General features: G+C 38.1%; 3 protein-coding genes across 3 annotated transcripts; all 3 read right to left on the reverse strand.

The window, feature by feature from the left end:
• Positions 1–5,023: 5,023 nt before the first annotated feature.
• Positions 5,024–10,243, reverse strand: LOC311277294 (proteinase-activated receptor 1-like). Its single transcript, XM_084387565.1, has 3 exons — positions 10,056–10,243; positions 8,924–9,022; positions 5,024–6,426 (listed from the first exon to the last, which is right to left on the reverse strand). Exons 1-3 carry the CDS (start codon positions 10,117–10,119, stop codon positions 5,357–5,359), a joined length of 1,233 nt encoding a protein of 410 aa, XP_084243691.1. The 5' UTR covers positions 10,120–10,243; the 3' UTR covers positions 5,024–5,356.
• Positions 10,244–26,283: 16,040 nt separating this feature from the next.
• Positions 26,284–33,783, reverse strand: LOC311276642 (proteinase-activated receptor 1-like). The gene is made up of 3 exons (XM_084386426.1): positions 33,724–33,783; positions 29,043–29,135; positions 26,284–27,655 (listed from the first exon to the last, which is right to left on the reverse strand). The coding sequence occupies exons 1-3, from the start codon at positions 33,773–33,775 to the stop codon at positions 26,607–26,609; spliced, it is 1,194 nt and encodes a 397-aa protein (XP_084242552.1). The 5' UTR covers positions 33,776–33,783; the 3' UTR covers positions 26,284–26,606.
• An 11,955-nt stretch (positions 33,784–45,738) lies between these two features.
• On the reverse strand, positions 45,739–48,964 carry LOC311276782 (proteinase-activated receptor 1-like). The gene is made up of 4 exons (XM_084386692.1): positions 48,760–48,964; positions 48,056–48,133; positions 47,563–47,685; positions 45,739–47,388 (listed from the first exon to the last, which is right to left on the reverse strand). Exons 1-4 carry the CDS (start codon positions 48,821–48,823, stop codon positions 46,238–46,240), a joined length of 1,416 nt encoding a protein of 471 aa, XP_084242818.1. The 5' UTR covers positions 48,824–48,964; the 3' UTR covers positions 45,739–46,237.
• Between the last annotated feature and the right edge of the window lie 23,125 nt (positions 48,965–72,089).

Genomic DNA, 72,089 nt, shown 5'->3' on the forward strand with positions numbered 1-72,089 from the left:
GTAAATTAACATTATATCATATTACCGAAATCCAATGTTAAATATACAGTTTTTTTCCGTAAAAACAACGGGAAGAAAGACCATTTTTTTACAGTATTTTTCCGTTTTTTAACAGGAATTTTCTGGCGCCCCAGCTGCCAGAAAATTACCGTTTTTTTACGGGTTTTTTTTTTACAGTGCAGGTAAACACACGTGCTAGAAGAGTTTTTGTTTTGTTTGTTTCTGGTCCCGCTGCGGATGACACCATGCCATCAAGCGGTATCTCTGGTCGTAATCAGTCCTTCACTGACCAATCAGCGTTCATCAGCGTGTTATGGGCAACAACAACTCAACCTGTAAGAAATCAAAAGGACATAAGTACTCGTTCATTCAACTTTCGACCTAAAACCCATGTTGAACTTGCAAAATCTACAATCAGATCTGAGATTTCTCAACGGCAATCGGGTGAAAGAGACAAATTTAGCTGTCTAGCCCCATTGACTCCCATTCATTTTGCACTCATGGCGATCGCCCCCAGTGGAACTCTGGTGGTACTACAACCAAAATTCGGTACAATAGAGCTTAATAGGGAGTGGGCAGGCTCTCCGTAGACGGGCTCTGGTTAAATGTTAAAATTAAGCATTATTTAATGTGTTTTGCTCAATATTAATATAGGGGGAGATCTGTTAGTGTTTAATGCTCTATTATTATTATCTTTTTTAATTTAAAAGGTTTCCTGGTATGCCTGTGTTTTGGGGGTTTGTGCTGAAGAGTAGAGCCTGTGGTTTGTTTGATGATTGGCTTAATAATACCATTAAGACTATAATTATTATATTTTAAAAGTAATGGTTGTGCACTTCTCATCACAGTAATACTATCGTGGTCAAATACTTTAGTATATGCAGATGTGCTTGTGCTATTGTCAACTAGCTTAAAAAAAATATATGTTACATTTAAGATGTTAATTAAATTTTAAAAAAAGAAGAAATGTATTACACTACATTTTTAAGTGCGTTTATGTTGCATGAGTAAATATATCTGCTATAAATTACACATGTAGTATATCTGATATCATATACATCTATATATTATGAAGTCTATTACTGAATATAAAATTACATTCATTATGATATATTAATAAATTATATATATTAATAAATATATTTGTCACATATTTTTCAATATATGAAAAGCGGCAATTCCTAATCTGTTATTTAATATATTTTAATGTATTAGCACAATATATTATTCTGTATATTTTCAAATTTACTGTTAAACCATTTAATAAATTGATCATTCATATATGGGAAATATATGTTCGTTCCGTAGAGGGATGTTCTGTAGCTTTATAGCGATGTTTCTGAGGTGGAAGAAGGCTGTTTTTTAACATATGAAATATGATTACGTCATTCTTTTTCGATTTACCTTGACGTTTCAGTGACCACTATAGTTAGATAGCCCTCATCACATTGTAGCACAAAGTTGTTAGACAGGCTATATGTGTTTTAATATCGCCATCTAGAGGAATAAGCACAGCTTCTGTGAAAGGAATAACATTAGACTGGATGCCAGCCGAATTTAGCCCCGCCCACAACATTTTTAGGTCGGAAAGTTCGGTCTGGACTTGATCCGTTGTGGAGCAATATGCTCGAACCAGAGCTGTTCGGACCATTAAAATTGTCAGGGCGGGCTTTATACGATTTTGGTCAGATGTTCAACAGTAACGTAATCATCCACGTTACCAAAGAGCGCTTGGGTTCGTTTACAACAAAGATGACTGCCGCTGGAGAATTGAGATTTCACGAGTTCACACTTACTAATAAGTCAGATAGAATAAATGCATATTTGGCGTGCTGTCCGAGGAGAGGGCTCCGGGCTTGGTATTCGGCCCCAACCCAAAGTAACGTTACTCCCCCTGTATTCCTGGCTGTGGAAGAACAAGCCAAGAGTGAGTGGAGGGACAGAGTGAATAAATGCTTCCTCTCATGCTGATAACTAAGTTTTTTGAGGAAAACATTTCAGGATGTTTCTCCACACAATGGACTTCAACGGTAACCAAATTGTTGAAGTCCAAATCAATGCAGTTTCAAAGGGCTTTGAAGTGATTCAAAGGGCTCTGCACGATCCCAGCTGAGCAATAGGGTCTTATCTAGCGAAACGATCGGTCATTTTCTAAATAAAATAAAAATGTATATACTTTGTAACCACAATTGTTCGTCTTGTGCTGGTCTGCGCCAGGCATTACGTAATCAAAGGTCATGCTGGATGTAGTGGTCTCCTCCACCTGCCTAAGGTCTTCATCTACTTCGTGTACTCCGGTTCAAAAAGGTAGGGTAGGGCGAAAAACTCAAAAACATCCGACATCATTGTTTTACCTTTTTTGTTTAAGGGCTTTTGTATTAGTCTTCGCACATTCACTTTGTAAACAATGGGGCGGTACTTCCGCCTACGTCCAGCGTGACCTTTCCAACGTGATTACGTAATGTCTGGCGCATCGCAGACCAGCACAAGACGAACAATTGTGGTTAAAAAGTATATACATTTTTATTTTATTTAGAAAATGACCAATCGTTTCGCTAGATAAGACCCTATTCCTCAGCTGGGATCGTGCAGAGCCCTTTGAAGCACTTCAAAGCCCTTTGAAACTGCATTGATTTGGACTTCAACAATTTGGTTACCATTGAAGTCCATTGTGTGGAGAAAAATCCTGAAATGTTTTCCTCAAAAAACTTAATTTCTTTTCCACTGAAGAAAGAAATTCATGAACATCTTGGATGGCATTGGGGTGAGTTAATTATCAGGAAATTTTCATTTTGAAGTGAACTAATCCTTTAATCACAGCCCAATGGAGCAGTATCAGACTCATATTCTGACTAGAATCTGAGTATGACGACGTCAGGCTAGCCTCTAGCTGTTTGGCAATTGTAATTGCAGTCTCCAGTGTCAATTTAGATTCCACTAATAATCTTTCGCGAATGCAAGGGTTAGCAATGTTTTAAGATAGTTGTTCACGCAGCATTTCATCCAGATTATCAGCTAAAGTAGTAGCCAAATCTCTCATGCAGCAATATATTGCACTACCGTTTCATCCGTCCTCTGTACTGCTGTTTCCTGAAGGCATGTCTTTCCATGACCACATTTCGTTTTGGAATGAAGTGCTCTTCCAAAGCTTTAATAGTATCTGCCAGATCGTCACCAATATTGGGCAATGTATAAAACAGTCTCTGACAATCTCCAGGTGCATTGATGTATAAAATATAGTGCTGAAACATCTTCAGCCATGTTACTAGTGGTATAGCGGGCTCACCGGGCAAAAAAAATACAGGGATACGCACAAAAAAGCGTATTCCTCTTAGGAAACTTTAATAACTATTTTGAACAAGCAGGATAACATGCATGCACATGCTCAGAATTCTCTCTCACTCTTCTTCTCTTCACATATATCCAACTCAAAAACCTTGAGTGCCATCTAGTGGTGCATTAATGTTGGAACATCACAATTACCATTAATAAACGTTCATGTTCAACAAGCATAGAAAATTACTCTGTCCTTGTAGCCTAATTGTTTGAGTGTTTTTACAATATGCTCAGCCACCCATCCTCAAACCAAGCTCATCAAAGCATGCTGGAAACTAGCAATATCCTGCCCTGTTAATGTTTTGTTAATTGTTATGGAACAGAAATAATTAATGTCCTCCCAACATAAGCAAACTTCTGTTTCACATATAACAGTGGATTGCATGCAATGACATACATTTTTGCCAAAATTTTTAAGAATGGTTGTGCTTTGTGTGTGCTTTGTGTTTAACAGCTTAGAAGACTTATTAAGTCTGAATTTATCTAATGTGAAAAAAATACACCAACCTGATTCATTTATCACTGCTTCAGTGCGTTATGTTAAGACCTATAAAAATACTTAAAGATATAGGATTCAAATAACAATAGTACAATTTTAATGAAGTAATTACAGCCAGACATTTGATATACCGTACATTTACGCACAAAACATTTTTACTCTCATTGCAAGTTAGCCTGACATCGTCATACTCAGATTCTAGTCAGAATATGAGTCTGAAACTGCTCCATTGGGCTGTGAGTGATTACTGATTATGGGGCGTGTTTCAACCGAACCAGGAAGGAAAATGCCTCTGCACTCAATTGGATAGACCTACAACCAATCAATGGAGTAAGTGACGTATGTTCTTTATTCATCTTTCCGATCGACAAATGCCTTGATCATGGTTCTCTGTTCCTCTTTTAAAATTAATGCGCTGTCGATATCTTCTATAACAGACGCAATGGTGGAATCTACACATGATGTTTCATAAACAAAGTTCGGGAGGAGCACGTTCAAATAATCAATCCAATCAACTTGTCATCAAACAATTACCAGGTCTACCCTATCAGCAGGAGAGGAAGCATTTATTCACTCTGTCAACTCATCTAACATTCCTTGACAGTTTTCAGCATCCCCCCACTCACTCTTGGCTTGTTCTTCCACAGCCAGGAATACAGTGGGAGTAACGTTACTTTGGGTTCGGGCTGAATACCGAGCCCGGAGCCCTCTCCTCGGACACATCTGACTTATTTGTAAGTGTGAAATCTCAATTCTCCAGCGGCAGACATCTTTGTTGTAAACGAACCCAAGTGCTCTTTGGTGACGTGGATGATTACGTTACTGTTGATCATCTGTCCATCATCTATAAAGCCCGCCCTGACAATTTGATTGGTCCGAACAGCTTTTGTTCGGGCATAATAGCTCCACAATGGATCAAGTCCAGACCGAACTTCCCGTTCCCGACCTAAAAATGTTGTGGGCGGGGCTAAGTTTGGCTGGCATCCAGGCTAATTGCAAGTACTATTTTCTCTTTTTTATCCTCCCAAAAAAAACTTTACATGGACTACTACTCACTAGGCTATTTCACACAGCAATGGATCACAAAATTAAGACTTTGTTTCTATGCAAATCATCTGGCCTTTCCTCATGTTATATAAATGCTTTGTCAGAATTCAGCAACATAATATGAGTGTTATTGGTGAAAGAAACATTGACTAGCCATTTTTTATTATCAGGAAGTAAAACTTAGCAGTACATATCGAAATATATATGACTAGACAACCTTTGCATGATCTTTCTTTACACAACACTTACACAGTTTATTGAAATGAATCAAACCTGAACTGGCTTAAGCTGGATAATGCTTTTAAAGCTGCTTTACAGCAGAATGAACCTTCCACCACAGATAAACAGGATATATAATATAATATAATATAATATAATATAATATAATATAATATAATATAATATAATATAATATAATATATAGAAACTGGAAAACCACATTCCTGATCTGTTTTTTTTTTTTAAATGTTACACTTAACTGCAAGCCTGGTTTTGGTTGAAAGCTGTGTATTTTGTCTGCGTGTTACTTGGTGTGTTTGGCTTTTTTGCCTTTTCCCTCCTCAACACAGATCTGATCTTCTGTCTACACTGAGACGAGCCGTAGTAGAACAGAAGAGGGTCCAGGAAAACACTTGCGCTCCCAAAACACACAGCTAACAGGTAAACAACAAATGATGAATCTCCCTCCCCTCCAGTAGCTAAACGAACACAGTGGTACAGCAGGATGCCATTGGTTGGAGCGAAACACACCACAAACTCCATCAGCACAGTGATAGCTGTAATCACAGCTTTCCTTCGGTTGCCTGAAGATGATGATGTTGCTAGAGATTCAGACTTTACACTGAGCACATATATTATGGTAAAGTAGCTCACTAAGGTGACAACCAGTGGCAAGAAGAAGTAGAGGCAGGAGAGGATGGAGAACAGGTACACATAATTCTGTGTTTGAGACAGCGCGTCATGACAAGTGACGCCCACACCCCTAATCTTGACTGTTTGTGTCATTGAGAGAAGTGGCACTGTACCAGCGAGCGCCAGCAGCCAGACCAGCACACATACACACGTGGCTTTCCTTGCACTCCTCCAGGTTAGAGAGGCGACGGGAAGCGCCACAGCCAGCAGTCTGTCCACACTCATGCACATCATCAGCAGTATGGAGCAGTACATGTAGCAGTAGTAAGCAGCACTGAGCACACGACACGCCACCTCACCGAACACCCAATCTGAAGCGTTCAGCTGGTAGTGGATCTTCAGAGGCAGCAGCAGGGTGAAGAGCAGGTCCACACACGCCAGGTTAGACATGTAGATCACAGCTGGTTTCTTCACTCGAATCCTACAGGTGAAAGTCACCAAGGCTAAAGCGTTCAGGGGCAAGCTAATGAGGATGATGAAGATGTAGAACGAGGGCATGACGCGTGTGACCATCAAGCCTTTGAGGAAGACAGCAGCCTCTTCTGAGATGGACATTGAGGAACAGTTGAGCTCTGCTTGGTCTGGAGTAAAATTACAGTCTTCTTTAGCATAAAAACTTCTAACGCTGAAATCTGTAGAGGAACACACAAAAACACAACACCATTAGAGAAAGTTCACACAACCTGGGTGTTTCTTTTCTTTCATGAGGCCCCCCATCAAAAATGTGTCCTCATATTTTGATACCATTATGAATATACGGACATAAATTTCTCTTACCCTGCAGTAGAGTCATTCACAATCTGAATGCAATAAAGTGCTGCTTCATCACTGACAAACAATAATGACATGGCCAGGAAACATTGCTCTGCACCATTTCATTGTTTAGACAGAGACATTGCCAAATGTACAGCAGAGAGCGCTGATGACATTCTCTCATTGCATTGGTTTGTCTAATATTGTTATGTGGGTGCATGCAACATCTCTTGAATTCTTGAATACCAGCTTGTTTGATTACAGCTATTTTTACAATGCATCTGATACCATACCATGGTTCAGCTATAGGGGAGACCGGGGATGAAAGTAACACCTTTTGTTTGAGCATTGGTAACTCAGTGGTTGTTTGTGGTAGGTCTCTCAAAAATGTATGCATGTTAGCCACATTTGTTTACTACAAATATAACTTACTTGGACATGTGCTACACAATCACAGATTATGTTAGTTAATTTCAAACATAAATAGTTCTGTTGTTACAACCCCACTACTCGGGTGAGTTGTAACACAGATTGGGGATAGATGTAACAATTAGAGCTAATTTTCTGAAACAAGATCCACACAATCTAAATGTATGCAAGGACGTCACTGAAGAACAAAGAATAATCACAGCAGCAAGAGCTGCTACAGTTTCATGCGTATCTTAATAACACTAATCCTAATTTGAAGCTGAGTCTAGAGTTCTCATTAACAAATATCCATTTCCTAGATCTGGAGATATCAAAAGATGACAAAGGTGAATTGCACACGTCCGTGTTTAGAAAACCCACTGATCGGAATACCATACTGAGGGCAGAAAGCTACCACCCACCTTGGTTAAAAGAGAATATCCCTTTTGGCCAATTTCAAAGGATTAAACGCATATGTGATTCTGAAGACGTTTTTGATAAAAATGCTCAAGACATGGTTCAAAGAGGATATAAACACAAGACCTTAGATACAGCCTATAATAGAGTTAAAGAAATTAGTAGAGAACAGCTGTTGGTTCAGAAACAGAGGCGACAACAAAAGCAAAATCAAGTTTATTTTGTTACACAATACAGTAGTCAAGCCAATAAGATAAAGTAAATAATCAAGAAGAATTGGGACATAATAAAAAGTGATACCGTTTTGAGAGATGTACTGCCGGAGGTACCTACTATCACCTTTAAACGAGCTCCTACTCTAAAAGATAGTCTTGTGAAAAGCTATATGCCTCCTGTACAGAATAAAACCTGGCTAGGCATAAAAAGAGGTAACTATAAGTGTGGAAACTGTAATCACTGTAACAATATGGTCAAGACCAATATTTTTACAGATGTGACATCAAATCGTGAATACAGTATACACTCATTTATTAATTGCAATACCTCATTCGTTGTCTATAGACTTGAATGTCCTTGTGGATGTTTTTATATTACCTATCTTCTATCTTTTATATTATTGGAAGAACCAAACGTAAGCTTAAAGAAAGATTAGCAGAACACAAATATGCGATAAGAACAAGCAACCACCAATACCCTATGGCTCTACATTACAAAGAGGCGAACCACGGAAGTAGCGATACTCTAAAAATCTTTGGGATAGAACATGTTAAAATATCACCAAGAGGGGGAGATAGACTCAAAAAACTTTTACAAAGAGAATCCTTTTGGATTTATACTTTAAAAGCTAATCAATACCCTGGTCTAAACTTGGAATTGGATTTTTCTCCTTTTTTGTAACTGATTATATGCACATGTCAATGTTTTGCTATATGTATCTATTTATATTGATATTTCAAATTGTGTCTTGATGTGGTAAGTGGTAAAATCCACCTATTTTTCTGTGAATTTTGGGTTATCACAAAAAAAAAAATACTGGATGGAAATGCCAAGATGATTTTTTATGGTTAACGCATACATCCGCCACATAACATACGATAAAGACGGAAGTTCAAATGTGTGTTCGAAACGCGTAAAAAAAACACGAATTGGTTCTTTTGCATAATGCATGCACATTTGTTTACCATATTAATGCACTTTGTGTTGATCATTGTTTATATGTGAATAAAAGCTTAAAATAAATTCTGTTCATCATAGAAAGTGATCGTGTCTCTAAACAAGATTGGATGGATTGTTTTTACAATGCCTTTTATGACCTTTTTGGATCGTCCATCTTTTTGGTTGCATGGACTTTCAAAGGAGGGACATAAACTTCTCAGATTTCATTACAATTATATTATTTTGTGTTTTAAAGATGAATGAAAATCTTATGGTGTGCATGAGGGTGAGTAAATGCTAAAAGAATGTTCATTTTCAGGTGAACAGTCATAGATTTCAGTAGGGTACAGTACAGGTCTGGTTTGATTTCACCCAGATCGGTGCTGTTATACTCACTTGATTCGGGATCTTCCCAATTATAAAGTCCATCAGAATGGTTGTTGTAGTCTATTGGATCATCAGCCTCTTCAAAGCTGCTTACATGACTCTCTGAAACTAAACATGACAAAACACTATCAGGGATAGCACGCAAGCTACTAAAAGCAAGAGGCCTAGATTAAGATGTCCAGCTAATTAATTTCCTGTGAGCACTATTAGCAGCCCATCTCTTAGCAATCTGATCTCTTTCATTGTCATGAAGATTCAGGGATAAAACAGAAAAGAACATCTCTCAGACATGCATGCACATAGAAAGCATTGCTAAGAGTCCAGTGCTCGCAGGAAACAGCCATATGATCCAGAGGGAACAGATGCATTAACTGGCCCTAAATGCAATGAAGGCCCACTTATGCAAAACATAATGTCAGAAAGAACCTAATGACATAACAGAAACACATTACAACTTAACTTGCATAAAAAGGGCAACTAGCATGCGATACTACCGTATTTTGAAGACTCTTGGTAACCTAACAGTTTTTGTTACCATTGACTTTCATTGTATGGACCTTTCTCAAAATATCTCCTTTATGTGTTTGTTTCAAAGATGAAAGACAGGCATACAGGTTATCAATAACATGAAGGTGAGTGAATGATGAAAGAATTTTCCTTTTTGGGTTCCCTTAAATGTGTCGTTTAGCCTATCTATATTAACCTGTAAATAAATAAAACATATAAATTGTTTTGCTATGATTTTTTGTACCATGTTAATACCGTATATGAAGTTAATATGGTAATTGGAGTACCATGAAAATACCATAGCATATGAAAATACAAATTATTCAGCACCATATATTAAAACCCCATGGCAAATGGTTCTGCCACAGTACTTTTTTTTGCAACAAGAGAAATAACACAATCTGGATTAATGTAGAAAAATAGCACATGTGAAAATTTTAAGCCATCACACCATTTAAATCAGAAATTTTAATGGTTACCATTTAATTGGTTAAATTTAAACCGAAAGCTTCCAATATGATGCAATTAAGGTTTCACTCAACTATCTGCATAATTTAAACAAACAAACAAAAAAGACTAAAATTAAAAGTCAAACTTCTTTCTTGCACAACTGGACTGATGTAAGCCTACTTACCGTTAAAGGTAACAGTGGATGCATGCATAAGTGTAAATGAAAGCAAGATAGTTTTGACCTCCATGAGTAGCTTCCAATTAGGGGTCACTTGAAAAACAAATTAATGAAAAACAACGAATCTCTATATTGACAGTGCTTCTTCCCTCTCTGAGTGCTCTGTCTCTTCTGTGTGGAGATGCTATGTATTTGGTGACATCACTGGACCCACCAACCTTAGTTGAGCCATTCTGCTGCTATTATACAACAACATACAGAGTGCATGAGAAATCATGCTGTAATTCACAGACATTGCAGCACACAATGAGCAATATATGGACCACGATGGCTAATTTGGGCATTTGCCCTAAAGCTCAAACATTTGTTTTTAGACACTAGGCTATTTATTATGGTTGTGGCTAGAGCTGCACGATTTGGGGACAATGTCATATTGCGATTATTGAGCAATGTGATTGCGATATAATAAACAAATGGTTTCATGAGTCAGCCTGCTTGGTTCTCTAGGAAGTTGCACACAGTGATAATGCTAAAATTTGTATTTCTCAACTCAAACTACCAACAACAACTAAATGCACAGTGTTTTCGAATTAAAATAATATTTTTTACAAAATTAAATGATGACATATTTGCATTACTGCAAACTTGTTATTGTCTCAATAGTTCAATAGTATAAAATAAATGGAACAATAAATAAGCACATTTATGCTCATGATAATAAGATATTTTGAACATTCTGTCCAGATAAGCAGGGACATTTAAGCAGGATGTAACATGTAACAGTCTGTGGATCATTTTTGGTGTAAGTGTATTGTGATTGTCAAAACATTTGGTAACTAAACAGAATTTTGTTACGTTTAGTGATAACGTGTCACGATGTTTACATGATACAATGACTGGTAGGCTACTGTTTTTATTATTGCTTAAAACAAATTTCACGATTTCAATTCAAATCTTGAATTTGATTCCGATCTTGATTCAATATCGATTCATTTGGATAAATATTATGTACAGTATGTTAATTTTTCTCAAGAAAAAAAAAAACTCAACTAATGCTGTAAACATACAGAGAGCCCTATCAGCTGGTATTATTATTAAAGGTTAAAAATAACAACTCAAATGAAATATAATGTGGTTTTTACTAGGCTACAATAACAATGTTACAATATTTAATAAGTAAAAATATAAAAAATACTTAATATAGTGCACATATTTAGCAAAATACTCCTCTCTCTAATTTGTCAACTATTTGCCAACTAACGTGCTATCAAATGGCTTTCCTGAGGTAAATATAACGTTATGTGAACGAGGTGTTCTCCAGCTGTTTTATTGACCTCTTTCCACGGTTGAAAAAAAAACTGATTGATCGATATTATGTATGAGGCATAAACATTTCGGTAAGTTGTACTGTATCTTTGAACACACCTATTGTTCATTCATGTTTATTTACTATTAAGTAAAGAGTAAGAGATGTTAGGTTCACGACCACGATCTGTCAAGTCACATGTACAAGCGCCAAAATGCTATTGTTTGAATTTCCTAATAAAATTCACAGAATCTGAGAGCTGAGAATTTGTTTCATATCAAAAGCAACATGATCTGTCTAGTCTGTCGGTGTCAGTGTCCTCTTTGCCTCGCGATTGAAAAAAAAAAAAAAAAAATTCGAATTCTCGCAAAGTCAGTTATAAAAGTAACACAGATTTAAATGTAATATTGATGTGGTTTAGTTTAACTTTTAATGCAGTTGATGGTAATATAGACACTGCATCCAATGTTGGAAAATGCACCATTTCAATTACCACAAGAGTAGTGTTGTCAGGAGTAGCAACAAAGTAATATAGTTCATTTGATGTTTAGTTTTTTGAACATTCATGCAATGCTATCATTATTATTTTTGGTTTATAACACAGAATGGCATCTACACTAATATTAGTCTGTATCTTCAAGATACAGACACGCAGGTTGTTTCTGAACTCCACAGTGCGTGCAGAATTATTAGGCACGTTGATTTTCTGATCATATTTTTTTTCAGGCACATTTGACCAATTCCAAACCACATTAATCTTAATAACTACTATTCATTTTGTATTTAATCATTTATAAGTGACATATAATTGTTCATGAAGGCTGGAAATGAAAAACGCCTTATATTCAGGTGTGCATAATTATTAGGCACGTTTTCTTTTACAGATAAAATAAGCCAACAAAGAGATAGTCAACTCTCAAATGATGAAATCTCCATGAGAAGGATGCAATACTAATGCAATACTAGAAACTGCAGTTAAGGCATGACCAATGGAAAGTGAAATACTCATTGGGTCAGCAGAGTCAGACAAAAACAGGTGGAGAAGAAAAGATAGCCTCCCTTATCGGGCTTATGCTACTCTGAACAATGCCTTAACTTTGTATTTTGAGCACTTCTTGTGTTGTTTTTGCCTCTTCACGGTGACTCGCTTAATTTAGTCCTAAATTGTAAGTTGCTTTGGACAAAAGCATCTGCTAAATGACTAAATGTAAATGTAACTGCAAAATAATTAAGAATTGTGAAACCATCAGGAATCCTTAAGTCTCCAGCGCCACCATTTTCCAGAACTGCAACCTACCTGGAGTCTCCAGAAGTGCAAGGTGTCAGGATCTCAGAGACTTAGGTTAGGTAAAGAATCCTAAAAAATGACCCCCACTTAATAAGAATCACAAGCTGAAGTGTAGTAAAATACATGAAGACTGTTTTTATAGGCTTTATAGACAGACTGATTGAGAGTGACTCTTGAAGGACCAGCACCACATCCTCTTCTACCACTATTTGAAGAATTCTTCTTCCAAACCCTGCTGGACCCTGCTGACCCAATGAGTATTTTCACTTTCCAATGGTCATGCCTTAATTTCTAGTATTGCATTAGTATTGCATCCTTCTCATGGGGATTTCATAATTTTTTACTTTTAAGTCTGAGTTAAATCTCTTTTTTTTTTTTTGTGGCTTATTTTATCTGTAAAGGAAAACGTGCCTAATAATTATGCACACCTGAATATAAGGCGTTTTTCATTTCCAGCCTTCATGAACAATTATATATCACTTATAAATGATTAAATACAAAATGAATTGTAGTTATTAAGATTAATGTGGTTTGAAAAATGTGCCTGGAAAAAAATATATGATCAGAAAATCAACGTGCCTAATAATTCTGCACGCACTGTACGCTTCTTTTATCCCTCTGCTTCTCTCGTACATGTTACGTCATCACGTATAACAGTTTACATCATCACGTACGTATTACACATTACATAGAATACTACATTCCCTACATTTTTTCAACTCTTTAACTTGTTTCAACGTTTACTAATGCTTTCACAAACAGGCATTATTACTCATGTCAATACACATTTACTCTGATGCATTGTACTCAGTAATTATGCTAGTGCATGCTATAGTCTCTAAACCTCTAAGGAATTTTAATCTCTCTTCCTGATCTCGTGATGATGTTTGTCTTTGTCTGTTCTTCAGGTGAACCATTTTGATGTGCTTGTTTCACCATAATTGTCATTTTCTGCTATTAAATTCAGATAAAACAGAGGTATTACTTATTAGTCAAAAAAACTGCCCACAAAACCTCTTACAATACAACTTTAATTTAGAAGGGTGTCCTGTTACTTTATCCACTACAGTAAATAACCTATTTCATATGTTACAAGAACAGCCTTTTTCCACCTTAGAAACATTGCTAAGCTACGTAATATGTTATCTGTTTCTGATGCAGAAAAGTTAGTTCATGCATTCATGACCTCGAGACTAGATTACTGTAATGCTTTATTAGCTGGTTGTCCTGCATCGATCATCAATAAACAAGCTACAGTTAGTGCAAAATGCAGCCGCTAGAGTTCTTACTAGATCAAGAAAATATGATCATATAACACCAATTCTATCGTCTCTACACTGGTTACCTATAAAGTTCCGTATCAATTACAAAGTATTTCTACTGACCTATAAAGCCCTAAATGGTTTATCTCCCCTGTATTTAACGGAACTTCTATCGCCCTACAATCCATCGCGCTCTTTAAGATCACTAAATTCGAGGCTTCTGGTCATTCCTAGGATATCTAAGTCCACTAAAGGAGGGAGGGCGTTTTCACATTTAGCTCCTAAACTCTGGAATGGCCTTCCTGATATTGTTCGAGTTTCAGACTCGCTGTCCCAGTTTACAACTAGATTAAAGACGCATCTCTTTAGCCAAGCATTCACATAATACCTTTTGTACTACAGTTGAATCAGATTGAATGCATTAATATTATGAACAGCAGCTACGCTAATTATTTCCCATCTGCTTTTCTGTTGTTATCTCGGGACGCTAGTCCCGAGGTAAATACAGATCGTCAGCTCCAGTTTGTATCCAGCCTCCCATGGAAACTACAGATGCCCCAACACCCGTGAAGAGACGACTCGAAGCCCGTGAAGAGACGACTCGACGCCGGTGAAGAGACGACTCGACGCCCGTGAAGAGACGACTCGACGCCCGTGAAGAGACGACTCGAAGCCCGTGAAGAGACGACTCGACGCCTGTGAAGAGACGACTCGAAGCCCGTGAAGAGACGACTCGACGCCCGTGAAGAGACGACTCGAAGCCCGTGAAGAGACGACTCGACGCCTGTGAAGAGACGACTCGAAGCCCGTGAAGAGACGACTCGACGCCTGTGAAGAGACGACTCGACGCTGGCGATATGTTCATGCCCTAAATCAATACATGATTAACTAACTGTATTTCTCTATGTACATTTCTGAAATGCACTTTCTGTAAAGCTGCTTTGAAACAATATGTATTGTGAAAAGCGCTATACAAATAAATTTGAATTGAATTGAATTGAATGACAGGTAAATCAGGATTCATCTCTCTCTCCGGCTTTGCATTTGTTTCTGGCTCGGTGTTAAAGTCATCCTGACAGTTCTAAAGCCACCTCATCCTCGTTCTTTTGTCTTTAACAGATGCTTTCTGTTTCTTCTGTAGATCCTTCCATCTGGTGTGCGAAGAACATACGATCTTGGCGAGTCATGTTTCTTCAATACAGTTGCAGGATTCCAGATTTGTCCTTGCTGCACTCTCACTTTGTCTCCTGGTGATATCTCTGGCAACTGTGTGGTGTTTTTGTCAAAATAATTTTGTCAACTACCTCTGTTTGACATATCACATTACATTCTGCACCATTGTCCAACTTAAATTTCACTTTCTTGTCTCTTATCTTTAGCCATTCAGACTTTTCTTTTTCTTCACGTGTTTCTGTGGTGACAGCTTGAATACTTTTCACTTTGTTTCTTTGAACGTCCACCGTGCCCAGGAACATATTTGTCAGCTTCCTCTGTCTGTTCAAGCGTGTGCATCTTTCTTGGCTGTTTACGCTCAATTCTGCAAATTTTTGCGAAGTGATTCTTTTTGCTGCATAGCCTGCACGTTTGACCATAGGTGGGAGATTTTCTCACCCGCGACGTGTAGAAATGTGGCGCACTGCACTTTTTCAGTTTTTTTCCGCGATGCCGCTAGCCGTCAGGAACAAGTCGAATTTTTGAATCCAAATCTTCCAGTTTTCAGCTAGATTTCCTTGTAGACATAGACTCGTTGGTGGCTGTAACTGTGCCATTCTTCTTTCTTTGCAGTTAACTTGTATGTAATATCGTTTGTTTTACTTAAACAAATCAGAGACACGCAGGTTGCTTCTGAACTCTATGCTTCTTTTATCCCTCTGCTACATGTTACGTCATCACGTAACGTATCACAGTTTACATCATCACATACGTATTACACGTTACATAGAATATATTACAAGCAGAGCCAATGGGTTATGTCCGAACCATTTAAAGTTTTAAAGTCGACAATTCTGTTGTTTTAAAACGTAAACGCCCAATGATGTGTGAGGGGGCGATACGCATTCAGTTATTAGGCCTACAGCATCCCTCACAAATGACTAATTTAAATGTGATTCATTAAGACATTTCATCATAACGATTTGATTGATGCGGGGAAAGTTTCGAATAAAATGTAGTGGAAATCTAGCCTGGGTTTCCCCATGCTGCCTTGCACGCAGCGCGATTTTATTTACGCTGCTAGGCAGCCTGGAATACCATGGACAAGATTTTCCCCTCAAAAAGGGAACCAATCACAGAACGGGGAGGGAGCAGCAAGACGATGACGACGTCTATGCGACACACCGAAGCAGTTTGTTTATATCTATGGATCCATCATGGCATCAGACGCGAAGTTACCTTTCGATGCAGCCTTAGATAGTGTTCTAAGTAGTTTAGAACGCAAGTTTATTTCGTCTTCTTCCTTGTCGAATTTCTGCCGCTCTACATACGTCATCTGGTATAATTGAAACGATTGGCTATGAGCTACGTGCAGGCGCATTTGATAGACATTCGTAGCGCCCAATAAACGGCTCTGGGCATTCGTAAACCACGCCTCAAATACGAGAAAATGAACATGTGGTTCCCAGACCACGTCTCAATGAGAAAGAGGTCTGACGTTAGCCAGGCTAGTGGAAATCTATTTTACAGTTTTTGTAGCCTTCGTAGCTACAACACTTCTTGAATTTTTATTTTGAATATGTTCTTTGAAATGAACCGACTCGATAAAGTGTCAATGCCAGGATGTGCTTTATAATATTCACATTTCAATTCACATTTATTTATAGTGGTTTTTACAATATGCCTTGTATTGTCAAAGCAGATTTACTGTACACACACACACACACACACACACACACACACACAAAATTGACGTAGTGAAGACATGTTGTTATAACAATTGATTAGAATATATAGAAAATTTACATTAATGCATTTTGATTCAGCGTTTGTATCATCTGAAGTTCTCACAGGAGTTGTAATCATCTCTTCACATGTGTTGGGCATCTGAAGTCTTCATAAGAAGCTGGATCCAAACTAGAGCTGACTTCCGCCCTGTCCAAATACTCTTGCGGTCTTTGCACTTGACCACGTGTCTACTTGCATGACGTATATTTCCTGTATTTGGCCCAAGTGTAGACACTGCAATTGTGTGTAGAACTTTTGATTACCCGATGGGACTTAGTCTTGCAAAAAAAATGCAAGCGTTTACAGAGCTTGTTTTATATTATTTTCATTTTTGCATTTTAAAATAAACTTCTAAATGCCTGTTCAGTATTCCCTATGTAACTAGAAGACACAATTAAAAAATTGTGGCGCTTCTAATTAAGTGATAAGAAGCAGTTCCAAATGTTGTACAAAATACATATACCCTACTCATCAGGTGAAACACATTATGTTTTACTTCCAAATTATATGTAATTTCTAATTAATTTAATTTACAGTGGAATGTTTTCATCGACATCTTGCGATTTCGGGGCACGTGAGTTCCTGAACATAGATAGTGTGGGTTTAGTGTGTATTAGGGCACAGCACTTTTGCATTTTTAAGACATTGTATCTTGTGCACTTACTTCCAGTCGTTTGCACGCTCTGTCAAGTGGCCAAGACCACAAGTGTATTTAGACAATACTCTCTAGTTACCTCAGAATGGGCATCTTGAGATAAAACAGAAAAGCAAATGAAAAATAATTATAATAGCTGCTGCTCAAATCAAATTAAGCAAAGATAATCATTTGATCTGATAAAGTACAAGGTTATGAGATGCATTATATGAATACATGGCTAAAGAGATGTCTTTAATCTAGATTTGAACTGGGAGAATGAGTCTGAGACCCGAACATTCTCAGGAAGGCTCCAGAGTTTAGATGAGAAAACACTCTCCCTCCTTTAGTGGACTTGGATATTCTAGGTACAACCAAAAGTCCAGAGTTTTGTAAAGATCATGATGGATTTAGGGCGACAGAAGATCAGTTACATACACAGTTTAGGGCCTTCAGTAGCAATACTTTGTAATCGATATGGAACTTAATAGGTAACCAGTGTAGAGATGATAAAATTGGTGTTATATGATCATTTTCTTGACCTGATAAGAATTCTAGCAGCTCCATTTTGGACTAATTGTCACTTGTTTATTGAGGATGCAGGAGAATCAACTAATGCATTACAGTAATCTAGAGGTCATGACAGCATGAACTAGCTTTTCTGCATCAGAAACAGTTTTGGTTAGATAGCATCCCTTACAGAACAAAAATATATGGGAATATATTTATGGGAATATATGGTCCCCTGCTCAGCCTGCACCGCCAAGGTTGGCGGTACCATCCTGGAGTCTCCTGTCTGTCCTGTTCCTGTTCTCCCTCCGATCACTGACTCCAGGATGCCCACCCCCCCTCCCAGGTTCTGCCATCTACGGCGCGGGTCGCGCCTAGTGGGAGGGGGGAGTAATGTCACATTCACCGTCTGTCATCGTCTTGTCTTCACTACAGTTCCCAGAATCCTCCTTGTTTCCACACCTGAACTCACTCCCTCATTACACACCTGTTCATCGTCTTAATCATCCGTGTCACCTGTCCTCACCTCGTTAGTGTTCATTGGTATCTGTATTTAGTTTCCCTCTGTTCAGTCAGTTCTTGTCGGTTCTACTTTGTCAGTATTGTGTTTAGAGTGTGTGTTCCTGCCTGTCATCCTGCCTGTCTGTATCTGTGAGTAAGATTGAAGTAAATCGCTTGTATTGAAGCCTTTGGACTTTGAGTCTCCTTCAACCTGCACAACACCCGTGACAGAAACAATGACACCCCTGCACACACTAGGAAATGGACCATGCCTAAACTACCCAGAATTATTTGGGATGACATAAAATGAGGAACGGGAAGGCCGCACTTCCTCTTAAACCCCCAACCCCGGTGAACCCAGATGGTAAGTTTTGAAAATGGGGGTATAAACTAATATAGTTGACGTAAATTCTAAATAAAGAAATAAAAACTCTTGATGTCTTTTGTCTAATGTGCACCTAGAAAAAGTTACCCAACTCATATTTAACCAAACAATGAGAAACAAACAAATATTTATCCCAAAAATATAAACCAAACACACACAGGTCATTCACAGCAATCAGGGGTAACTTATGACATCGTCACATACATGTTCCCATATAAATGTGAATTTATGTTCACACACATATACAGTGTATACACACACACACACACACACACACACACACACACACACACACACACACACACACACACACACACACACACACACACACACACACACACACACACACACACACACACACACACACACACACACACACACACACACACACACACACACACACACACACATTTACTGAATGAGTTACAACAGATTTCTAGTTCCCATCATGCTTTGCTTCTGACTGTTAAAGGTTAAATGTTAAAATTAAGCATTATTTAATGTGTTTTGCTCAATATTAATATAGGGGGAGATCTGTTAGTGTTTATTGCTCTATTATTATTATTATTTTTAATTTAAAGGGTTTCCTGGTATGCCTGTGTTTTGGGGGTTACCATTGTGCTGAAGAGTAGAGCCTGTGGTTTGTTTGGCTTCATAATACCATTAAGACTATACTTATTATATTCTAAAAAATGGTTGTGCACTTATCACAAGAACAATATTGTGGTCAAATACATATATGCAAATGTGCTTGTGCTATTGTCAACTAGCTTAAAAAATATGATTTTTCTTACATTTACATTTCAGATGTAAATTATAAAAAAGAAAAGAAATAATAATACACTACATTTTTAAGTGTGTTTATTTTGCATGAGTAAATATATCTGCTATAAATTACACTATTTATAGTTTACATAATTATTATATGCATCTATATATTATGAAGTCGATTACTGAATATAAAATTACATTCATTGTGATATTTTAATAAATATATTTGTCACATATTTTTCAATATATGAAAAGCGGCAATTCCTTATCTATTATTCAATAAATTGCAATATATTAGCACAATATATTATTCTGTATATTTTCAAATTTACTGTTAAACCATTTAATAAATTGATCATTCATATATGGGAAATATATTTACGCTCCGTAAAGGGATGTTCTGTAGCTTAGCGATGTTTCTGATGTGGAAGAAAGCTATTTTTTAACATATGAAATATGATAACGTCATTCTTTTTCGATATTCCTTGACGTTTCAGTGACAACTATAGTTAGATAACCCTCATCACATTGTAGCACAAAGTTGTTGGATAGGCTATATGTGTTTTAATTTCACCGTCTAGAGGAATAATCACAGCTTCTGTGAAAGGAATAACATTAGCCTGGAAGCCAGCCGAACTTAGGAAGTTCGGTCTGGACTTGATCCGTTGTGGTACCCTGGTAATCCAGAGTTCTTGCCAGAGCACAAGTTGAATTCGCTCAGCGAGTTACTCTGGTGTCAAGTAATGATGCTCATTAAATATGCCCCTCTATCTGAGCTGCACCAATCACATCGGGTTATCTGATATAGGCGGGCCAGAGGCGAGATGACGACAACGCTGCGACGTCAAAGTCATTAGTAAACATTGCAAGATGGCTAAGGGTGAACACCATTTGTTTGAAACGGCTTTAGCCGCTACGATGAAAGATTTAGACTTTTCTCTAAAAAAGGAACAGAAGACGGCGCTCGAAGCGTTCCCTTGCAAAAAGGGCGTTTTTCCTGTTTTGTCAACTGGATACAGTAAGAGTCTAATCTACCAGGTAGCTCCACTGGTAGCTAAGCGATAACTTGTGATTGGTCGTAGTGTTATCCAGTTGCGTGCAGTGAGATTTTCAAATGCATGCTGTGCTGCCTCTCGAGCTGACCGATTTTCATTAGTCAACGCCAGACCATTAATCTTTTAGATTTAGGTCTGGATTTCAAGGCTACAGTTGTGGAGCAATTATGCTCGAACCAGAGCTGTTCAGACCAATCAAATTGTCAGGGCAGGCTTTTTTACGATGATGGTAAGATGTTCAACAGGAATGTAATCATTAAAGTCACCAAACAGCGCTTGGGTTGAATTCGTTTACAACAAAGATGACTGCCGCTGGAGAATTGAGATTTCACGAGTTCACACTTACAAATAAGACAGTGCTGTCCAAGGAGAGGGCTCCAGGCTCGGTATTCGGCCCCAACCCAAAGTAACGTTACTCCCCCCGTATTCCTGGCTGTGAAAGAACAAGCCAAGAGTGAGTGGAGGGATGCTGAAAACTGTCAAGGAATGTTAGGTGAGTTGACAGAGTGAATAAATGCTTCCTCTCATGCTGATAAGGTAGACCTGGTAATTGTTTGATGACAAGTTGATAGGATTGATTATTTGAACGTGCTCCTCCCGAACTTTGTTTATGAAACATCATGTGTAGATTCCGCCATCGCGTCTGTTATAGAAGATATCGACAGCGCATTAATAGAGGAACAGAGAACCGCGATCAAAGTATTTGTCGATAGGAAATATATGAATGAAGAACATACGTCACTTACTCCGTTGCTCTGATTGGTTGTAGGTCTATCCAATTGAGTGCAGAGGCATTTTCTTTCCTGGTTCGGTTGAAACACGCCCCTTAAAAGATTAGTTCACCTCAAAATGAAAATTTCCTGATAATTTACTCACCCTAATGCCATCCAAAATGTTCATGTGTTTCTTTCCTCGGTGGAATTTTTTTTTTTTTCTTTTTTTTTTTGAGGAAACCATTTCAGGATTTTTCACCACACAATGGACTATCCCGTTTACCGCTGGGCCGAAGAGACCAGTGGGGGAGAGCGGGGCGTTAAGAAATATGGCTCGCTCAGATTCCCTCATGTCGGCGAGCATCAACCAAAAGTGCCTCTCCGTGACAGTGAGCGAGGCCATGCACCTTCCAATAGCCTGGGCCGCGGATTTAGTAGCACAAAGGGAGAGATCCGTCGCGCTCCGTAAATCTGTGATGGCAGCCGGGTCCGGGCCTTTCTCGTCCATTTCACGAAGGAGATCGGCCTGGAGGATCTGCAGGACTGCCATGGAGTGCAGGGCGGAAGCAGCCTGTCCGGCCGCGGAGAAAGCGCGGCCGACGAGAGTTGATGTGGTCCTGCAGGCTTTGAACGCCATCCCGCAGAGGGCGGACAAAGGTGCGCTGCTACCACCTCCTCCACTGAGGGGATAGTGTTGTATCCCTTCTCGGTGGCGCCGTCAACCTGGGAGAGCGCCGAGGAGACATGGGAGTGGAGTCTCGCGGAGAATGGGGCATTCCACGATTTAGAAAGCTCCGCGTGGAGCTCCGACAGGAAGGGTGCAGACCTGGATGCGGGCGCTTGGCGGCGGCGATGTAGAAAGCAGCCGTCGAGTCTGTTAGGCGCGGGCTCCTTAGGCGGTGACCACTCGAGGCCAAGTTGGTCGACAGCCTTCGTAAGGAGGCGCAGAAGTTCTGCGTCCACGCCGGCCCGCGTCCGGCCGGACTCCTGGACTGAAGAGGAGGCAGAATGGTGAGAACCGGACCATTCCTCACTGTCCGAGGCTAGGATGGAGCAGCTGTCACCGGCGGCATCTCCTTCCGCTTCATCCCCTGAAGCGACGGCAGTGAGGGCCGAAGCCGGCAGCTGCGCGTCCGGGAGGGGGGGCAGAGAAGGAGAAAGAGAGGCTCGAGGGAAGGGTTCCGGCGAGCTCTTGAATGCGGGCGGGTGGAGTGACAGCTCGAGCCCGCAGGGTCGACATTGAAAGTTCTTCGCAATGGGCGCAGCCACCCAAAGAGAGAGCGAGGGCTGCGTGTTCTCGACCCAGGCAGAGAGCGCAGATAACGTGGCGGTCTCCGGCACTGAGCGAGGCTCGGCAAGAGCCACAGGAAGTGCGAGGCATTTTGAGAAAAACGCCTCGCGCTCTTTTAGACAGAGAGTGTGTGTCGCAGCGGCGAACACACACAGCAGAGCAAAAGGATGCTGTCGCCGGATAGCAAGGCAGGCACGGATGGCTGAAGGCGGCGAAGACAACCAGCTTCTTCAGACACTTTCCTCTGCTTGCTAGTTGCTTGTTTCAATGGCGGCGGCTTCTCTCAGGATCCAGCGATGCGTAGTGCTTCGCTGAAGAGATGAAAATCAGGTAAGCAGCCCCCGAGCCCGTCCTTTTATACACTAAGCCACTCCCATTCTGGCGGGCTGTGCCGCGTGAGGCCGCGAAACGGGCGTTACGTCACACAGGGCTCAGTGGTAGGCGGCTGCAGTTGCTGCAGGGCAGCCAATGAGCACGCTAGATAGCCTGCTATGGGTCTGCTGGCTGCTGCACTGCGTTGACAATAAATACAAAAATTAAGGATAATTTTTTGGCATATCTCGAGAAAAGATGACTTTACCCGTAGCGTAAGCAACTTACGCAATACGAGAGAACCTCTCGTAAGAAAACTGGAGTCTTTCTAGATAAAATGAAAATGGCAAAAGTGATACTAATATATAAGGCTGATGATAAACATACACTTTCAAACTACAGACCTGTTTCACTGCTCTCCCAATTTTCAAAAATACTAGAAAAAATATTCTCTAAAAGGCTCGATAACTTCATTACTAAACATAATATACTGTGTGATCAGCAATATGGTTTCAGGACTAATAGGACAACTTCACATGCACTTATTCAATTTGTGGAAGAAATAACAGCAATAGAACAAAAAAAATATGCAGTGGGGATATTCTTGGATCTTAAGAAGGCATTTGATACAGTAGACCACAACTTCTTGATTATGAAATTACACAAATATGGAATTAGGGGGACTGCACTTTCTTGGTTAAATAGCTACTTACATAATCGACAACAATATGTTGAATTGCAAAACCATAATTCAAACTTTCAAAGTTAAAGAAAATTACCCGTGGGGTCCCCCAGGGGTCAGTGTTGGGACCATTGTTGTTTAACTTGTATATAAATAATGTATGGGAGGTGTCAAAAACACTGAAAACCATTTTATCTGCTGATGATACTAATTTAATCTGTTCTGGGGAAAATTTGGAACAACTCTTGGATACAGTAGAAAATGAATTACAAAAGATGAACAGCTGGTTTGATGCAAATAAACTAACACTGAACTTAAGTAAAACTAAATTTATAATTTTTGGTAATCGTGCCATAACATTAAACAAAAAACATATGATAAATTATATTGAAATAGAAAGAGTAAAATAACTTACATTTTTGGGAGTAATAATCGATGAAAAATTATGTTGGAAGCCACATATACATTATATCAAGGCCAAAATATCCAAATCAATTGCTATATTGTATAAAACCAATTACCTATTTAATCAACAAACATTGTACACGTTGTATTGTTCCTTCATACTGCCATACATTACTTACTGTTTGGAAGTATGGGGAAACACTTACAAAACCAATACTGAACCTATATTTATCCTTCAAAAGAGAGCCTTAAGAATTGCAAATAAACCACCTATAGAGCAACAACTACTCCACTGTTTATTAAATTAAAAGCACTAAAATTCAGAGATATTGTTGACTTCAAAACTGCACAAATTATGTATAAAATAAATAATCAACAGCTATTGAACAGTATTCAAGGGTTGTTTCAAATGAGAGAGAGCAAACATCACTTAAGAGGAACATTTGTATTTAAAAAGAAACTTTGAACAAATTCTAAATATCACTGCATCACAACCAAATGAGTTAATGTATGGAACAGCTGCAGTGAAGAGATGAAATCATGTACAACAATGAGTAATTTTAAAAGACTATTTAAACTGAATATATTAAATGAATACGAAAAGGACTCGAGGTGATAGTATTGTATACAGGTTCATTGGTCTACATATTAAGTCTAGTATCGAGGTGTTATTATTTGATTTGCTATAGATAGATGGAAATGAAGAAGATAGCCTAGATGAAAAAGAAAGAAGAAAAAGAAAGAAGAAAAGAAAAGAAAAAAAGAAAGAAAGAAAAAAATGGGAATGTGTGTATATGCATGTATGTATGCATCTGTATCTAGGCCTATGTGAATGCATGGGTTTATGTGAACAGTAGGTAGGTAGATATACAGTGTATGTAAAGATGTATGTATAAGAGAAGCATCAAATTGTTTTGTATTTAACTAAAGGATAAAAATAGAGAAAGGGGGTAGGACCTGAAAAGTTTGTTATGAACTTCTTCCTACTCCTTTTTGAACATGGGAATTTCTAATTTGAATTACTTACAATAATTTTGGAAGATTGTGCTGAGAAGTACATGACTTTATTTAGCTGTTATTTAACATTATTAATTATTTTTATTTATTTTTTACGTTCAAAAATAAACTACTAAACTAAGTCCATTGTGTGGAGAAAAATCCTGAAATGTTTTCCTCAAAAAACTTAATTTCTTTTCCACTGAAGAAAGAAAGACATGAACATCTTGGATGGAGTAAATTATCAGGAAATTTTCATTTTGAAGTGAACTAATCCTTTAATCACAGCCCAATGGAGCAGTATCAGACTCATATTCTGACTAGAATCTGAGTATGACGACGTCAGGCTAGCCTCTAGCTGTTTGGCAATTGTAATTGCAGTCTCCAGTGTCAATTTAGATTCCACTAATAATCTTTTGCGAATGCAAGGGTTAGCAATGTTTTCAGCTAGCTGTTCACGCAGCATATCATCCAGATTATCAGCAAATTTACAAGTAGTAGCCAAATCTCTCAGTGCAGCAATATATTGCACTACCGTTTCATCCGTCCTCTGTACTGCTGTTTCCTGAAGGCATGTCTTTCCATGACCACATTTCTTTTTGGAATTAAGTGCTCTTACAAAGCTTTAACAGTATCTGCAAGATCGTCACCACAGTATTGGGCAATGTATAAAACAGTCTCTGACAATCTCCATTTGCATTGATGTATAAAATATAGTGCTGAAACATCTTCAGCCATGTTACTAGTGGTATCACTGGGCAAAAAAATGTTGCCGAAATTTTAAAGAATGGTTGTGCTTTGTGTTTAACAGCTAAGAAGACTTATTATGTCTGAATTTATCTAATGTGAACAAAATACACCAACCTGATTCATTTATCACTGATTCAGTGCGTTATGTTAAGACCTATAAAAATACTTAAAGATTGACATAATATACCATACATTTACGCACAAAACATTTTACTCTCATTGCAAGTACTATTTTCTCTTTTTTTTCCTCCAAAAAAAAAAAAAAACTTTACATGGACTACTACTCACTATTTCACACAGCAATGGATCACAAAATCAAGACTTTGTTTATATGCTAATCATCTGGCCTTTCCTCATGTTATATACATGCTTTGTCAGAATTCAGCAACATAGTATGAGTGTTATTGGTGAAAGAAAAATTGACTAGATATTTGGCATTTTTTATTATCAGAGAGTAAAATTTAGCAGTACATATCGAAATATCTATGACTAGACAACCTTTGCATGATCTTTCTTTACACAAGACTTTACACAGTTATTGAAATGAATCACAAACTGAACTGGCTTAAGCTGAATAATGCTGTTAAAGCTGTTTTGCAGCAGAATCAACCTTCCACCACAGATAAACGAAATATATAATGTAATGTAATATAATACAATATATAATTACTGGTAATTAGGAAAACCACATTCCTGATCTGTTTTTTTTAAATGTTACACTTTACTGCAAGCCTGGTTTTGGTTGAAAGCTGTAGATTATGTCTGCGTGTTACTTGGTGTGTTTGGCTTTTTTGCCTTTTCCCTCTTTAACACAGATCTGATCTGCTGTCTGCACTGAGACGACCCGAAGTAGAACAGAAGAGGGTCCAGGAAAACACTTGCGCTCCCAAAACACACAGCCAACAGGTAAACAGCATATGATGAATCTCCCTCTGTTTCAGTAGCTAAACGAACACAGTGGTACAGCAGGATGCCATTGGTTGGAGTGAAACACACCACAAACTCCATCAGCACAGTGATAGCCATAATCACAGCTTTCCTTCGAATGTTTGAAGATGATGATGTTGCTAGAGATTCAGACTTTACACTGAGCACATATATTATGGTAAAGTAGCTCACTAAGGTGACAACCAGTGGAAAGAAGAAGTAGAGACAGGAGAGGATGGAGAACAGGTACACATAATTCTGTGTTTGAGACAGCACGTCATGACAAGTGACACCCACACCCCTAATCTTGACCGTTTGTGTCATTGAGAGCAGTGGCACCGTTCCAGCGAGCGTAAGCAGCCAGACCAGCACACATACACACGTGGCTTTCCTTGCACTCCTCCAGGTTAGAGAGGCGACGGGAAGCGCCACAGCCAGCAGTCTGTCCACACTCATGCACATCATCAGCAGTATGGAGCAGTACATGTAGCAGTAGTAAGCAGCACTGAGCACACGACACGCCACCTCACCGAACACCCAATCTGAAGCGTTCAGCTGGTAGTGGATCTTCAGAGGCAGCAGCAGGGTGAAGAGCAGGTCCACACACGCCAGGTTAGACATGTAGATCACAGCTGGTTTCTTCACTCGAATCCTACAGGTGAACGTCACCAAGGCCAAAGCGTTCAGGGGCAAACTAACGAGGATGATGAAGATGTAGAATGAGGGCATGACGCGTGTGACCATCAAGCCTTTGAGAAAGACAGCAGCCTCTTCTGAGATGGACATTGAGGAACAGTTGAGCTCTGCTTGGTTTGGAGTAAAAATAATGGTTTGGAGTTTGGGGTCTTCTTTAGCATTAAAACTACCTAAGTTTAAATCTGTAGATGAACACACAAAAACACAACACCATTAGTGAAAGTTCACACAACCTGGTTGTTTCTTTTCTTTTAAGAGGCCCCCCCATCAAAAAAGTGTCCTCATATTTTGATACCATTATGAATATATGGACATAAATTTGTCTTACCCTGCAGTAGAGTCATCCACAAACAATAATGACATGGCCGGGAAACATTGCTCTGCACCATTTCATTGACAGAGACATTGCCAAATGTACAGCAGAGAGCGCTGATGACATTCTCTCATTGCCTTATGTGATTTGTCTAATATTGGTATGTGGGTGCATGCAACATCTCTTGAATTCTTGAATACCAGCTTTTTTTATTACAGCTATTTTTACAATGCATCTGATACCATACCATGGATACCATACCATACCAGCTATAGGGGAGACCGGGGATGAAAGTAACACCATTTGTTTGAGCATTGGTAACTCAGTGGTTGTTTGTGGTAGATCTCTCAAAAATGTATGCATGTTAGCCACATTTGTTTACTACAAATATAACTTACTTGGACATGTGCAACGCAATCACAGATTATGTTACTTAATTTCAAACATAAATAGTTCCGTTGTTAAAACCCCACTACTCGGGTGAGTTGTAACACAGATTGGGGATAGATGTAACAATTAGAGCTAATTTTATGAAACAAGATCCACACAATCTAAATGTATGCAAGGACGTCACTGAAGAACAAAGAATAATCACTTTTGAATAAATCAGTGACCAATTTAAAGTGACAATAAAAACATTGTATTCTGTTTTTATTATTTAGCACAAAAACAACTATGTTCGAGTGTCTGTACAGTATTCATGTCACAGTTCAGTCACTAGGCCTATATGTTGCCATCCACCTATTTTTATGTGAATTTTGGGATATCACAAAAAAAATGGTATAACATACTTTAGCCCATAACATACGGTAAAGACGGAAGTTCAAATGTGTGTTCAAAACGCGCTAGAAAATAAAACTCATTGGTTCTTGTGCATCATGCATGTACATTTGTTTACCATATTAATGCACTTTATGTAAGTGTGTTGATCATTTTTTATATGTGAATAAAAGCTGTTCATCATAGAAAGTGATCGTGTCTCAAACAAGATTGGATGGATTGTTTTTACAATGCCTTTTATGACCTTTTTGGATCGTCTATCATTTTGGTTGCATGGACTTTCAAAGGAGGGACATAAACTTCTCAGGTTTCATTACAAATATATTATTTTGTTTTTTCAAGATGAATGAAAATCTTATGGTGTGCATGAGGGTGAGTAAATGCTAAAAGAATGTTCATTTTCAGGTGAACAGATTTCAGTAGGGTACAGTACAGGTCTGGTTTGATTTCACCCAGATCGGTGCTGTTATACTCACTTGGTTTGGGATCTTTCAATTTATAAAGTCTATTAGAACGGTTGTTGTAGCCTATTGGATCACCAGCCTCTTCAAAGCTGCTTACATGACTCTCTGTAACCAAACATGACAAAACACTATCAGTGATAGCACGCAAGCTACTAAAAGCAAGAGGCCTAGATTAAGATGTCCAGCTAATTAATTTCCTGTGAGCACTATTAGCAGCCCATCTCTTAGCAATTTGATATCTGTCATTGTCATGAAGATTCAGGGATAAAACAGTGTAATGAATGAGACCAAATCAGATGTTTTCATGCTCCCAAAAGGGGGACTGCAAAACTGCAAACCTATCATCACTGAACGGGCAACCATCTAGGTCTTGGCCTTCTCAGCAATTTAGTTATTTGACTCTCAGCTGTTTAAATAGGGGAGTGGATAATTGGACTGCGCCATGTTTTCCCATATCATGGGGGTGGCAGAGTATTCCATTTTTGAGATGTGTTCTTTTCTTTGTTAGTTATATTTTCTTGTTATGATTATTTAATTGATCTATCTTTGGTTCATATCAGGTAGCGTTGGTTTAACATGTGTTGTAGTTATTGTGGTTTGTTTATATATTATGTGTTTTGTTTACCCCCTTTTGTGTCAGAATGGCCTGATCAGCCACTATATAAGTTTTCCCCATGTCTTAGTCTAATAGGTCTGTTGGTTTGTCCAGGTTTTGGGTTGTTCAGCCTATGTTAAGGTTATGTTACCTGAGTTAAGTTCTGTTTAGTTGACATCTTTTATGGGCCCAGAATTTTCTGTTATTCTATAAATTAGTGTTTATTTTGTTTTTGTAAATAAAAACTTATTTTTTTGGAAACCTATTTTCTGACTCATCATGCCTGCCAGCTTGGTCTCTCACACACGGTTGAAAAAAAGTGATTGATCGATATAATGTATGAGGCATAAACATTTCGGTAAGTTGTACAGTATCTTTGAACACACCTATTGTTCATTTGTGTTTGTTTACTATTAAATAAAGAGTAAGAGATGTTAGGTTCACGACCACGATCTGTCACGTCACATTTACAAGCGCCAAAATGCTATTGTTTGAATTTCCTAATAAAATTGACAGAATCTGAGAGCTGAGAATTTGTATCATATCAAAAGCAACCTACTCTGTCTAGTCTGTCGGTGTCGCAAAAAAAAAAAAAAAAAAAACGTAATGTAAAAATTCTAATTCTCGCAAAGTCAGTTATAGTCAGTTTTGGTTTATTACACAGAATGGCATCTACACTAATATTAGTCTGTCTTGTCCTTTTCCCGAGGTTACTGTAGTCAGTTGGATCCAGTCTATATTCAGACCAGATGGTGGACCTGCACCCTGAGAAGAGCACAACAGCCCTGAATGTCAGCAGATTGTATGTATCCCACCCTTCAGGATTGGGCCCCAGTTAAAAGGGTCTAGCGACACCCCTGCACAGCTGTGCCAGACAAATATAGGCAATTGATACGTTTGTAGAACAATTTTTTTGTTACGCTGTTTTAGCTGATGCTTCTATCTGAAGCAAATTATAGTAGGCCAACTGATACAAAAGTACTGAAATCAGTATCTTGAGGTTCTGTGCACTTCTTGCTGGATGTGTACCTTAAATTTTCTTTTATCACTGTGCCACACCACCCCTAAAAGTTTCATCATTTGATTTCATTATTCATTATAAATATTATTACTATCAGACTCTAAGGTAAATTTTTTTTTTTTAAATGATATTGCCCAAAAATGCATGTGAGGTGCACAAGCAGGGGTTGGACAATGAAAGACTGGCCGCCAGGCCTTCAACACGGCTAATCTTCACCGATTTTACATTCCATCAAGAGTGAGTGTGAAGGTTGAGTTAGCAGAGCAATAGCACAGCTCTACATACAATATTGCAATAATGGGAGACATATAGTTCAAAAGAGGACATATTAGTCTTTGTGGTGTATTGAGAGCTAATGTTGGCATACCACCATGTAGATTGAACCACATCCAACTGTCAACGCAAAAGGAAGCTGTCTGAAAGTCCAGGTACTAACCTGGGCCCGGTTCTCCGATAACGCTCACTCTTAGCGCGCTAAGAAGACTCGAAAGATATATCTTACCAAAGTTGTTTATGTTCCTAAGTGTGTTCCCCGAACTATACCTTAGAGAGCTGCTTAAGATATACCTTCTTACGTGCAACGTTACCAGATGCTGTCTGGGCGATGGTGCTGAATTGGTTGATATCGATGGCTCGAGAATCAATTATTCTCTCGTGCAGGGGCTGTTTATGTGAGAAAGCGGTGTTCTTTATTAAAGAAGCACTTCAGAAATAGTTGAAATTACATTTATTAGGACTATTGGATATTATAAAAAATAATCCAAACTATAATAGCCTAGCCTACATATTTTAAAATTGTAACATATATTGCTGCCACAATAACCTTTTCAAAAATTGTACGTGCTTTCTTCTCTTTCCCATTTTTGTTGGCTGAGGTGGAGTTACGATGAAATATTGTTCTTGTAAATACTTTCCAGCATTTCAGTAATAAAAGTTTACATCTTACGTACGGTGCTCGGCAGTGATCAAAAAGGATTTAAACCGTGAATTTTGATTCTCTTCTTGTAAACTCAGAGATGTGGATTCAGACGGCAATTAAATTACCACACGACCTGTTTGTCAAAAAACAGTAGGTACTAATTTGGCCAGGGATTTTTACGCGGGTTGGGTGAGAAAAACACTGATATTATGGATTCGGACGGCACTAAAATCACAGACTTACCCCATAAATTTTTAAAATACCGTACAAGCCCATGAGAAACAATATTTGCGTCCGAATAGGACTTAACTGACAGTAGCCTATGCTTTCACTGGCCTTTACTTAAATTAATAATATTGTATAATAATATAATTAAAAATCTAACAACAATCAGTGTAATGACAATTTTATTATTTGCATGAAAACACTTGAATTAGCCTAATTGAATACTGTCTGGGTGTATTAAAACTTCAGAATTATATTCGTATAGACCTGCAACAGTGATAAGGTAAAGCTAAGAGTGGTCCAGACCAACCTTACGAAAGTGTGACTTACAGAAGATATACTTAGCGTACGAACGTGTCGGGAATCGTGCCATAACGTTAAGAGAGAGGTTAAGGAATAGGTTAAGAACTACTTAGCGATAAGAAGGTTTTGGGGAACCGGGCCCTGGATTATATAAAAAATGAGCAAACATGTACTGTTCTCTGATGAGTCCACCTTCACTGTCTTTCCCACATCCGGGGAGTTACAGTGTGGAGAAGCCCCAAAGAGGTGTACCACCCGGACTGTTGTGTGCTCAGAGTGAAGCACGGGTTTATCAGGGATGGTTTGGGCTGCAATATCATGGTATTCCAATACACACAGCTAGCCTGGGTTTCCCCATGCTGCCTTGCACGCAGCGCAATTTTATTCACGCTGCTAGGCAGCCTGGACACGATGATGACGTCTATGCGACACACCGAAGCAGTTTGTTTATATCTATGGATCCATCATGGCATCCGACGCGAAGTTACATTTCGATGCAGCCTTAGATAGTGTTCTAAGTAGTTTAGAACGCAAGTTTATCTCGTCTTCCTCCTCGAATTTCTGTCGCTCTACATAAGTCATCTGGTATAATTGAAACGATTGGCTATGAGCTACGTACAGGCGCATTTGATAGACATTCGTAGCGCCCGATAAACGGCTCTGGGCATTCGTAAACCATGCCTCAAATACGAGAAAATGAACATGTGGTTCCCAGACCACGTCTCAATGAGACGAGGTCTGACGTTAGCCAGGCTAACACACAGCAAGACTTCTGAAAGAATGAGTTGATGAACATAAAAGTGAAGTTGAACATCTCCCATGGCCTGCACGGTCACCAGATCGAAATATTGTTGAGCCACTTTAGGGTAGCAAAGGGAGCAATTCAGAAAACATTCTCCTCCATCAGCATCACATATTGACCTTGCCACTGTTCTGGAAAAGGAACGGCTCAGAACCCCTTTGGCCACTGTGAAGCACTTGTATCTGTCATTTCCAAGTCTAATTGATTCTGTACTGCAAAAGGAGGCCTAAAAACATAAATCAATGTGGTCTAAAACCAGTTCAGTTTCATTGTTTGTTCAACCCCTTAGCATTCTCGGGTTGCGGAACAGTTGGTCTTTCTGGGGTCTGAGGAATAAATACTGAATATTTTTTCACCAATTTCCGTTCTAACCACAAAATCACCGGCAGATTGTAGGTGTCATGAAACGGAAGTTGCGATATTTTCCTCCACATTGCAAATGACTTTAATATACTTACATTTAGCATATTTAAACTATTTTAATAAAAATGTATGATAATTAAAAATTATATCTATCATAAAAGGAGTTAAAAGGAGCACATTCTGCTTTAGCAACAAAGGCAGGGAAACATTGCTGTTATGTGTGTTCAACATCTCTTGAATACACGACTTTTTTGATAACAGCATTTTTACAAAGCATGATATAGCCTACCACCACAGTAGCCTACCATTGTTAAGGTATGACACTCATGATACAATTTAAAAAGAATCCTGACACTCATAATATGATAGATCAAGGTTTCAGTCACACCATCAATTTCGCATCAGCAAGACATCAAATTACAAGTCACTTTTTATGCATTTTATGATGTAGCCAAGGCTACTTACCGTTAATGGTGGTTGCCATTACAACTGAAAGCAAGATTATTTTAATCCCCATGACGACTAATTCTGTCTCCAAAATCTGGACACTAGTAGATTTGCGACGTCCGATTTGTGAACCAGTCATTAATTTGAATCTTTCACTGCATCGGATGAACCGGTTGAGCAGTGTAATATCCAACCCAGTCTCACGGCAGTTCGTGACATAGTCAATAAATTAATAGGCCTATTGTTCGTAAACAAGAATTTCCCCTTTTTTTCGTGTCACTCAGCACGACTTTCAATCTAATGTATTTCAATGGGAAGTATATTTCGTGTCTGCACCACGTTTTTCTTTCGAAAAAGGGGAAATTCTTGTTTACGAACACGAATCAATAGAGACTGGGTTGCTATATCGTTTATTTTACTTAAATCAGATGACACGCAGGTTGCTTCGAACTCTATAGTGCGTGCAGAATTATTAGGCACGTTGTTTTTCTGATCATATTTTTTTCCAGGCACATTTTACCAATTCCAAACCACATTAATCATAACTACTATTCATTTTGTATTTAATAATTTATAATTGATAGTGATAATTGTTCATGAAGGCTGGAAATGAAAAACGCCTTATATTCAGGTGTGCATAATTATTAGGCACGTTTTCCTTTACAGATAAAATAAGCCAAAAAATAGATTTAACTCAGACTTAAAAGTCCAAAATTAGAGGGATGCAATACTATAATGCAATACTAGAAATTGCAGTTAAGGCATGACCAATGGAAAGTGAAATACTCATTGGGTCAGTAGGGTCAGACAAAAACAGGTGGAGAAGAAAATACACATGTTAACTGCAAAATAATTAAGAATTAAGGTTAAGAATTAAGTGTGAAACCATCAGGAACCCTTAAGTCTCTAGCGCCACCATTTTCCAGAACTGCAACCTACCTGTCTCCAGAAGAGCAAGGTGTCAGGGTCTCAGAGACTTAGGTTAGGTAAAGAATCCTAAAAAATGACCCCCACTTAATAAGAATCACAAGCTGAAGTGTAGTAAAATACATGAAGACTGTTTTTATAGGCTTTATAGACAGACTGATTGAGAGTGACTCTTGAAGGACCAGCACCACATCCTCTTCTACCACTATTTGAAGAATTCTTCTTCCAGAATCTGATGGTAAGTTTTGGGAGTTTTTCATCTCTGCAAAACGGACTTTAGGGTAAGAGATGGATATTTATAGAATAGAAAACCTTTATTGCACAGCTGTACTTTGAAATGTAAGCTCTATAGTAGCAGTACACACACAGCCTACAAACAGGTCGAGTGCACATGTAAACAAATATGTACAGAATTATGTGAAGTTAAATATTTACATTATTTCAGTTACATTGCAATCTGTACAAATAAAACAAATTAATATTCCTTGTGCTATATCTAATCCTTAGGGTTGAAGTTAAAATCCCACTGTGTTGTAGGCTACTGTAAATCTGTGTGTGAAACCTCTGAACACAGTTCTGCTTTATAAAACAGGACACAGCAATGCCTGCAGGAACCATTTGCTTCACGTCGGAGGTAGCCTATTTTAATGATGAATAAGTTTGCATAATTATAGGCTACGTTTATAGCACTGTAGCATGACTGTTTAATATTGGCTATTATAACAATAAAATGTATTATACCAATAATACTTGCTAATTCCCGAAAGATGACCGCTGGTAAAGCACATTTGCTACAACTGAACTTAAGATGGTGTTCTGAAATATTCGGTGTCTGAGATTTTCGGTGACACTGGGCGGAAGCACTTCTAATCTGGGTAGACTTGAATTTCTTGTGTTAGCCTATGTTTCCAAAATTGCACACAAGCATGAAAACATATTAATGTACTTTAAATATTTGTATAATCTTAATGGGCCATGATGAAGCATGTGATAACGAAATATAATGTAGTCCATAATATAACCTGCATTCTTTTCCAAGCAAGATGACTTGTACACCAGGACCCTGTACACCAGACAAAGCAGACACTTTTATTTTTCACTTTGTTTTGAACATGACAAGTGTATTTACAGTTTAAATAATACAGGTTTGTTGTAAATGTAATTTTATCATATATTTTTTATTTGAATATTTGATTGAACGTGTCAGTTGCAAAGGCTGGTATCACTGGGATTGCATGAGCAGACCAAATTTAGATTTTTCTGGGATCCCAAGACCCTTTGTGAAGTGTGTTAATGTGTGTTTAAATAAATGTGTTTTTGCTAATTATATGTGCCATTACTTCTCCTTGTTTGTGAATAAAACTTCAACACAGAATCAGTTGCTCTTTTTTATTATTATAAAAAATTTAACTAGTCTCATGATTTACTTTTATCTTTTATATTTACAGTAAAAGTGCAAATTACTACATGGTCTATTATTTTAGCCACTAAATAAATGTCATTAAAATGTGAACATTTTAATTGTTATGGAAAGCCTGTAGAATAGAATTAAAATATTTCCTTGTGAATGTACTGCAGGTTTGTTCATTTCACAACTTGAACAATTTAATAGCTCCATATCACTACTGTGTTAAACTGATTTACCGTGCAAAATAATTTAGAATTTCATGTTTTGTCATTTTCTAAACTAAATGAATCATTTTTTGGGGAAAAAGCTTGGGAATGTTTTTTGGCTACTATGAAAAAAATAAATAATAACACTTCACTTTAGGATTTTAAAGCTGCAGTCGGCAAGATTTTTTTGCTCATATTCACTAAAACCGACATGCTCCGACAGAACAACATAAATCAGCCGGTTTTAGAAAAAAACCCGCGCTTCTACCTCCACCTGGGGCCTGTTTCAGAAAGGAGGTTAAGTGAAAACTCTGAGTATGTTAACCCTGAAATGAGCGAAACTCTGGGTTTTCCGTTTCAGAATGGGAGGTATGTCAAACCCGAGAAAGCAGAGTAAGTCAAGCTCGTTTCTGAAAGAGAAGTAACTTATACTCAGAGTCAGTTACCATGGCAACTTACTCTGTGAACCTAACCTGATCGGGAGCAGGTTTTCTTAGATAAACCCAGAGTTTTTCTTATGTAGTAAATGCATCTTGATTTACATTTACATTTACATTTATTCTTTTAGCTGACGCTTTTATCCAAAGCGACTTACAATTGCTATATATGTCAGAGGTCGCACGCCTCTGGAGCAACTAGGGGTTAAGTGTCTTGCTCAGGGACACATTGGTGTCTCACAGTGGATTCGAACCCGGGTCTCTCACACCAAAGGCATGTGTCTTATCCATTGCGCCACACCACCCCTTTCAGAATGTTTAGATATTTTGACTGGAAACAACAAAATATTGTTTTCAACAAAACAAAAAGGCAAAGTAAGAAAAGCTTTTTTTCACGCTCTCCGTCTCTGCAAGATTCGGAAGGAATTCAGATTTCGCTTGGCACAGCTACTAGAAGACTTACAACTGTCAGACAGGTTGCTCACGTCACATCCACGTCGTCGAGCTCAGTTTGAGTCTGTGCAGTACGCTCAGCCATCAGGAAGTGAGTGCTTCTAATTTGCTTCACTTTTCTCCGTTGAAACCTATGGGGTCACTGTGTCCAGTTTATATACTGTCTATGGCTGTTGCCATGGTGAATCGTAATTTCGGAGCTCCATTGATCATGGCTTTTCATAATCATGGTGCACGCACTTAACTCGTCTCAGAGTCAACCTACTCAGAGTAGATTAAACTAATGCTGGGTACACACCAAAAGATAATCGGGCTGATTTTGGGCCGATTTCCCCCCTTCCGACAATCCTAGCTATGTCCCGATTATCTTGATGGTTTAACAGATTATTTTATCAGATTTTCCCTTGGTGTGAGGTGTGTTAAGAGTGTCCGGACCTGCTCGGAAGAACGTCGGAGCCGCTCCGATCGCGAATCGTAAATATTAAACATGTTTAATATTTACGATCAGAAATCCTGATGTGTGGGGGGAACCCCGAGGACAAACGCGCGCTCGCTCTGGAGATTATCACGTGAAACAAAACAATATCCAATCAGAAAGCGAGATGATGGAAGACACGGTCATTCTCACACACACACACACACACACACACACACACTTGCAGGAAGCTTAATGTTAAGATTTAGTATTCATAAGTGTAAATTTCGAGGAAACAAGCCTTTGTTTTTCATTTTAAGTGCAGAAATTTTACAATACCTAAACACAATTGGGTTTGAAAAATAAGAAAGCTGCAAAGTGCGTTTCAATCTGTAAACATTTTCAAATTTTTGTTTAACTTTTAAGTTTGTCACTGTTTATGTATATGTCTTTTTATGTTTGTTTATCGGCTTTACTCTTTGTACCCCCTGACTGTAATTGTAATTCTTAAAAAAAAAAAAAAAAAAAAAAAGAAGAAGCTGAGTGTTAAGGGTTCAGTGAGGTTCTATAGAGGGATTAAATAACTTTTTCTAAAGAGACAATAAATCCAATAAAGAATAAATAAAGACAATAAAGAATGAATATATTTCTGTATAAAAGGTTATATACAATGGTAGGTACAATGGTTTTTTCACGTGAATTTTCTGTGAAAATCATTCCAAACACTATAGCAATTTCTTCCTGCATGTTGTCCATCATGCTTATTCTGAAGTCTCACGATATTTTGCGAGATTTCCTGTGTTCATAGTCGAGACCCTGGTTGAAAATCTGTTTGTGTGTGGTGTGCTGTCTTTGTCACATCATGGCACACCACACACTATAGGAGCAAAACGCTTAAATCTAGGATTTTTTGTCCTCATGTTTGTGGTCTGTCACATTTTGAAAATCTTATAAGATGTCAAAAATCTTTTGGTGTGTACCCAGCATAACTCAGATGTTCTGAAACCGAAAACTCAGGGTAAATCAACTCAGAGTTCAAGTTTTAACTCAGAGTTGGTTGAACCTCCTTATTGAAACGGGCCCCTGAAGCCTGTAATTTGTTTTGCAAAAAAACACCGCTCCCGGTTCTTCTGGTCCAATCAGCGCAGGGCTGTGTGAGATCTGACTGTCAGTCACAGTTCGTGCAAGCCACAGATCCCCCCTCCCCCCTTGCGCACGTTTGTTTACCAACTGAGGAAGCAATGTGAAAATAACAGAACAATCACAGCAGTGTGTATATGTCAAATTTCCATATTATTAACAATAATCCTCATACTTTTGCCAATTATGTCTCCATATAGACATTTGTAAATAAATGACTCATGGTTTTTTTTTTTTGTTTTTTTTTTGTGGTTGATCAATTTGATAAAACATAATTGTTGTGGTAAGCTTGTAGAATTGAACTAAAACCTTATGAGTGCAGCAGGGTTGCTAATTTCACCATCTCACCATGATTCTAACCATCTACAGGGGGCATGGCCACGAGTTTGAGAACCACTATTAGGTTCAAATATATGTCAATGGACTTTACAATTATATTACACAATGGAGGTGTGAACTTAAAGATATTAGAAATTCTATATTTTATTAAGATATTACAGAAGAATGGGGTTGTCATGCCAGTGCCACTATCTTATTTCGTTGTATTTTTTATTGGATTAATAGGCTATATTCTAATGTTCCAAATATAATTGCATTCTACTAATTCAGCTATAGCCTAAACAATAACTATTTGACTAAAACTTGTCTACTAATACCTGTTTGCGTGAACTTTAACTTTGACATTTTTTTAACTGGTGCCCCGCCTCTTACTTCTCTCTTACTTTATGCCGTTCTATGGCATCGTGCTGGGAAAACAGGAAGGAATACTGTGCTTTGCGAGTTACCCTTTGCTTGTTGATAAATGCGTGTAGGCTACTACAGTTTGCTTTGCCGATTGCTAGACGTGATTGGCAAACGGTTTACGGTTAAACGGTAAACGCCCGATGATGTGAGGCGGCGATACCGTTCAGTTTTTACAGCATCCCTCACAAATGAATCATTTAAATGTGATTCATTAAGACATTTGATCATAACGTTTTGATTGATGTGTGGAAAGTTTTGAACAAAATGTAGTGGAAATCTGTTTTTGTAGCCTTGGTAGCTACTACAAGACTTCTTGAATTTGTATTTTGAATAGGTTCTTTGAAATTAACTGATTTGATAAAGTGTCGATGCCAGGATGTGCTTTATAATATTCACATTTCAATTCACATTTATTTGTATAGCGCTTTTTTACAATATGCCTTGTATTGTCAAAGCAGCTTTAAAAAAAAAAAAAAAAAAATGCATGTGTCTACATAATTTAGTGATCTGTTATCAGAGGTAGCCTAGCTATAAGTCAGGTGACTGTCCAAGTTATGTATTTCAGAAATGTACAGCTATACAAATCACGCAGTTAAATGTATATTAAACAACATATTAATTTAAGACAGAAACAGTGAGCTCATTGACGTAGTGAATACATGTTGTTAACAATTGATTAGAATGTATAGAAAATTTATATTGATGCATTTTGATTCAGCATTTGTATCAAGTTCTCACAGGAGTTGTAATCATCTCACATGTGTTGGGCATTTAAAGTCTTCATAAGAAGCTGGATCCAAACTGGAGCTGACTTCTGCCCTGTCCAAATACTCACACTTGCGGTCTTTGCACTTGACCACGTGTCTACTTGAATGACGTATATTTCCTGTAGCTGGCCCAAGTGTTCAAGTAGACCAGTGCTGCGTTCCAGTCCACTTTTAGACACGCACTTGCGAACTTCCCTAAGCACTTCCCCTTGGGGGAATCCCTGCCGCCATTTTGAAGTGCGTTGCACTCGTGAAGTGGGCGAGGGAAGTTTATATGGACAGACCCTCGTTCCCTCGATTTTGAGGGAGCGAGTCTACTTCATATGTACACTTCAGGCACCTATATGTTCCACAATGCAGTACGATTGTGACATCCCCACATATCTCATCTAATCACCACCACAACAAACAACTATATGATATATTAATGCAATTATTATTATTTTTTAAACAACCCAAACACACTGGACTGGAACGCAGCACTGAACTGAAGACAGCAGGTGTGTGTAACTTTTGATAACCCGATTTAAAAAAAATGCAAGTGTTTAAAGAGCTTGTTTTATATTTTCATTTTTGCATTTTAAAATAAACTTCTAAATGTCTATTCAGTATTCCCACTTCTAAATGCCTGTTCAGTAATCCCTATGTAACTAGAAGACACAATTAAAAAATTGTGGCGCTTCTAATTAAGTGATAAGAAGCAGTTCCAAATGTTGTACAAAATACATATACCCTACTCATCAGGTGAAACACATTGGCCCTCATTTATCAAAAGTGCGTACACCAAATTTCCAGCGTACACCTGGCGTACACCCAAAACCACGGTGACTTTGAGATTTATCAATATGGACGTTGGCGTACGGCACGCTCAAATCCTACGCCAGCTCAGGAGGTGGTGTACGCACGTTTTGAATGCGGGAATGCGCAGAAAAACAATTCCTAACACCACAAAACGCACTGACAAACTAAAAGATATAATATATTATGACCCACTGTAAAAAAAACAACAACATAAACTTCAGTGTTTATTTTTGTGCAACATGGACTTCAATGTTTAATTTGTGTGAATTTACCAAAGCATTTGAATTGTAGGCATATGTATTCCTTAAGTTGCGAGCCTGTGCGCTTTACCTGACGTTTCAAGCCTTGTTTATACTTTCGCCTGGCTCCGCAGCGCGAGTCTCCGCAGACTGCGTGCGCACCTCCCTAAACGGACGAGGCGTTACTCGACGAGCTCGCCGTTGTACTATTCTTTGAAACGATGGTTAGGCCAGGGTTAGGCCCGGCAGGTGTGCACGGACTGGGTTTAGTAATGAAAGGCTTTCAATGACCAAAAAAATAATTAAGACTGACAAAATAATAAAAATGCCATTCTTCTTATTTAAAATAATAATAATAATACAAATAATAATAATAACGACATTCTTCTTCTAAATAACAATAAGCGTCATCATTAATAATAAAAATCTAGAAATCAATTTTGTTTCTTTCCACTTCCCTGGTTTCGCTTTCTCTTTCTCAAAGAAGTTTCTCTTCTTTGCCGTCTTCCGTGTGTCCATGGCGTAAAATGAGGGCGTGGGGGAAGCGGAGACTTGAATATATAGGGGCGTGTTATTCTAATGACGATCGATTTCAGCCGCGGCATTTATCAAGGGCAGGTATTGCGTACACCAGAATTTCAAAGGTACGCACAGCTTCATAAATCAGGCGATGAGAAGAGTGTAAGCATAATCTTACGCCAATATATACGCCCGTTTCTACGCAAGATTGATAAATGAGGGCCAATATGTTTTACTTCCAAATTATATGTAATTTCTAATTAATTTAATTTACAGTGGAATGTTTTCCTCGACATCCTGTGATTTCAGGGCACATTTCCCGAACATAGATAGTGTGGGTTTAGTGTGTATTAAGGGCACAGCACTTTGGCATTTTTAAGACATTGGATCTTGTGCACTTACTTCCTGTCGTGTGCACGCTCTGTCACAAGTGTGGGTATTTAGACAGGGCAATACTCTCTAGTTACCTCAGAATGGCCATCTTGAGATAAAACAGAAAAGCAAATGAAAAATAATTATAAGCTGCTTAAATCAAATTAAGCAAAGATAATCATCTGATATAACTGAAATACAAGGTTATGAGTTGCATTATATGAATACATGGCTAAAGAGATGTCTTTAATCTAGATTTGAACTGAGAGAATGAGTCTGAGACCCGAACTTTCTCAAGAAGGCTCCAGGGTTTAGATGAGAAAACACTTTCCTTCCAGTTTAGTGGACTTGGATATTCTAGGTACAACCAAATTGCTTCATTTTGGACTAATTGTTGCTTGTTTATTGAGGATGCGGGAGAATCAACTAATGCATTACAGTAATTAATTATTGTAATTGTAACTAATGCATTACAGTAATCTAGTCTGGTCATGAATGCATATAGCTTTTCTGCATCAGAAACAGTTTTGGTTAGATATAGCATCCCTTACAGAACAAAAATATATGGGAATATACTGCAAAATATAATGCTTATATTTTTCAAAATACTGCAATATATGCATTGACCATGTATGGCTAATGAATATAACATAAATTAAGCAAAATAAATGATTTTATACTGAAAGGTTCAACCATTTCATATTTTTAGGGAATTGAAATAATATGTACACATACATAATACATAAACTTAAATGAAAATAACATTCAAAATACATTAACATAAATTTTACAAGGAAAGAAATACAAATAATAAACAACACATTTCTACATAATATCAAAATAAACAATAAAACAATGAAACAATGACCCCCCTGTTCACTCTAGGAAATGGACTATGCCTAAACTACCCAGAAATATTTGGGATGACATAAAATGAGGAACAGGAAGACCACACTTCCTCTTAAACCCCACCCCCGGAAACCATGCTGCAGCCGTGAACCCAGATGCTAATTTTTGAAAATGGGGGTATAAACTAATATAGTTGATGTAAATTCTAAATAAAGAAAAAAAACTCTTGATGTCTTTTGTCATTTGTCTAATGTGCACCTAAAGTCACCAAACTCATATTTAACCAAACAATCAGAAACAAACAAACATTTATGCAAAAAATATAAACCAAACAAACACAGGTCATACACAGCAATCAGGGGTAACTTATGACATCGTCACATACATGTTCCCATATAAATGTGAATTTATGTTCACACACACACATTCACGGAATGAGTTACAACAGATTTCTAGTTCCCAGCAAGCTTGGTTTCTGACTGTTAAAGGATCAAATCAAATCAAATGTTAAAATAAAGCGTTATTTAATGTGTTTTGCTCAATATTAATATAGGGGGAGATCTGTTAGTGTTTAATGCTATATTATTATATTTTTTTAATTTAAAAGGTTTCCTGGTATGCCTGTGTTTTGGGGGTTACCATTGTGCTGAAGAGTAGAGCCTGTGGTTTGTTTGATTGGCTTAATAATACCATTAAGACTTATTATATTTTAAAAGTAATGGTTGTGCACTTCTAATCAACAATATTGTGGTTAAATACTTTAATATATGCAGATGTGCTTGTGCTATTGTCAACTAGCTTAACAAATGTTACATTTAAGATGTAAATTATTTACAAAAAAAAAGAAATAATATTACACTAAATTTTTAAGTGTGTTTATGTTGCATGAGTAAATATATCTGCCATAAATTACACATGCAGTACCATATCTGATATCATATGCATCTATATTTTAATAAATATATTTGTCACATATTTTTCAATATATGAAAAGCGGCAGTTCCTTATCTATTATTCAATATGTTGTAATATATTACACTGTAAAAAATTTCTAACCCTCCCAAATCAAAAATTTCAAGTGACCGATAACATCTAAATTTTTCATTTGGCCCAAGTGAAATTCTGTAAATTTAATTTTATAATTTACAGAATTTCATTTGGGCCAACTGAAAAATTTAGATGTTATCGGTCACTTGAAATTTTTGATTTGGGAGGGTTAGAAATTTTTGTGTAGTGTAGCACAATATATTATTCTGTATATTTTCAAATTTACTGTTAAACCATTTAATATATTAATCATTCATATATGGAAAATATATTTGCGTTCTGTAAAGGGATGTTCTGTAGCTTTATAGCGATGTTTCTGATGTGGAAGAAGGCTGTTTTTTAACATATGAAATATGATAAAGTCATTCTTTTTCAATATACCTTGACGTTTCAGTGACCACTATAGTTAGATAGCCCTCATCACATTGTAGCACAAAGTTGTTGGATAGGCTATATGTGTTTTAATATCGCCATCTAGAGAAATAAGCACAGCTTCTGTGAAAGGAATAACATCAATATAATATTAGCTTCAGATAATAATATTGGATGATAGGCTTACCAGCTTTAATCACATTATTGGAAATTGCAGGGTATATCATAATCGATAAAAATATTATTTATAGAGAGTGTCGATATTAAACCTTATGTTTTCACATGTCTGTTTGTGTGAGTTAACAACAGGCCACACTGGATAAAGGTCTGGATATTGCCATCTAATGGATTTTTTTTTTTTTTTTTTTTTACTTCCTCTGTGAGCCTCCATGTGAAGAACAAGAAATACACTCCATCCATACATTTCACAGGTTTCTGATAATAATATTACCGTTTTTAATCCCATCAGATAAAGAGTGATACACATTTTTTTACTCGTTAGGCAAATATTTTGATTTAAGAAAGAATGATTTCATGGATGACATTAGTTTCATTAAGAAACAGAGGGACAGTGTCAACACAATTATATTCTTATTAATTTTTTTTTGAAATACAGTAGTTTATTAGCACGGTAAAATAACATTCAGATCTGAGTATAGTTATCTCAATGGAATAGGGAAGTTATGCTTATCTGTACAAGAGATAAATATAATGCAACAGAAAAAATGAAGGAACTGAGAAAAGTAGCCTACATTATATACGTGCTTCAGTAATACAATATGACATAGGGGAGACCATACTGCAAGTTTTTACATCTTTTACTCCAAAAATTACTCCACGCAATAGTTCATTAACTTGACAGTTTTGAGAACAGAATAAAAAAAATTGAGAAAATAATATTTAAAAAAATTAAATAAGCTTGTTTGACAACTAGCCCCTATATTGTAAGTGTGTGTGTGTGTGTATGAAACTTTTTTGATTTAGGTGAAGTAGGTGCTTAACTTTCAGAAAATGTTGACAAAATATTAAAAGATGAACTTAAATATGATCTGTTTTATTATATATTAATTTCAAATGTACAAGTATATTAATTTCCTTGCAATCAAATAGATGTAAAAGTATCAAATAAATGTTTCAAATATAACCTATTTGTTGAAAGTGCTGCGATTCAATGTTCTGTCCTGTTTTAGACTTACAGTTCACCCAAAAATGAAGATTATCATCATTTACGCACCCTCAAGTTGTTCTAAACACTTTGTTCTGTTGAACACAAAAAAAATTGATATTTTGAAGAATGTCTGTAACCAAACGGTTATGTAACCCATTGACTTCCATGAAAAAAAAAAAAAAAAAAAAAAATGGTTTCAGATATTCTTTCAAATATCTTCTTTTGTGTTCAACAGAGCAAAGAAATTCATTTTAGAATTAAGTTTAGAATGACTTGAGGGTGAGTAAACAACATTTTTATTTTGGGGTGAATTGTGGAAGCTTGTTTTCTAATTTTGCAGTCTGAAATCTAATCATATTCTCAAGAGATGTGATCCTAATATGGCAATGTATAAAATGCTTTCACTATCACCATGCTTCTTAAACACACTCAGTCACAAACAGGAAATGGAGTCCCTTGATGATGTGATAAAGCTGGGTCAATTTTTCAACAGCAGCGCTGGATTTTTAACACCGGAAGGGGAATGGATAATGCTTTATCATGAATCAGGATTTGTGGCCAGAAAGAGACTGTTTCGGATTCAGTTTTCTGTCAGTGGCACAATGAGCAACAGTATAAAAAAGTATACAGTTGTTGAAACAAAAAGTTAAAACAATTTTCAGAATGATTCAAGTCTTTACACTAACACTAGCCTGACTATACTTACAACTCACGAAAGAGGATCCTGTCTGAGTGTTTGTTTTTGACAGTTTATTTTTTGCTCTTCTCCACCAAAACACAGATCTGATCTGGTCTCTGCACTGAGACGAGCCGTAGTAGAACAGAAGAGGGTCCAGGAAAACACTTGCGCTCCCAAAACACACAGCCAACAGGTAAGCAGCATATGATGAATCTGCCTCTCCACTGTTTCCTCCAGTAGCTAAACGAACACAGTGGTACAACAGGATGCCATTGGTTGGAGCGAAACACATCACAAACTCCATCAGCACAGTGATAACCATAATCACAGCTTTCCTTCGTTTTTCTGCGAGTGATGATAGTTTTGCTAATCGATTAGACTTGCCACTGAGCACATATATTATGATAAAGTAGCTCACTAAAGTGACAATGAGTGGCACAAAGTAGTAGAGGCAGGAGAGGATGGAGAACAGGTACATGTATAGCTGATCTGTAGGGTCATCATAGAAAAGCACATCGTGGCAAGTGACGCCCACATCCCTAATCTTGACCGTTTGTGTCATTGAGAGAAGTGGCACCGTACCAGCGAGCGCCAGCAGCCAGACCAGCACACATACACACGTGGCTTTCCTTGCACTCCTCCAGGTTAGAGAGGCGACGGGAAGCGCCACAGCCAGCAGTCTGTCCACACTCATGCACATCATCAGCAGTATGGAGCAGTACATGTAGCAGTAGTAAGCAGCACTGAGCACACGACACGCCACCTCACCGAACACCCAATCTGAAGCGTTCAGCTGGTAGTGGATCTTCAGAGGCAGCAGCAGGGTGAAGAGCAGGTCCACACACGCCAGGTTAGACATGTAGATCACAGCTGGTTTCTTCACTCGAATCCTACAGGTGAACGTCACCAAAGCCAAAGCGTTCAGGGGCAAGCTAATGAGGATGATGAAGATGTAGAACGAGGGCATGACGCGTGTGACCATCAAGCCTTTGAGGACGAGAAGAGCCTTGTCTGAGACGCCGAATATCTCCAGGAATGTGGTCCGGTTGCATTTTGAAGCATTCAGATCAGTGTTGTTACATGGATGTACACCTTTATAGTTAGACCGAGACACTGGTGCAAAACTTAAAAAAACGTACTCTGTAACCAAAAACAACACCATCAGTGACATCTCTTATAACATCAGTAGACAACTGAACATGACTAAGAGGTTTTAATGAAGATGTTAAACTAAAGAATCAGTCAAAACAAACACAAGGCCATTTCCTTCATTGTAAAAGTGTTGTTGGCAGTCTGTCTATGAGGATTTTGTACCTTCACGGGTTTTATTTGAAGGCGAGGAAGAGTTGGGTAATGTCTCATCCATATTGAAGTCAATCGGTTCATCGGTTTGGGCTATAAAGACACGATTAACAGCAAAACTGCGTCCAGATGGGGCTGTAACCAAACACAGAACCATCAGTGACAGCTCTCGCTGCTAGACAAATAAATGATAAGTTATATAATTTGATAAGTCCTAGCTAAATGCAAACAGCCATTTTCTTTATAGAGCTCTCTGCTCTAAGAGCAGCCTTGTTCAGCCTATTGTGGAAATATTAAAGTTCAATACAAATTTTCTTTGAAAAACAAAAAATTCTGCCCAGTGTAAAAAGCAGTGAGTAGCCTATAGAAATAATAATATACTAATACTTTATTTATGCCGATTCAGAGTTGTAAGGGCAAACAGTTATTTCTTAAGACTGGTCTTGTCCGGCTGCTCTTAGGTCAAAAGTATAGACAGTATTTAGAGGATCTATTGATACTATACCTCTGGGTTTCTCATGATCCGGTGGATAAACTGTATTAACAGTTACTGCAGTATCAGCTAAACTGTATTCAGCACTGACTGTAATCAAACATACAAAAAGAAAAAGACAAAAATTATATAACACTACTAGACAAATACAGGAAAACGACCACATCTGAGATCTCAATAAAAACTGAAATTTCTCCCAGCCAAAACAAACTCAGGACGCCTCCTAGGAATTCTGTGAACAGCTTCTCTATTTGGCGATGCGCCTGTAAGGATTAAGTTTGAGTATAAATTTAAATGACAAGTTATAAAATCCTGTTGCTTGATACTGGTGTTTTGAAACATTTATAGATGATTTTAGCTGGTCTAAGATAGTCTTTGTAAAAAAAATACATAGTCCGGCACTTTCTCTTATTTTGTTCACCTTAAAGTTTTCTCAAGAGCCTGGAGTAGGCTAATGCTGGCACTTTGCTTTCACAGCTTCATTTATTTATTCATTTATTTTAATATCTAAAAATAGCCCCATTATGGACTGGCCATACATTCGGGGTGTTTTTAAACCGTTATTTCAAATAGTATTCTGTTTTCATCTAGTATCACTCTTTTTGAATTAACCGAAACGTTATAAAGTATAGCCTATATACACACCAGCAAAAATATACAAAAAGTCGTCGCTTTTGAAAATCATAAGCTCATTTTCTTGAACTTATTGAACTTACCGTTAAAGATGGCAGTGCATGTGTGCGCATTCAGAATTAAAAACAAGATGGTTTGGATTTCCATGATGTGTGAAGTATTGTCCGTTTCTAGAACAAAAAGGGAATTTCAGTACGAAAAAAAAAACAAGCTCTTCAAACTGAAGAAAGGAAATGTTGCTTTGAGAATCAAACTCGCGCGTGAAGTCTTCAGTCTCCGTCTGAACAGTTATGTGGCTCGAGCGAGGATGTGCGTTACAATGTGGTGACATCACGGACCCTACGTCCCATATGGCTGTTTTTATAAAACCCACACAGTGTGTCTGACTGTCCCACAGCGCCCCTGGGAATGTTGGCTGTCACTTACACTTTACAGTTCAACATAGACAGACAGACAAACAGACGCTTACACCAATAACTCAAATACACATATTTATAGTTATACTAAAAATTGGAGCACCTCTTAATGAAAATAACATCACAACATGTATTTCCATCAAGAGGTACATACATTTTTGGTCAAGATCTTGTATCTTGTAAAGTCTCCTCCAGCACATCCCAAAGACTTTCAATGAATTTAAGGTCTGGACTCAGAGGAGTCAATTCATCTGTACAAATAGTCCTTCACTCACAATTTGAGCCTGATGAATCTTGGCATAGTATTTTTTTTTCCTATGGAGGTCAATGGGGTTCATCAACCGTCATTACGTGTTCAGCAGAAGAAAGAAATTCATACTGGTCTGAAACAACTTGAGAGTGAGTAAATGATGACAGAATTTTCATTTTTAAGTGAACTATTCCTTTACTATGTACATCTGTACATAGGCCTTCTATACCATCTATTCTTTTTTTTCCTACTCATTTAATTTTTCTAGATGTATATTATGTTGTTGTTTTTTCTTTAATTCCACATACTTCATTCTTTCTCTCTTCTCAATTGTGTTATGTAAGTACCTTAAGCTCCTGGAAACCAGATTCCTTGAGTGCTTGTGCACACTTGGTGAATAAAGTGCATTCTGATTCTGCATGATCATATGATCACATTTGATTTTGTTTATGCTGCTCTATAGACACGAATTAAAAATACCAGAATGTTATAGAAGAAAAGGATATTCGCTTATTCATGTGAGACTCTCGACCTCCGACTGGGTAAGATAACAGACACACACATATGCTCAATGGCTGTTTCCGGTTTGTACGGAAAGGCAGTGCTGGGAAGGAAAAGGAATGTGAACAGGGTATTAGAGTCTATTCATGTTTCATTCCAGTAACCTTGCTTTTTTTTAACAGTTTTTTTAACGTTGCTGAAATGCTGAGAGGTTAGGGTTTTACATCTGGTGAAATCTGGTCATTTTGACTGTTAAATGCGGCTCAATCTACAGAGATTCACTCATATCGCTATTAATTTTAAGTCGGCATTAAATCTAAATAGACAGTTCATGCACTTTTTTGTTGCAATATTGCAGTATTGATTGTGAATGATTTATCCGTGCACATCATTATTTTTTGTTAAATTCCTACTCCCTCATAATCTTGAATCAAAATAACTTTCCCTCCCTTTTGCAGCAACTCTTCTCTTCTCTTAAGAAGTGTTTACTGGCGTTAGGGAGGGCGAACCTGTCACTCACATGAGATCCACCAATAGCAAACCACAATCAATTCCCCTTGGTCAAAATCAAGTCTCGCCCTACATTTTGTCTTGTTCAAGAAGCCATTTCACCTTGATGTAGTACGCCACAATAGGCAAAAACAGACTATCACAACATCAGTTTAATGCTAACACTGACCCAGTAGACGGTAGACCATCTCTATCAAACTTTAAGATATAGACTAGCTACAAACCAGCTAACATATTCCAAAAACATCTGGAATAAAAACGCTTGTGTTTGTCCCTTTAAATGCAAATGAGCTGCTGCTCCCCGCCCCCGTTCAGAAGACGGCCAATCCTTCACACAAACTTCGGATACTCCGGCAATAACAAAGCACGCCAATCCCTCATCCAAAATCTCAGAAATGACCAGTAGCGGAGTTCAGCCTTATGGAGAGACTCAGGAAGAGGTTACAACTTTTAGACTGCACCTGAACGTTTCTGAATGGTTGGATACATTTATGTAGTTGTTGTGGAGTTACATTGATTAATCGACTTGCATGTACCGCCATGTTTAACTTTTACACAAGTTGACACATTTCCCTGAGGTCTTTATAAGACAGCTGTGAATTTTTTTGGTCAAATAGTGTTCTGTGCTCGTCTGTGCAGCCGACGACAGAACAAATTTGCATGCTTTGCTCGAACTTTTGCCATTGTTAGAAATGGTAGACTGTTGTCACTTGCGAAATGGGGGCGCTGTGGGAGGAAACGTTCAAATTAAAGCGATAGTTCACCCAAAAATGAAAATTAGCCCATGATTTATTCACCCTGAAGCCATTCTAGGTGTATATGACATTTTTCTTTAAGACGAATACAATCTGAGTTATATAAAAAAAATGTCCTGGCTCTTCCAAGCTTGATAATGAGAGTGAATGGCTGTTTGACTTTGGAAGTCCATTAAAGCTCATCTATTCATGATTAGAGTGCTTGACGCGTAAAGGTCTTCTGAAGTGAAGTGAAGCGATGCGTTCGTGTAAAAAATAATAAAATAATAATATTTAAAACTTTATCGACTAAAATAACTAGCTTCCGGCAGAAGTCTGCGCAACATCAGGAAGATCAGGCCTTTCCTAACTGAGCATGCAACACAACTTCTCGTCCGGGCCCTGGTCATTTCTAGGCTTGACTACTGCAATGCTCTTCTGGCCGGACATCCAGCATGTGCAACCAAACCTCTACAGATGATCCAGAATGCTGCAGCTCGTCTTGTCTTCAACGAGCCCAAGAGGGCCCACGTCACTCCTCTGTTCATCTCTCTGCACTGGCTACCTCTCGCTGCTCGCATCAAGTTCAAGGCATTACGCTTGCTTACAGATCTATCACAGGCTCAGCTCCCTCCTACTTTCACTCGCTCCTACGAGCCTACATCCCTACCAGAAGCCTACGATCGGTCAACGAGCGACGTCTCGTGGTTCCATCACAGAGAGCCACAAAATCACTTTCCAGAACATTCTCATTCACAGTTCCATGCTGGTGGAACACCCTCCCCACCCTCATCCGGAATGCAGAATCCCTGACAACATTCAAAAGACAGCTGAAAACCCATCTCTTCCGTGAGCACTTAACTTCATAAAAATAAAAATAAAAACCTTTCCCTTTAAAACCTCACTTATCGGGCTTATGCTACTCTGAATAATGCCTGAAATGAAAGCTTTAGCATAAGTTCTGCTGGGAAGACTCAATTACTACGTCACTTATTGCCTTCACTTCTATCCAATCATATTCTTATGCTCACTGTATAAAAGCACGGTACTTACACATGTTTGAGTTCGCAGATACTGAAGCGACGATTAGTTCGCAGATGCTGACGCTTCAATTCAGTTAGCAGTTGCTGACGCTTCAATTCAATGCGCAGTATGACACCGGCGTTCCTTCACTTGCGTTCGAATCCAATCATATAACAACACAAGTCATATCGTTGATTTGATCTCAGCCATTTTCGCGGTGCGCGAATGCACCACGCTTGCAGAGGAAACAAGAATGTGGCGGCTTTAAATCTCACGAGAGACGATCTCCTAACAGGGTTTTCAAGTTCAAGTTCCATTTTCAAGGCTTTCACGTTGGATAGCTTCCCGCGGCCACTGTTTATATCCCTATTAGGCTACTATGATTAAATTCCATTCAGGTAAGTATATTAATTTGCTACTCTACTGCTCCCTTCATCAGCGGTAAAGTTCAATTGTGACTCTGGAGACACGGTAGTTTTCTAATAAAAAAAAAAAAATAAAAAAAATAAATAAAAAAAAAACACTGCCAATACATAGCCTACAGTCTGCACCGCAACATACTGTAACGCTTTTAAAAGAAGGGACTGGTGGACACGTATGATATCCACAGCGCAGTAGCTACTAATCTATTTCAGCGTTGTTGATTCCACGCTCTCATGGTTAATTGCAAAATATTAACAGCTGGGTTGCTGAAAATAATCTATATCAAGCTTAAGAGCAACTTTATCAAATTGGCTTTATGTATATGCCATTTGCAGCTCGCGCTCCTCATCTGCTCACTATGACGTGCCTTTCAATAAAGGAGCATACCTATTCAACTCGTTTACGCCCTTATCTGAATTCGTTATTGCTTCGGCCTTCATGGAGACGTTTGCTAGTCACTTCCCGACCGCCGGTAAAATTTCGACTTAAATGCTGCGCTTTAACAATAAAGGGGGAATTTTATCTCCGTTCATTTTCTGTAAATATAACTATCTATTATTCAAACATAAAACAAAAGCAATTAATAGCTACTGTTAAATTAAAAATAAAAATAAATACATAAGTTATAAATTTATAAAGGGTTTGTAAAAATTTGAAAGTGATATAAATATATGTCCATATCAGAAGCAAGTTGTTTGTTGGACGTTATACGTATGCCGTAGTAGACATGGTTATGAAGGGTATATGTAGGGTATGTAGCAGGAGTGTTTAATACAAAAGAAGTAAATCATAAATTTACAGTGCTAATAATTCTCTATATCTCTATCAATTCGACTTGTTGCATATAGGCCTACAATGATATGATTTTTCATATCAAGATCTTTTAATTCTTGCATTTAAGTTCTTCACTAACAGATTTATGGTACAACCGCCATAACCCAAATTTTCTTGGCGACTACTTTAATCCACCGATATGTGTCATAGAAATATAGACATTATAAGGATTCGATATTAAATGTACAAAGGCAGACTAAGGATGCTCGGGTCAAGGTCACAGACTTTGCCAAAACTTGCCTAACATAGTAGAACTAACAGTTATAAGTGTAGACTATATAATTCAACCAATCACCAGACGAACGTCAGTCAAGAAGACTCGAATGACATTATATTTACTTATCTGTATGATTTAATTATCTGTATGATTTAAATGTTCACCTATTTTTCTATTCAAGGGACTCACTTGGTTGCCATGGCAGTGATCTCTCGGTCGTGAATAACTTCATTCATATAACTTGAGAGTAATGTCAGGTGTACGCTGCCAGCTGAGAAAGATTCTATGCTCAAAGTCAACAACAGAATATCAAGTGTGATTGAGGTATCTTTTCGGTATGCAGTCACCTTACTACAGGTAAGTATTGCACTGAGTTAAAAAAGATTTAAAAAAAAAAAAAAAAAAAATTCTAGTATAAGTATCTCTTTAAGGCAGGGCATTTATTTCTCGTCTGTTAACACTGGCCATAGTCGAAGGGTGCATATCCATTCAGATTTGGACATTTGGAATACCAAAGGTCAGATAATTTACCAAGCCTGCTCAGACTCCGTTCATTCGCACTTCATCGAATTATCTTATAGCGGCTGCTAACATCTCTGGGTTCGAAGTGGTGGCAAAACTTATGTTGTACGTGCTAACGAAGCTCGGTTGCATTCCTAAGGCAGATCGTGTTAGACGATCATGCTATTCCCGAGACGTTCAGCTGGCAATCAGTAGTCTCCAATTTCATGATTAAGGTCCCGCAAGCACATTCCTGACCACTGCAATGCATAGCTACGCACTGTAGTCTTCAGGCGGCTCTGCCTTCAGCAACCCTTATCCATCACCCTGCCCTCCTCTAACTGTGATCAAATAAATTAGTCACTCTGCTCAATCCAGCTAGACAGTATATCACTGAAGATGTGGCTCCCTACACCTTTAAAGCTTGTATTTCTGCAGAATTGATTTTGTTTCGCTTTTCTTTCAGATTCCTAATTTCTTATCCGGATCACGGCCGGTTGTTCCTTCCTTATCTACAATTAGTAAAATTGATGTGTGGTGGGTCTCCTGTGTCCCCATGGTGTGTGTGAGGGGTTTGGCTTGGAATGTCCTAAATACATTTCATATCCTATGCTGGAATTGTCATTGAGGGTGAGTAAAGCGCATGGTTTTTGTCGTCCCTTTGGATGCAGTCGAGCTGCTGCTCCCGGAACAGGGCTGGAGTTCAACAGCTCGTTTTGCAGCTTTGATTACCTCTCACAGACATTTCAAAACTTTTAGATTATATTCAAACCAAGTCAGCCAAAGATGGAGAGACTCAAGAAGCGTCAACATGTATACCCCATTTCCGGATGGTTGGTTGATGTATCATGTAGCTTATGCGTAGTTATCTTCTAGTATTGACAGCTCATTCTGTTTGTTATGCTATAAATCATATTCCGGGAGCTAAATATATAACTTTATGGTTTGTGATGCCACTAATCCAAAGGAATGCCGCACAGTCCCTCTCAGCATTGTTGTAGTCCTTAAAAAGCGATCTCTTTAAATTAAATCTTCAATGCTTGAACTTGTGCATTGTAACTTTGCAGATGTTGGTTATGCTTTAACAGTAACATTACAGGAAAGCGAAATCCATTTAACCCCCTTTTATTACCTCCCATCCATCTTGGTTACTTTTCCTATTTTCATATTCAGATCGTATCCATGTTTAACTATGTTCATGGCTCATGCATCCAGGGGAATTTTCTTCAGATCTAACACTCCGATCTTGCCCTAGGTCCTTTTTCTGATTCACCTTCTCCCCTAATTTCTTTACTCTTTCTTAAGCACTCCAACCGACTCAAGTTTCTGGTATCATATCAACAATTTCTAAAATTAGCAATACATTTTGTCCCTTCTCATCTGATTACATTCCTAAAATCCGCTCTAGATTCTCAGATCACTTTCCCCATTTTCCTACCTACGAAGCATCTCTCTCTAAATCCTGGTTCAGGACTCATCTAGTTCTGTCCTCAAAAGCTGCAGTTATCTCCCCTCCAGTATAATGGTCATTCATTTAGGATTGGGGCAGCCACTACAGCAGCTGAACGTGGCATTTCTACTTCAGCTTTCAAGATCCTGGGCAGATGGTCTTCCTCTGCATTCAAGTCTTATATAAGACCAGATTCTAAAACTATTCTTCAAGCCCAGCAAGCTCTACAATAACCATAAGGTAAAAAACTATGCAACTACTGGTGGTGGTGTCAATCTTATTTCCTTCATCCTGTTATTATTCTAGCCAGCACTCCTCAATGACTATCTAGTCATCTATTCTGTGTGGCTTAGCGGCTCTGTTCAATGTGGCCTCGTCTCTATGTGGCTGTAGCAGCCGTTGTGCCTTTGTTACATGTTCGTCATTTAATTTAAAAACAAAAATAAATAATAATAATTATAAATATAGCTGCAAGCAGCCATTATCGGGGCCAAGCGCAAGCAGATGACAGGATATGCCAACATGGCTGAAGGTGTCAGACCATCTGCAACAATGAGCAATTAAATACATTTAAAGAGGATTTTAGGCGAAATGGCTGAAAAATCATATAAAAAGTCATTCAAAATATGATTTAATGGATTATCACTTTCGACCAATAGGTGGCGCAGTTACAAAACTGATGTGATGTGGTCAGAGTGAAGTGACAATGACACATACAAAGTTTGGTGTCAATATGTCAAGGCATTGCAGAGATAAAGCCTGAATAGTGCTTTTAGCATCATGCCTCATCTTTGCTGCTACGCTATACGAAAACGGTTTTGTCTATAGACACGAAATCCATAACTTTTAGTCAGCACAGTCTGGAGATGATACGATTCGATTTTGGTGAAAATCGGACAAACGGTCTAGGAGGAGTTCGAAAAGTAGGTTTTGACTGAAAATCAAGATGGCGGACAGGAAGCTAGGCCAAATAAGGAAACCTTGGTATCTATGTTCTCGGCTTGACCCAAGGAATCAATTAAGACCAGTTGCATTACAATAGGCCAACTTATTCAAAAGTTATTAGCAGTTTTGTAAATTTTGTTATAACTTTTGACCACTAGGTGGCACTGTCTCGAAATATTTTGGATCCCTTCAGGGGATGGTGCTGATGGCACATTATGAGTTTCGTAATATTACACCAATGCATTTGTTTAGTATAGCATTTTATTTCACAAAACTGTATAGAAGTCAATGGGAATTTCATGTTTTGTTCTATTATAGCGCCACCAAGAGGCTGAGTCCCACCATTTTTTTTACATGTCCTCAGAGTGAGCTCATACATATGTGTGTCGATTTTGGTGAAAATATCTCAATTATCTTCGGAGTTATAGACATTTATATGAAAAAACACGTAAAAAATGACTGACACATGACTTTGATTGGAATTTACTACCCCTAAACATCAATATTTTCGCATTTGGGCATTGGCGTATAGCTATCGACCTATGTTTCCAAACTTCTGGCGGTGGTTTCGTCTCGATCGGACTAGCGGTTTCGAAGATATAGCCAAATGTTTTTTAAGCGCTAAATCACAACGCTACACAAACCGTAAGGCGAAACCTAGCATGTTTGGTATCGTGGGACTCGGCAACGATTCAGGACTCTAATGAGATGAGTCTCGTGAAAATAAGTCGACCACACCCAAAGTTATAAGCATTTGAAAGCATTTGGTGAAAAAAATTCACCACTAGGTGGCACTGTTTCGAAACTTCTCAGGCTCCTTCAGGGCATCGTGCTGATGATCCATTCCAAGTTTTGTAACGATACGTTCACGCGCTCATAAAATACAGCATTTTAGCACATAATTCAAAATGGCCGACAGCCAAAATGGCTGATCGGGGAAAATTGGATATCAGTCGACTCAGCATGACGCCCTGAATCTAACGAGACCACTTTTATGATTTTTGGACAAACCATTCAGAAGTTATAAGCAAAAATAGCCATTTTTCATATCTCCGGACCAGTAGGTGGCACTGCGCCGAAACGCAGCATGTTGCCTCAGGTCATGCTTGTGATGAGATGTACCAAGTTTGGTCTGAATACGATAAACCGTTGCGGAGATACAGCCCTACGACTGTTTTCACAAGCGCTACGTAAAATTTGTTTGCGCGGTATTCGAGAACGGTTTGATGAATCAACACGAATTCCATAACTTTTTTTCGGCATGGTCTGAAGATGATCTGATTAAATTTTCGTGGAAATTGGACCAACGGCCTAGGAGGAGTTCGAAAAAGTAGGTTTTTCGGAAAATTCGAAATAGCGGAAAAAATTTTATGACGAAAAATGACGTCATAGGGTGCATTCGAATCGTCATGAGCTCAGGAATCAGATGAAAAAAGAATTTTGTTTCTAGCCCTTGTGGTTCAAAAGTTATTAGCATAAACATGAGTGCAACTTTGGACAGTTGGTGGCGCTAGAGGGAAAGACTTAGACACACCAAAATTGGTGTATTTAATGTTGGGACTGTCCTCTATTAGAATGTCAAATCATTACAACTTTCCCGCGATCGGTTCTATTGGCTGCCATAGACTCCCAGTCGGAAGAAGGAAGAATAATAATAATAATAATAAATATAGCTGCAAGCAGCCATTACCGGGGCCAAGCGCAAGTAGATGACAGGATATGCCAACATGGCTGAAGGTGTCAGACCAACTGCAACAATGAGCAATTAAAGACATTTAAAGAGGATTTTAGACGAAATGGCTGAAAAATCATAGAAACAGTCAATAAAAATATGATTTAATGCATTATCACTTTCGACCAATAGGTGGCGCAGTTACAAAACTGATGTGATGTGGTCAGAGTGAAGTGACAATGACACATACAAAGTTTGGTGTCAATATTTCAAGGGATTGCAGAGATAAAGCCTGAATAGTGCTATTAGCATCATGCCTCAACTTTGCTGCTGCGCTATACGAAAACGGTTTGGTCTATCCACACGAAATCCATAACTTTTAGTCGGCACGGTCTGGAGATGATACGATTCGATTTTGGTGAAAATCGGACAAACGGTCTAGGAGGAGTTTGAAAAAGTAGGTTTTGAATGAAAATCAAGATGGCGGACAGGAAGTTTGGCCAAATAAGGTAAACTTGGTATCTATGTTCTCGGCTTGACCCAAGGAATCTAATAAGACCAGTGGCATTTCAGTAGCCAGATTTATTCAAAAGTTATTAGCCTTTTTGGAAATGTCGTTATAACTTTTGACCACTAGGTGGCGCTGTTTCGAAACTTCTCACGCTCCTTCAGAACATCGTGCTGATGACCCATACCAAGTTTCGTAACAATCCGTTCATGCGTTCTTAAAATACAGCATTTTATCACAAAATTCAAAATGGCCGACAGTCAAAATGGCCGATATGGTAAAATTTGATATCAGTCGACTCGGCATGTTGCCCTGAATCTAACGAGACCAATTTTATGATTTTTGGACAAATTGTTCAGAAGTTATAAGCAAAAATAGCCATTTTTCATATCTCCGGACCAGTAGGTGGCGCTGCGCCGAAACGCAGTATGTAGCCTCAGGTCATGCTTGTGATGACATGTACCAAGTTTGGTCTGAATACGATAAACCGTTGCAGAGATACAGCCTTACGACTGTTTTTGCAGGTGCTACGTAAAATTTGTTCGAGCATTTATCGAAAACGGTTTGACGAATCAATTTGAATTCCATAACTTTTTGTCAGCACTGCCTGAAGATGATCTGGTTCAATTTTCGTGCAAATCGGACAAACCGTCTAGGACGAGTTCGAAAAAGTAGCTTTTTCAGCACATTCAAAATGGCGGCCATATTTATAAGCCGGAAAATGACGTCATAGGGTGCAATCGAATCAGCATGAGCTCAGGAATCAGAGGAAAAAAGAATTTTGTTGATTGGCCTTACGCTTCAAAAGTTATTAGCAAAATAAAAGTGAAACTTTGGACAGGTGGTGGCGCTAGAGGGATTGGTTTTAAGACACCAAATTTGGTATGGTGACTTTTTGGACTGTCCTCTATCATTGTGCCAAATTTCATAACTTTCCCGCAAGCGGTTCTATGGGCTGCCATAGACTCCCATGGCGGAAGAAGAAGAAGAAGAAGAATAATAATAATAAATATAGCTGCAAGCAGCAATTATCGGGGCCAAGCGCAAGCAGATGACAGCATATGCCAACATGGCTGAAGGTGTCAGACCAACTGCAACAATGAGCAATTAAATACATTTAAAGAGGATTTTAGGCAAAATGCCTGAAAAATCATATAAAAAGTCATTCAAAATACGATTTAATGGATTATCACTTTCGACCAATAGGTGGCGTAGTTACAAAACTGATGTGATGTGGTCAGAGTGAAGTGACAATGACACATACAAAGTTTGGTGTCAATATGTCAAGGCATTGCAGAGATAAAGCCTGAATAATGCTTTTAGCATCATGCCTCAAATTTGCTGCTGCGCTATACGAAAACGGTTTCGTCAATCGACACGAAATCCATAAGTTTTAGAAGGCACAGTCTGGAGATAATATGATTCGATTTTGGTGAAAATCGGACAAACGGTGTAGGAGGAATTCGAAAAAGTAGGTTTTGAGTGAAAATAGCATTTTATTTCACAAAACTGTATTGAAGTCAATGGGAATTTCATGTTTTGTTCTATTATAGCGCCACCAAGAGGCTCAGTTCCACTTTTTTTTTTTACGTGTCCTCAGAGTGAGCCCATACATATGTGTGTCAGTTTTGGTGAAAATATCTCAATTGACTTCAGAGTTATAGAGATTTATTTGAAAAAACACGTAAAAAATGACTGACACATGACTTTGATTGAATTTTACTACCCCTTACTATCAATATTTTCACATTTGGGCATTGACGTATAGCTATCGACCTATGTTTCCAAACTTCTGACGGAGGTTTCGTCTCGATCGGACAAGCGGTTTCGAAGATATAACTGAGCCTCGACTCTACAGCGATCTGTCAGACACATTAAAGAGTCACAAAACGGTATTTATTGTTTAAATGTGTCTAAAAAATGACTACATTTGAAAGGTGAGACTTTGTTTCATATTAAAAGTACTTGTCTGTCACCGCGCAGTCTTTTTTCTGATCCGCAATGTATTTTTCACTGCGTGAGAACTTGGTGTGGGTGTGAGAGTGGCGTCGCTTGTCAGACATAGCAACAGTAACTAAAGTGGGCGGGTCTTTGCGAACGGTCATTGACAGTATGGACGGGGATTCGCTAGTCCCAATTCAAAACAAATTTCATCACATTCCATCATTGTTCGTTTCAAACATGTGAGAGCATCAAAATGATCCATGGGTGAAATTGATTGGATTTAATAATTTTTTTTGTCAGTTCCTATCATAATTTTAACATTTTGGCGTTATTGTTTAGCTATTTACCTATATTTTCAAATTTCCTTTGTTTTTTTGTTGTTGTCTAGATCGGACTAACGGCTTTGAAGATAACCAACATTTTTTAAAGCTCTAAATGACACTTACAAAAACCATAAGGCAAAACCTGGCATGTTTGGTATTGTTGGACTCGGCAAGGATTCTTAGGAGGTCACTCTTGTGAAAATTTTCTTTGGGTCCTTTACTTTTTACGTTGTACATCAATGATGTTCCATCTGTCTGTCCTAACACTAACATTCAAATGTATGCAGATGACACTGTTATTTATATACACGGAAGTAGTGTGTCACAATTTGCAAATGAACTTACAGAATCCCTGGTTCATGTTGCAGCTTGGCTAGAACAATGCTGGTTACAGTTAAACATCTCTAAAATAGTGTGTATGTTTATCAGCAAAACTAAGAATTTAAGTATAGTGCCAGATGTATTTGTATCAGGGGAAAGATTACAAGTTGTATCTGAATATAAGTACCTTGGTATTCTGATTGATAAACTTTCATTTAAGGCACAGGTTAAAAAGGTCTGTAACCGGGTCAGATTTAGTTTATCAAATTTTAGATTTATTCGTGATTATATGTCGTCTGATGTCGCTTTGATGTATATGCATTCCATGATTATTTCTCATATTTCGTATTGTTTAACTACTTGGTCACAAGCTAGTATTACTACTCTGAAACCACTAGAGTCTTTGTATAAACAATCACTTAAAACTTTTGATAAGAAATCAATTCGGTTTCATCACTGCTCAATATTAAAAAAATGCAACTTGCTAAGCTGGGATAACTTGATAAAATATGTACATATATGTCTGATGTTTAAGACTATACATAGCCTGTCTTCACCACTAAAACAGTTTGTGAATATTAGAACAACTGCTCACCGATTTACAAGGGGTGGGGAAAGAGGGGACTGTATTATCCCTTTGAAAAGAAGTAACTTTAGCCAGTCTGTATTTTCGGTCAAAGCTGCAAGGGAATGGAACTCCGTCCCATCAACAATTAGACGATTACATGCTTTTGGCTCTTTTCAGTCTCATCTTAAAAAATGGTTACTGACAATTCAGCACTGTCAACATTAGTATTGTATTCTTGACAATGGACTTCTTTGTACTAATTGTTCTTTGCTATGTTGCTCTCTTCTGTTGCAATCTTTCTCTTTCCTTTCTCTCATGTTTACTTTGTTTTAGATAATTCACGTTTATTTTGTATTTTAATAGTGATTTCTCTGGTTGTGCGTGAATTTGTTTTGTTTTTGTAATTACTATTATTAAGTTCTTAATTTTTATTTTTATTTACATTTTTTCTTATGTGATGTGTATATTTGTGATGCTCTGTCTCTGTTTTTAGGGTGACCTTTTAACATTCTGTCAAGGGTCTACAGATGAAAAATAGCCTTTTGGGCTAATTCTGGCACGTTTACATTTATGTTTATTAATGTGCATTGCCCCTGTAAATAAATAATAATAAAAAAAAAATGTGAGAGCATCAAAATGATCCATGGGTGAAATTGATTGGATTAAATAAAAAAATTTGTCAGTTCCTATCATAATTTTAACATTTTGGCGTTATTGTTTAGCTATTTACCTATGTTTTCAAATTTCCTTAGTTTTTTTGTTGTTGTCTAGATCGGACTAACGGCTTTGAAGATAACCACAATTTTTTAAAGCTCTAAATGACACTTACAAAAACCATAAGGCGAAACCTGGCATGTTTGGTATTGTTGGACTCGGCAAGGATTCTTAGGAGGTCACTCCTGTGAAAAAAACACGGGCTTCCTTGAAACTTTTAAGGCTCCTTCAAGGCTTTGTGCCAATGACGTATACTGAGTTTTTTGAGATACACCAATGTTCTCATAGACTATCATGGCACCCTGGACAAAGACACTGAATGCCAATTTTCAGTAGACTAATGGTTGGGTGAACTTATAGCTATTTTCATGATTTTTTTCACTGTTATAGCGCCACCAAGTGGCCAATTGTCACGATTTTTTTCATGTCAACTCAGATTGAGCTTATGAACATGTGTCCCAAGTTTAGTGAAAATATCTCATTCCGTTCACAAGTTATAACCATTTTATAGCGCCACCAAGTGGCCAATTGTCATGATTTTTTTTCACGTGACCTCAGAATGAGCTCATGAACATGTGTCCCAAGTTTTGCGAAAATATCTCTTTCCGTTCATAAGTTATAACCGTTTTATAGTGTCACCTACTGGCCAATTGTCATGATTTTTTTTCAAGTGACCTCAGAATGAGCTCATGAACATGTGTCCCAAGTTTAGCAAAAAAATCTCTTTCCGTTCACAATTTATAACCGTTTTAGTAAAAGTGGCCCTGGTGCCATCAAAGATTTTGGTTCCCCTTATCGACCGTTAATTGAAATTTTGAATTTTTGGGATGATTATTGATTGTCAGACTCCAGAGAATATTCTTGCAGTGGTTTGGTTCCAATTGGGCGAAAAACCAAGGAGAAGTTCGCAAAAATAGGTTTTTCGAAAAAATGCAATTTACTCGAAATTGGCGCCTGAAGGGCGAGCAAATCGGAGATAGCCATTTTGTCCGCCTTGAGCCAAGGATTCCAACGATATAAGACACATGATCCTGGGACAAACGGTCTAAGAGTTATGGGCGATTTTGTACTTTTGGTCGCTGTAGCGCCACCTATGGGCCATTCGGGGTCATACTCTGATAGGTTGTCCCCAAATTGAGGCCTACCATCTGGCCAGGTTTCACGTCTCTAGGCCTTACGGTTTGGCCTGCACGATGCGTTTTACGAATCCTTACAATTACAATAGGGTTTCAGCATTTCATGCTTGAACCCCTAATAAGAATGAAGGCTTTTTGCCAGTTATAGCGCCACCTATGGTCCGATCTCCATGAAACTCTGCATGCTTCCTCACCATGTTCTGACACATATGCTCATCAATTTTGGTGAAGTTCTGAGTTTTCATTTGGGATTTATAGGATTTTTAGTGTATTTTGCCACGCCCCTTTTCTAAATGACCCTGTTACAGCCACCCAAATGCAAAAGTGCAACTTTTTTTCGATAATTATTGATCTAGAGAGTCCAGAGAAATGTCCTAGACTGGTTTGGTTCCGATCTGGCGAAAAACCTAGGACTAGTTCGCAAAAGTAGGTTTCGGACAAAATTCGACATAGCAGAAAATTTTTCGGGCCTAAATTGAAATTGGAGATGGCCATTTTGTCCGCCTTGAGCCAGGGATCACAGTGGTGTAAGACACTTGAGTCTAGGACAAACGGAGTCTAGGAGTTATGGGCGATTTAGTACTTTTGCACTAAATCTGTAGCTGTAGCACAACGTAAAATTTGTTTGCGCGGTATTCGAGAACGGTTTGACGAATCAACACGAATTCCATAACTTTTTGTCGGTACAGTGGGGAGATGATACGATTCGATTTTGGTGAAAATCGGACAAACGGTCTAGGAGGAGTTCGAAAAAGTAGGTTTTGACTAAAAATCAAGATGGCGGACAGGAAGTTCGGCCAAATATGGCAAACTTGGTATCTATGTTCTCAGCGTGACCCAGGGAATCTATTAAGACCAGTGACATTTCAATAGGCAGATTGATTCAAAGGTTATTAGCCTTTTTGGAAATGTTGTTATAACTTTTGACCACAAGGTGGCGCTGTTTCGAAACTTCTCACGCTCCTTCAGGGCATCGTGCTGATGACCCATACCATGTTTCGTAACAATCCATTCATGCGTTCTTAAAATACAGCATTTTAGCACAAAATTCAAAATGGCCGACAGCCAAAATGGCCGATATGGTAAAATTGGATATCAGTCGACTCAGCATGTTGGCCTGAATCTAATGAGACCAATTTGATGATTTTTGGGCAAACTGTTCAGAAGTTATAAGCAAAAATAGCCATTTTTCATATCTCCGGACCAGCAGGTGGCGCTGCGCCGAAACGCAGCATGTAGCCTCAGGTCATGCTTGTGATGACATGTGCCAACTTTGGTCTGAATCCAATAAAGCGTTGCGGAGATACAGCCTTACGTCTGTTTTCGCAAGCGCTACGTAAAATTTGTTTGTGGGTTTTTTCGAAAATTGCTAAGCGAATCAACTTGAATTCCATAACTTTTTGTCGGCATGGTCTGTAGATGATCTGATTCAATTTTCATGGAAATCGGAGCAACGGCCTAGGAGGAGTTCGAAAAAGTAGCTTTTTCGGAAAATTCAAAATGGCGGAAAAATTATTATGACGGAAAATGACATCATATGGTGCAATCGAATCGTCATGAGCTCAGGAATCAGAGGAAAAAAGAATTTTGTTTCTAGCCCTTGTGGTTCAAAAGTTATTAGCATAAACATGAGTGCAACTTTGGACAGTTGGTGGCGCTAGAGGGAATGACTTAGACACACCAAAATTGGTGTATTTAATGTTGGGACTGTCCTCTATCAGAATGTCAAACCATTACAACTTTCCCGCGATCGGTTCTATGGGCTGCCATAGACTCCCAGAGCGGAAGAAAAAGAAGAATTTTTTTTGGTACGCTAACAGATACAATAGGTGCCTACGCACATTCTGTGCTTGGCCCCTAATAATAATAATAAGAACCGGAACAAAAACAATAGGTGCCTCCGCACCTTCGGTGCTTGGCCCCTAATAATAATAATAAGAACGGGAACGAAAACAATAGGTGCCTCCGCACCTTCGGTGCTTGGCCCCTAATTATATAATAAAAAAAAAAAAATAATAAATAAAAAAAAGTGACTATTTCATGCGATATTCATGTTCTATGTGGTCTACTGTGACCGTGTAGCCTAATGTGGCTGTCCCGTGGTCTTGTGGCCATTAAGTATGGCAGGTTCTGTGTGGCCTAGTGGCTCTGTCTCGTTGGCCTCGTTCAGTGTGGCTTAGCAGCCTTGTGGCCCGGTGGGCCTCGTCTCTGTGGCGGTCTCATGGCTTCGTGGTACCATGTCGCCATGTCCTATGTTCGGCCTCCAGGCTGTGGCCCTATGGCCTCGTTCCGTGTGGCTTAGTGGCCGCTGTCTGTACGTCTCGTCTATGTGTGGGCTTATGGTTTGGAACCCTTTATGTTCTGTGTGGTCTACTGTGACCGTGTAGCCTAATGTGGCCTTGTCTCGTGGTCTTGTGGCCTTCATGGCATGGTTAAATGTGGCCTAGTGGCCTTGTACTCAAGTATGTCTGTCTACGTGTGGCATTAGTGGCCTTGTGGCCACGTGGGCCTTGTGTACATGTGGGGCTTGGCGCCTTGTGGCATATGTTTGCCTTGTCCTTTTAAAAAGATGCCTGAATGGCCAGTGGCCCCTTTGGGGCAGAGGTTTAATGTGGCTTAGATGCCGTAGTCTTGTGTGGTTTGTCTTTATGTGGCTCTAGTGGCTCGGTCTTGTCCTTAAAAGATGCAATGGTGGCCAGTTGCCCCCCGGGGCATAGGTTTCGTGATCTTAAAGCTGTTGTATCCCGTTAAAAAAAAAAAAAAAAAAAAAACCTTATGTGTTGTCCAGTCTTACCTCGTCTCTTTGTGGCATTAGCGGCCGTTGTGGCTTAGTAGCCTCGTCTCTATGGTCTATTGTGGCCGTGTGGCTCATTAAAGCCTCGTCTCTGTGGTCTATAAAGGCCATGTGGTCCAATGAGGCCAGAGTCTGTGTTATGCTCAGCCCCAGGTGGCTGCTATATGTGGTCCAAGGAGGCCTGTTTATTATTTTGCCAAGGCGGCTGTCTGTGTGGTCCAATGTGGCCTTGTCTATGCAAGCCAAAAGCGGCATTGCCGGTCCAATGAGGCCTTGTCTCTGTGTTTTCCTAGGAGTGAACTGGCAATTAAAAAATAAATATATAAATAAAATAAAATACTTTTAAATTAACATATAAAAACATAGTTATTTTAGAATTATCTGTCCTTCTCCCCTATTAAACTTTAGGCACGCTGTATTTTCACATCTAATTTGTATCTTCACCATTTGTTTCTTCCTTCTCTATTTTTCAGGAACCCCAGGACTCTAGACTGGTGGGTATACTCAGTTACCATCTTTTGGGGGTTGGCGTGCCCCGTTCCAGTGTAGTCATACTCCACCTATTTTTGGGGGTCGGCTGCGCCCCTGCCTTCATCTCTAGGCAGGAATTGCAGATCCGATACTCTCGGATTATGCACTACGGACGGGGCCTACGCCAAATGACTTTGTAGTTTATCAGCTTGCTGAGCTGTCAATAAATGTATGGTTTATTGAAATAACTCTCCCGAGTCTTTCTGGTAGAAATGAAAGCTTTAGCATAAGTTCTGCTGGGAAGACTCAATTACTACGTCACTTATTGCCTTCACTTCTATCCAATCATATTCTTATGCTCACTGTATAAAAGCACGGTACTTACACATGTTTGAGTTCGCAGATACTGAAGCGACGATTACCCCCATCCTCCCCACCACCACCAGGATGGTCCCGTCCATATCTCCCAGGGGGGTCGGCTGCGCCCCTGCCTTCATCTCTAGGCAGGAATTGCAGATCCGATACTCTCGGATTATGCACTACGGACGGGGCCTACGCCAAATGACTTTGTAGTTTATCAGCTTGCTGAGCTGTCAATAAATGTATGGTTTATTGAAATAACTCTCCCGAGTCTTTCTGGTAGAACTTCGTATTTTGAGCACTTCTTGCGTTGTTGTTGTTTTTGCCTCTTCATGATGACTCGCTTAATCTAGTCCTAATTTGTAAGTCGCTTTGGATAAAAGCGTCTGCTAAATGACTAAATGTAAATGTAAGTCGAACGCATCGATTTACGCCGAAAGAATAACACTTGAACCTGACGCACAACGCCGCCTCTCGCGGTTCAAACAAACAGGGCTGGGCAACCGCGTTCTTCATTAGTAGTCCAGTCATTTTAAGCCAAAATGGGGGTCAACCTTGAACAAATTGCAACAGAAGCAAACTCAACTGATTTTGTATCGTCAATATGTCCTGAGTAAGGAAAAAAAAGTCCAGAAGAATGCCATTAGGGGAAAGTTTCGAAAAAGACCCAAATATAGCCTATTCATACGCCTATTCATTCTTTTTCTTACGTGAATAGGGTAAAATGTTTAACCTTTAGATATCACCATGAAAATTACTGAGTTGATTACTTACATAAAGACAAACAAAAATTGTATTACAAGTTTTTTTTTTAAATTGTTTGTTAACATGGACAAACTGTGCATAATCTAATTAAGTATGTGGTAATTTGCATAAATACCACAACAGATCTAAACATTGGGTTTAGCCAGGTGAAAATGTCTTGTTGAATCTTGTTGACACATAACAGTAAAATACTTAATGTTAAGGTCTGAATGGAACCCATTTAGGCTACCCATGAGCATTAATACATAGAGGCAGGAAGAAGTACTATAAACCAGCCTTTATTAATTATTATTGCAGAGATGGGGTTTGGGGCTGGGTCCGTGGGACTGTTTCTGGGGGACGAGTCTGAGGGAAGAACAGGAGACAATGGTAAGGAGAATGCAGAAGACAAAAGGTAAGTAAAATAAAAAGTGAATCCCCAGAAACAGTCCCACAGACCCAGCCCCAAACCCCATCTCTGCAATAATAATTAATAAAGGCTGGTTTAAAGTACTTCTTCCTGCCTCTAGGAAGATCTGTTGTGGTATTTATGCAAATTAGCACATACGTAATTAGATTATACACCGTTTGTCCATGTTAACAAACAATAAAAAAAAAACTTGTAATACATTTTTTGTTTGTCTTGATGTAAGTAATCAACTCAGTAATTTTCATGGTGATATCTAAAGGTTAAAATGTTTACCCTATTCACGTAAGAAAAAGAATGAATAGGCGTATGAATAGGCTATATTTGGGTCTTTTTCTAAACTTTCCCCTAATGGGATTCTTCTGGACTTTTTTTTTTTTCCTTACTCAGGACATATTGACGATACAAAATCAGTTGAGTTTGCCTCTGTTGCAATTTGTTCAACCTTTTTTCATAAAATGACTGGACTATAGCCTACGTTGTGCGTCAAGTTCAAGTGCGGCCCATGGACCGTCAGTCTGTGCTTGTTTTCTCACAACCTTGATCTGAAAAAAAAAAAAAAAAAAAAACACACACATTTAATCACTATCTGTCCAGAGTGATAAAGGTTTTGTTTGAAGACTAAATAGTGACATGGACCATTCACAGGACTCAGAATGCAGAATGCGGATGATATAACACACACACACACAACCATATATATATTTTTTTATAACAGTTAATTATAAAACCTATAGACTAACCCAAACCCACACCCTAAACCCAATCAAAACCTTAGAATAGGCCTATATATATATATATATATTAAAAAATTATAGTTTTTTCACTTTGCAATAGTTATTTATTTATATTTATATTTATACTTATTTATAGTTTTATATATTTATTTTTAGATTTATATATTTCCCCCCTATATTATATTGTAATCTTGCAGATTCAGTTTTGGAACTACTAGCCTATTCTTTGGGGAACACATTAAGGCCATTAACTGTACACTTGTGATGTTTATTTTAGACTCCCATCTGGTTTATGTCCTAATGTACTGTTTAAATCTACAGTAAACACTGTTCAGTAGCTTTTTGCTTCTTAACAGCATGTTAAATAACTAACAGAAGTGGATTATTCGGCAGTGGGGGTTAGGGTTAGGGTTAGGGCTAGGGTTAACCACTGTTACTTTGGTAATGTTGACTTGGTGCTTTACAAAATTGATCAGAGATGAGTTGAAAACAATGTTGACGGTGAAAGCAAGTGAGCACCATTTGCTTGGCTGAGCTGAAGAGCGCATGTATAAGGCCATTCAGCAATTAAAACGCACAGAAACTATTATAGGCGATGATGGGGGAACATGCCTCCCGTAAAAACAATGTGCATAACTTTAAACTAACATATTTAGATTTACGTTTAGAATGTGCAGGATGGTGATGAATCGACAAATGTGTTAAGGGAAATAAAGAGAAACAGCACAATATTATTAAAATTATTCAGAGAGGGTTCTTGCAACATTTTATTATAATACTTAATAAAAATTGTAAGCGTCATTTATGTAAAATAAAACAATAATAACACCTTTAATCAGAGAGTAAATTCATCACGGATGTCAGTAAAAACTTTTCTCTTTATGTAACGCTACATCCTCGCCACTAGATGTCCGTATAAATACACCGACCAGCGCGACTTACACAAAACATGAGTGACTGATAGAATGCACACTCGTGTAATTGTTATTGTGTAATATTAATTTAACTGAAACTAGAAGCAGATGTGTTTTGAACTCGAATACATTTTTTTTTTTTTTTTTTTACAGTTTAACTCTTGGTTTTGAAATGCTTTAAAAAAAATGTATCGGGAATATTTGTTTTTACATGCCTATCTGTGCACCTACTGTTTATGTTGTTGTCTCTTTCTGAACGCAGCACTGATCCTGACACTATTTTGATCGGTTTCTTAGCCAGGTATTAAGCTAATTAAAATATAATTGTTGAAATAATAGGCTATTTTGTTTGTTTTGTAATACGGTTCGCTTTCATCCTTTTCACAATACTAATGCCAATCCAAAATAAGCCTACAGCCTATTCTAATTCCAACCACTTACTCTAACCTGTATAACTCTCTTTGTTTTCTGAATATCAGTCAGAATGTCTTTGTTGTAAACCTAAAACACCAGCACAAGTGACACACAGATGTACAGGAAGCGCATGCATCCTGACATTTCTAACACATTCAGTACATCTGATGTTACTCAGACATCCAGTCTCCTCAAACACATGGAACTCACAGTAATGATGAAATTTAAAGCGATGTGTGTGTGGGAGAACATGAACACACACATGCATGTATCTTGTGTGTGTTTGAATACAAGCATAAAGCCTATCAGTGATCTGTGGCTTAATTCATTACAATTGGCGTTTACTGAGTCTGTTTGTTGGAAACAAATGCAAAGGCTTTAAAGTAATAAGAATGCAAATGTTTGTCCAGATAAACAGGACATTACATTTTACAAGTCTCAAAAGTCTGCTGTTTATGTTGTCTTAAATTAGATGTTTTGATTTAACTTTAATCATGAAACCTCTTTTCTAAATTGTTTCCTGTGGTGTCATGCGGTAATTCTATCCAACATCTTTCCCGTAACTCCAATTTAGAGCCGGCCCAAGGCAGAGCATTTCACCGGCATAATTAGCTGCCAAGGTCAAGAGTGTTAGAAGTTAGTAACAAGATAGTATTCACTATTCAAGAAAACAAGATAGTATTCACTGCTTATTAACCTATCAACCTGCTGGCACAAGGGACCCGAACTCAGGGAGCCAATTTGAGTGAATTTCTGCTCTTTCTGGGCCATTCTTTATGACATCATAATGACCTCTTCCTGTGATTTGCACTGTAGTGGGTTCTCCCTGTAATCTTCAATTTCCTAACAATTTCAGTTTCCTTTAGTTCTCAAAATAGATACTCAGATCATTCTCAGGAAATTACAGTGACAGTAAATACATGTATAATATTTTCTTTTTTAAATAAATGCTGTTCTTTTGAAATTTTAATTCATAAAAAAATCCTGAAAAAAATCTATCATACATGGTTTTCACAAAAATATTGATTTCGATTAATAATAAGAAGAAAAATATTGATTACTATTGATAATGATATGTTTATTGAGCAGCAAATCAGCATATTAAAATTTCTGAAGGATGAATAATTTACATTTTAAAATATATTCAGAGAAAACAATTACTTTAAATTGTAAAAATATTTCACAATATAACTGTTTTACTGTTGATGCACAAATAAAAGGTGAGCATAAGACACTTCTTTCAAAAATATATTACATAAAAAAATCTTAACGACCCCAATTTTGTGAACCGCAACATTTTTAATCAAAATTATTTACATTTATTTATCATTACTTAAATATGGATGCATACAGAACAGTTGTAATCGAGATTATTTAACCCCCATTGCAAATCAGGGTTATTGGCAAAATTTACAGACTTTCAGCTGTTTGAAATGAACAAATTAACCAAAAAAATGTAAATAGCTCAACACAACAAAAGTGGTTGCCCCAAATTGCAACTTTTAATGACTTCTGCAGTCTCAAAATGATTGAACCCCCTGAATAGAATCCCTCACAACAGC

The sequence above is a fragment of the Rutilus rutilus genome (genome assembly GCF_951802725.1).
Source record: "Rutilus rutilus genome assembly, chromosome: 18".
In the NCBI taxonomy this organism is placed as follows: Eukaryota; Metazoa; Chordata; class Actinopteri; order Cypriniformes; family Leuciscidae; genus Rutilus; species Rutilus rutilus.

Excerpts from the sequence above, each read along its gene's own strand:
- LOC311276782 (XM_084386692.1), bottom strand. The coding sequence starts at position 48,823 with ATGGAAATCCAAACCATCTTGTTTTTAATTCTGAATGCGCACACATGC. Across the intron at positions 48,134-48,759 it reads ATGCACTGCCATCTTTAACG|TCAGTGCTGAATACAGTTTA; the intron begins GTAAGTTCAATA and ends GTTTGATTACAG. Across the intron at positions 47,389-47,562 it reads TTCAAATAAAACCCGTGAAG|AGTACGTTTTTTTAAGTTTT; the intron begins GTACAAAATCCT and ends TTTTGGTTACAG.
- LOC311277294 (XM_084387565.1), bottom strand. The coding sequence starts at position 10,119 with ATGGAGGTCAAAACTATCTTGCTTTCATTTACACTTATGCATGCATCC. Across the intron at positions 9,023-10,055 it reads ATCCACTGTTACCTTTAACG|TTTCAGAGAGTCATGTAAGC; the intron begins GTAAGTAGGCTT and ends TGTCATGTTTAG. Across the intron at positions 6,427-8,923 it reads TTGGGAAGATCCCGAATCAA|ATTTCAGCGTTAGAAGTTTT; the intron begins GTGAGTATAACA and ends GTTCCTCTACAG.
- LOC311276642 (XM_084386426.1), bottom strand. The coding sequence starts at position 33,775 with ATGGGGATTAAAATAATCTTGCTTTCAGTTGTAATGGCAACCACCATT. Across the intron at positions 29,136-33,723 it reads AATGGCAACCACCATTAACG|AGAGTCATGTAAGCAGCTTT; the intron begins GTAAGTAGCCTT and ends GTTTGGTTACAG. Across the intron at positions 27,656-29,042 it reads ATTGAAAGATCCCAAACCAA|ATTTAAACTTAGGTAGTTTT; the intron begins GTGAGTATAACA and ends GTTCATCTACAG.